General features: G+C 38.9%; 3 protein-coding genes and 3 pseudogenes across 3 annotated transcripts in view; all 6 read right to left on the bottom strand.

Moving 5' to 3' along the window:
• Positions 1-3997: 3997 nt before the first annotated feature.
• LOC116108922 lies at positions 3998-7087 on the bottom strand (annotated as a pseudogene).
• Positions 7088-19926: 12839 nt separating this feature from the next.
• LOC116108923 lies at positions 19927-22967 on the bottom strand (annotated as a pseudogene).
• A 12645-nt stretch (positions 22968-35612) lies between these two features.
• On the bottom strand, positions 35613-37196 carry LOC116109016 (L-gulonolactone oxidase 2-like). The gene is made up of 3 exons (XM_031395271.1): positions 36944-37196; positions 36723-36824; positions 35613-36631 (listed from the first exon to the last, which is right to left on the bottom strand). Exons 1-3 carry the CDS (start codon positions 37149-37151, stop codon positions 35907-35909), a joined length of 1035 nt encoding a protein of 344 aa, XP_031251131.1. The 5' UTR covers positions 37152-37196; the 3' UTR covers positions 35613-35906.
• A 6627-nt stretch (positions 37197-43823) lies between these two features.
• On the bottom strand, positions 43824-45736 carry LOC116108924 (annotated as a pseudogene).
• A 7602-nt stretch (positions 45737-53338) lies between these two features.
• On the bottom strand, positions 53339-56178 carry LOC116108925 (protein IQ-DOMAIN 1-like). Its single transcript, XM_031395163.1, has 5 exons — positions 55959-56178; positions 55551-55925; positions 55128-55373; positions 54561-54698; positions 53339-54455 (listed from the first exon to the last, which is right to left on the bottom strand). Exons 1-5 carry the CDS (start codon positions 56139-56141, stop codon positions 53655-53657), a joined length of 1743 nt encoding a protein of 580 aa, XP_031251023.1. The 5' UTR covers positions 56142-56178; the 3' UTR covers positions 53339-53654.
• Positions 56179-70776: 14598 nt separating this feature from the next.
• Positions 70777-72089, bottom strand: part of LOC116109017 (NAC domain-containing protein 43) — a 1634-nt gene continuing 321 nt past the window's right edge. Inside the window, exons 2-3 of the mRNA XM_031395272.1 lie at positions 71708-71979; positions 70777-71620 (exon numbers count right to left, since the gene is read on the bottom strand). Coding sequence (XP_031251132.1) covers positions 70904-71620; positions 71708-71979 — 989 coding nt within the window. The 3' untranslated portion in view covers positions 70777-70903. The remainder of the gene's footprint in view (positions 71621-71707; positions 71980-72089) is intronic.

The raw sequence follows: 72089 nt of genomic DNA on the forward strand, positions 1-72089 counted from the left end.
CAGTGCGTAAAAGTAAGGAAGTAAGTGGCAAACAGTGGACCGAAAGGCTCGAGGAAACTAGCGAACACCGGGCGCGCAACGGGTAGAATATCTGTGGCATTACGACTCGATGAACATGTCGTAGCATGAGCCGTCCCATGCATGTACAGGGCACTCCCATAAAAGGGCAAGGAGGGAGATTTCCAATATCGTGAAATGATGACTCGACCATCATCATGGGGGAAACCCCTGTCGTTGCTGGGGGTCGGTTCTGACTATCGCGAAGGTCGGAAACTCCCGAGTCATCAATGCCTTCACACGGACCCCAGCCAGCGTGTGTCAAGATTCGCCAGAGCTTTGGCCGAGTTGAGGAAATCCGATTTGCGGCCTTCCTATACCGCAACCGCGAGGGTCACCCACGTTGCGGAAAGTGTCCTCAGGTAGCTCCACACCTCAGATTAATGAATTACAGCGAGCTTGGATCAGCTTATAAGGCTCAGCAGAAGGCATGGAAGGTCGTGAGACATCTCCTTTTCTCCAGTAGGTTAGCTGCTCTCTCCCGCGAGATCAGAATGCCCGACATGCGGGCGGTTCGATGGAAATTTGATCTGTAGGATCACTTACGAGTTCAACGACCCATGGAACTCCACCAAGTCTCAATTTGGCCAAATGGCGCTGCTTAGCAGAACTCTGACTGCCCATGCAAGCGCTTATGGCAAAAATGAGCTCGTCTTTGAGATACTTCTAGGTGAGAGGAAGTTCTCGATGCCGTGTGACTATCTAAGCACACATACGGCAGGAGAGGAATGAATCCCTACAGTTTTACATAAACAAATTTCACAAGGAACTACTAAAAGTACTCACACTCTGAAGAGTAGTTCGAACTCATTATCGCAAGGGTCGCCGCAAACTGATTGTGGAAAGAAGTGCAATCTAAGGATGATGTTCCCTCATCGCTTTCTACAACCTCATGAGAAATATCTTCGAATCAAAAATTTGTGGCCGCCCTCAACGCCACCCTCGTCCTTCAACCAGTGCTCCCGACCGGGGGGAGACAATAGAAGGGCTGATCGCAGATGGGCTAATGATGATTAGCGGAAAGGAAGAAGCAGTGATTCAAGCCAAAAATCTTCTGCTAAGTTCCTCGTCGCGATCGCGACAAAAAGTAGTACACTCCTTGAATGCTCGTGTTGACTATTTGGAAAGTCAGAGGAGGCCAGACTGCTCGGAGAGCTAGAGCCATGAAGACTATCCCTCCCAGGACAACAAAAGTACTGTCATCATCGGGATAATGGGCATCACCCATGAGTGCCAAGCTCTCAAGCAAGCAATTGAAGACCTCATCAAGCAGGGGCACTTCAAGGAGTATGTGATGGTTCGACTCCCTGTTCGGGAAAATGATCAGAGGAAAATGGAGAGAGAGCATCATGGTCGCAAGGGTCTCTATCGTCTAGGGCCCACAGGGGGTCATATCAAAATATTAAAAGTTAGGAAAAAATTCGATAAAATACAAAAATCGTTATTTTGATGCATTATTTACGGGGTTGAACATCAAAGGAAAGTCTACAGCAAAAATGATAATAGTTACTATAAAGCTAGATAATCTTTGAATAGTTTTATGAGTAATGATACACACACCTCTTTCAGAATCCACGTGATAGCTGCAATTGGTCAGCGCAATTATTAGGTGAACCATTACGAGCTGCACGTTGTGAGAGGAGTTGTAAGAAGTGTTGGGTTTGGTTGTAGCATTTTTCATCTTTTATTAGAAAAAAAATTATTATAGTTTAATTGGAGTTGTTATTGTGTTGGGCTAATAACTTGTCATTAGTAAATTTTCTTGGGTTGTTTTATAATAGTTAAAGATTTTCTATATCGTCAAACACAAACAATTTTTGTTATAACTGTTACCCAATTATAGGTATTATAGTTATTTATAATTGTAGCCTTAGAATGAGTTTCTGGTTCCGTGTGGGTTCTTTCTCGTCAGTATGTATGTAAAAGAAACGAAGACCTCGCTGCACATAGGGGCGTACATGAATGAGAAAGGGAGATGTCGACAGCCCCTTTGCTTGGGTAAAAATCGTATGATATAGGACGTTATAGTCGCAAACTTGTAGGGTAGTTAACTTAATTGCCAATCCATAAACACGTGTCAGCCTAAACATATGAATGGATTAGTCAAGGTGTCATGCAATCCTTGGGCTTCGAGGGAATCCACTAATTGGATCCCACCACAAATATTAATATATAACACAGATATCTTCTTGTGTGAATCTTCTCTTAACTTTTTAAGGCTGAATAAATCAAGGAAAGATCGTCTCTCAAAGTCATTGACCCAGTTTTCACAAATGAGTTCACATTGTTCCAATGCCTTAGCTGGGTTAGACAAAGAGTCTGAATGCAATTCATTGAAAATCAATCCTCCAACATTATCAAAAGAGTATTCTAAGTTAGAACTTGTTACAAGAATATGTTATGTTATGTTAGCTATATCAAGTAACATCTAGATTTACTAACCTTCGAGTTTGAATCATGGTCTACAAGATGAACTGGTTGCTTGGACATCACTACTGTCTGGTTGTACTGTTACCTACTGGGGCATATATATACTATATATATATAACGTTAAGAATAAATCTTAATGGTACGGAGGAGGATTGATCCTGTGAGCGTTGATGGCCACTAGCAATCTGTTGTACCTGCACACGTTAAAGCAAACACGCGTGAAGAAAAGGAAAAACACCGGGGTTGGTGTTTGCCGGTAGGCACTCGGCGCTCGAGTCAGCAAGGCTGAAAGAGGCTAATATAGTGAGGCTAGGGAGTAAAGGGGTTCGAAGTTATCGGGACTATGACTACGCTAATATGAGGTGAAGTTCTCAAGCTAGAACTCGGGTTCTGTAGGGTGTAGTGTCATCTCCTTGTGAGGAGGGTGGCCTCGTTTAGATGAGTGACTGTCTGGTAGTCCCATCCTGGTAAGAGTAGGAGTCCGAGGGTAACTCGATGTAAACCCTAGAAATAGTTAGGGCGTGGTAGCGTCTTACGATCCGAATAGGAGGTGTTATGAACAGGAAAGTCACTTAGTAGAGGGACCAGGCAAAGGAAAGTGACTTCAACTCGGAGATTGAACAGGAACAGGAAAATGATCAGTAGGGCCGTGGGTTCTGAACTCGCCTATAGGCCAAAGAAGTGAGTGGATGAGAGGCCAGCCCAGATGGTTTGGGCCCGGACGTATCTCGATCAAATGGAAAAATTTGGTTTGGGCCTCTTTTAGGAAGTGGCTGGTCTTTTCGTCACTTGGTGGTCTGTTTTCATTTTGGCCAAGAGGATTTTTGGCCTAACAGTATCCTTCTGATAAATGTTACCTCATACTTCTGTATTAAGCTTACTGAGACAAGTACAGGATGACGATGGGTCCCGGCATACTTTTTTTGGGTTAAAATGGGCTTAATGATCATAAGCTTTAGGTTTTACATCATGGCCAGATATGATCCAATAGTAAGAGACTATTTCGCCATCTTGTACTACATAACGGGCCAGGGAACAGAATAGCCCAACCTATGATCTGACGAGTATTCTATCAGAGACTTGCATTAGAGGAGAAGTACACCAAGACAAAGATCTCATAGAGCGTATACTGTATCATGCCCATATAAAGGGAATTTTACGTTAAGATATTTTGCTTGTTTCCATTTCATATTTGAGAAAATAAAAATTTCAAGACACAGAATTAACAGTTTTCATATTAACTCCTGACACTAATTCATATACACCTTAACTAAACATAAAGTATGTCCTTTCTTATCAAAGTTGTACAACCTAAGAACATATAACTAACCAACAGTTGAAAGTAACTTCTGATTTTTAATTTTATTGTACACATAGCACTACAGTATAAAGAATACGTGCAAATTAGATATAATATATAATATTTCTAAAAGAATAAGAGAGACCTGTTTGAAGCCTCAACAGAGTCAATCACACCATATGAAGTGATCATATATTGTCTCATATAGAGTCAAATGAGCCTCTTAGAACTTGACGAGTACAACTCTTGATCCGGATAAATTTTGCCAGGTCTACATAAATAGCCTTGCTAGGGGCACATAATGGTCTTGTGAGCATTAACACACCCTTCAAGTGCACACCCATCCTTGACTATATTCACCCCCCCTTTCAATCCGAGAACTTGGTCTGTCCACTCACTAGAGAAGAGCCCAAAGAAACGTACTTCTCTTTAATCTTTATGAATTTTCCAGCATTTTTGTATTTTTGATCACCCCATCAAACACAGGTTCCTATTTTTTCCCCAGAGGCAGTCCTCCATACTTGAACACCGCATTTGTTCAATTTCTTCAAGAATATCTTCATAAAGCCTAGAGTCATTGGGTCTTTGCTTCGGTAATATGAGATATCGAAATCTATTGAATCCTCTTGTTTTCCCAAGTAAGCACTCGAAGCTAACATAGCGCATCAGAATTCCATTGTAAAGCTCTAGACCACACAATGATTGGGCTCAAAGCAACCTATTTTGTACATCTTCAATGAAGTTTTTGACGAGACAACCCAATAGGAAAGTAGTTTGGTGAAGAAACTCGCCCTTGATTCTAGAGTCCCAAGAGCAAGCTGTGATTAACTTATCTTGGGGACTATCAAGGCAGGTCCCCGATGATTGAAGACGATTCTGAAATCCAATACAGGATAGCCCGTAAAGAGGATACCTACTCCAAAATAAGAACAACATTATTACACGGAATAATGATTACTATGATGTCAATAATGTAGCTTTAAGTAGAAAAATAATACCATTATTGGTTAAGCCAAACGCACTGTTCCTTAGCGTTGAAGTCACAAGCATTGCCCCAGTGCACTGCCATTAGCATCATTCGTTGATTCTTGATTCTCCTCTGATCAAATAACAATCATAACAACCAACAGATTAAAGAACATCGTACGTTTATATTAGAAAAATTAATCAGTTGGAACAGATTGAAAGTAAATTGAATAAAAGCGAGCAAACCGTAGTTCTGATGATTGCCAATGTAGCTGTAAGGGTGGAGCGGAATGGAGTGATTACATAGAGACTTGCCAGATGTGTTTGAGGAAACACGGTCATCAATTCGATAGATTGCCTTGCGTTGACTCGGTACCAATTAATGTCTGCGAACTCATGTTGCCTTCCAAAACAACCGCTTCATCAGCTAAGTCTAAATCATCCTTCATCTGGTAGGTGATGGATCGCTTAAATAGGGGTTGCAACTTCAAAGTTACCTGCACAAATTAAATACATTATAATTAATATTTCTTTTTCTCTTTAGTTTCTTATATTTTTCGGAAATTTTTCCTTAATTTTAATTATTAATTTTTCAACTAATAAAATATTTGGTCTACCCTTGTACCACTACTTTTAACTAATGGAAACGTTATTTAAGAGGAATGACTTTAATTTCCTAAATAAATTGAGGGGATTAAACCGCAAGGACAACACTGTAATAACCCTATAATTTAGACTATAATAGTTGTTAATATATAATAAGAATGATACATTTTACGCATTGAGCTAGCTTGTACTAATAAGTGTACACTAGATACACTTCAGCAAACAGTGATAGGTTGTAAATAAAATATAGTATAAATAGTAATAATTAGTATAAAATTGTTTTAAATTAATACTAATATAGTTTTTACTAACGTCTCATTCTTCACAAAGAAACTGTACTATATATTGATATTATACTAATTTGAACCTAGTTTATTCTAATATATGTACAGTATAAGTTTTATAAAAAAAAAATTTTTATTTACTTTGTAGGGTGGTTTTGGTACTAACTAGTAAATGCTTTTAAGTGAGGCCTCAGGAGAAGCTCGAATTGGAAAAGCAACATCAATGTTAATTTACAAAACAGACAAGTCACTAATAAAGCGTATATATAGCTGAGCATAACTCGAGAACCAAGTGAAACTTTAGCAGCAAGAAAAGCTTGATGATAAAATAAGTAGGAGTATGCGCTAGATGGCACTCAATATTTTATACATAGAATAGTCTTCAACTAACCGGCTAGATTGTAAAAAATAAGTAGGAATGATGTGGTGAGCTAGATTGTGCTATTATTATTAGCATATATTCTATGCTATATGCATCACACAAAATAAATTACATAGAAATAATATATATAGATGTATGATATCGTTTTTAACCTTTTTTTTTTGAATTATTTTGTATAATATAAGTTTGTATTGAAAATTTTGTAAATATTAATTTTTATTTACTGTTTATAGGGTTGGTTTAGGTATCTATCAATATGTGGCCCCTGGAGATGCTCGATCGAATAGGAGAAGCGACAATGTTAGTTCGATCAATAAATTAAAGAAGTTTATACCTGAGATATAACTCCAAGAACGCCAAGTGAAACTTTGGCGGCAAGAAGATCTTGATGAGTCTCATTCAGCACCCTGACCTTAGCATATCCATCTTCTGCACTTCCTGGACTCACAATTCTTAGTTCAACAACGTAATCATGAACTGAACTCCCGTTACTATATAATGTACTCCCGTGAGCTCCTGTTCCCATTAGCCCACCAATTGTCAAACCCCACCAGTACGGTGTATAAGGCAAGGCTAGAGCGGCCTTGGTGGCCCCCTCAATTATCTGTCTCAATGTCACCCCACTTTCCACAGTTATTGTCATTGCTTGAGCATCAACTCTCAATATCTTATTGAGATACTTGGTGCTAATGAGCAACCCATCTTCTCCATCTGGACAAACCAGCTTGGGAATGCTATGAGAGAAACGTGTTGCCACTTTCATTTTTCTTTTGGCAATTGTTGCCATTGATACTACAGAAATGAGCTCTTGTTCTGAAGTAGGGTACGATACGTTGGCTGCCTTGCACACGCTTCGATCGGGGAACATGCCGTAAGAGTTTGTGATGGTGCAGGTGGACTTATTTGATGAACATTTGATGGGGTCTTCCGGTGGACTGCAACTCACGATAAAGACAAATAAGAAAAGACATTTTGATCGGAAAAGATGCCGACATAGAGTGTTTTTGGAACATAGAATTGCCATATATTTGAGAATGTTGGTGATGCTCAAATGTTTTTTATTTAACTTGAAATAGGTAAGTGGCTTTTACACCTGCGGGACATACTTATAGTTGTGTAGCGTAAAAGGATTTTGGACAAAAATGAATCCGGGACGTACACGTGGATGCATGCTTTGAAGTCAAGATCTTAAATGGTTCGTTTCAAGATTGGATAGTGGCCATGTTTCATTTGTCTTCAAATTAACAACTGGAAAATGCGGTTTCTGATTAAAAAAATATTTAAAACGTTAACAGTAGAAATACAAATGTTGTTGGGTAGTGATAAGTTGGCCAGTGAACGGTCCTTTTATTTTAACTTTAAATTATAGTGTTTAGTGTGATATAAGGAGTAAATGTAAAGCTTTCAAGTAAGATGAGATCTCCACGTGTGACAACGTTGCAGACCTGGAAGCATATATGGCTTGTTTTTGTTGATTTATGGGCATGAGATGAGAGATAAAGAGTGGAGGAAGTGAGTGGTGTGGTGCATGCTCTTAAAGTATAGCATTATGAGTGCGTAACATGCGTGTCTCTGATCTAACACATTGAAATTTTGATAGAAGAATTAGGCATTCCACTCCCATATTAATTTAAAAAATTAAGTCAGTGGTTGCGTTATGGGTTTTAACCGTGTTGTGGTATGCCATATAGTAATACCGGATCATTTTTTGTTGGATTTCATCATCTTAATTCATTCTATATGTCAGCATTTTCTTATTCTGTACTTTTCATTACAGTGCACTGGAGTTTGAGTATTTTAGTTTTACACTATCTTTACAAATACAATATATATCTCTGGTTGTTGATTTGTTTAACCCATAAGTCGGTCCTACATGAAAGGGGAAAATAATTAATTATTGGATCCTAATTTTCTTTTTCACCCCATAATACTATTATATATACATGTGCTTAGTGTAAAGGATTATATTCAGATATTTCTGTATGATTTTTTATATGCTTACAAAATCAAAGTTGACGTAAACTTACATCAGCAAGCACCAATCAGAGTTTAGGAAGGTTTTACGTTGTTCGGGAGCTCCATGTCGCCCCAATACAGAGAGGATACGACTGTTACCAATCCCGCAAATTCAGGTTTTGTGTACAAGTGAATGGGGACCGCACACCTGTCGAAACCCCAGATAATTTGAGGATATTTTCTAAGTTATCAGCCAATGAGAGACAAGGAAGGACTTGCACGACACCTATCCACTTGCAAATTTGTAATCATTACCTTGAATTCAACAACTATAAATAGGGGACTCCCCGATCATTCTCTGATTTCCATAATATTCAATAGTAAAGACAACCTACGAGAAAGATACTGACTTGATATTCTCTCTGAATACTTAATCATTGTACCTCTGTTCATTGTTCACTATATGTAACCTCTTGTAACACATTTATATAAAAAAAACAGTAAATGTAAGAATCGCTGTAAGCATCCAAACCACTATAAAAATCATCTGCCCTATTTCTTATTCAGTCTTTGCATTCAATCATATTTATAACCTTGTCATAACTCACAAATCATATCACGTGTAATTTTTAAGGTCTGCTTAACATTTTGTACATGTGAGATCGTTGGTGTCAAAATCAAGTATCAACAATTTTATAAAAATATTTTTAATGTTGTCGAAAATAATTACTTTTTGAAAAAACAAATTTTAGGCATTTCATAGTACACTGTAAAACTGGAGAAAGGTTAATAAATTAAATTCACCAACAAAAAATCGATAGAGTGGTTATACTGGTATAGCCATTGCCCATAGCTGGTATTACTGTTTGGATCCGATCATGTGACTACTGACTACTTAATTTTGTTTCTTTTTACTTACAGTCAACGCGTATTCGCCCTGAAAAAGTTTGACAGGGCATAAGCATTACTTCCTTTCTATATGTATTTATGAATAAGGTTCGCCGACAATATTGAATTTCATGGCTTACTTCTCAAAGTCTTACCATGGAAAAGAGAGAGCTTATTAATAGCTAAATACAGATATCTTTCTTTGTGATTTTGTGTGTGACTTTTAAAGGCCAACAATAGTACAATAAAAGCTCGTCACTCAGATAAGTTAACCTCTACTTTTCAGTCTTCACAAACCATTTTATACGTTTCCACATGCCTAGGTTAGGTTAGGTAGGGCTAAGACTTATGTGTGTGTCTATATATATAGAGAGAGAGAGAAAACAAATAATACTACACCAATAATCCTCTCTCACAACTCTGATGTGACAGCTTACAATTGATCAGTTTACAACGAATCCTATACAGGTCATATATGAGTCCTATTAATTAATTACGAACTCCAACGTCAAGATTGTGAGAAAAAATTTTGTGAAAGAAGATTGTTGATGTAGTATTATTTAATAATATCTCAGACTCTAGATACTGTAGCTATATCCTTCCGGTAAACTATTTGCTATAACCTGCCAATGAATTAGGTAAGCATTGCATCGTATTTCTGTGATGGCAGAAAATTACTAGTCAAATACTGAGGATGCAATAAAAAATTATGTATAAAATATATTAATTCCGAGTATATATAATTATATGATGAAGATAAAAAATTAATACCATAAACTTATCCTTACGTAAACGGAATAACTCAACAGCAAGATAGATATATTTGAAATGCAATCAGTTTTATATTTTGTCATCTGACATTGTTCGTAATTTTCTTATTTGACCTATTCTTTTCTCTTCCTAATCGTCTTTTTTGACTAATTCTGCTTAATAATCTCTTCCCACGTCTTGAATCTTGCTGATCCAGTTGCAAATAGATAATTATTTTATTTTCAAGCGTAAAATATTCGTTTCCTCGGCTTTTCTAAATAGCAAAGGTGTTGCCCTTATAAGGGTTGCTCTGTCCATCTCTCGTACATATAAATAATGTTTATGATGTTTCACCGTATATGGTTTGGCTTGAGCTTGGGATACGTTGTTCTAGAAATTGAAGGTGGAGAAGTATACATAAGACATGATGTAATTTTGTTTCAGCCAACAAGCATGAAGAAACAATATTGATACATTTTGGTTTAGCTGTCAGGCGGATTAGTACAATGTGAAGCAAGGAGACAAGATTTATTGAGTTGACTTCATGTTGATCTCCATTTTAGTAAATGCGATCCAAGTCATCAATTTTATCTATAAATTTAAAAAAACACATTGCCAAGGAAGTGCTTGAAGTCAATCGTGCCATCTAATTATATCAAGTTCACTTAGACATCAAACTTTCAATCTTTTGTTACTATATATCCAAATTTCAGGTGAAGGTTTAAAATTTCCATGGGGGAATTTCAAATAAGAGAATTAAAGAATAATTAAGGCCTAAAAACCTTCACAACCATTGAGTTCATTAAAATAGGTTTCACAAAATTATTGATAAAATGATTGCCAGCGAAGCATTGCTTGGAAATTACTCGTTTAATGTCATGATGATAAGGTTACCAAAATCATAGAAAGTCATTGGATCAGCACTGGCATCTATGACAAATTAACTATAGCTTTTGTCCTTGAATTTTGTCTTCTTACTAGACCATCCTTTACATGGACAAAAACGAGGGTCCAGACTTTTGTTTTCAAAATAATACACAACTAAAACAGTAAACATTATTTACGTGTTCTTCAGTACTTTTTTGAAAGGCTATATTAATACCTGGTTTATGATCTTTGAAATGACCGTCTGACTCTGATACATCATAGTTAATTCAAATATTTTTAATTTATTGTTTAATTTTATTAAAAAGTGCTTGGTTTTCTATTCTACCCGGCCCCATTGTGAAATACGCATGTTGTTCAAAGTTCAGACAGGCCAGTTGGTTTTTTATTCGTGTATATCTTCATTGGATATGTGTTAAGGTAATTTGTCATTTGTGATAAGGAAGTCTAATTCATTATCCCTTTTTAGTCAATATATTCATAACGTAACGCAAGATGATTCAAATAAAAATTTTATATGCCACATTCACACCTTGAATAAAGTTTTCTTTTGTTAAATATAGTTTTTGATTCTTTGGACACAACTCCCTTTTTGGGGTTACCAAGTGTCACAATCCTAAAAAAAACGTGTGACAATTTTATTGCACAAACAAGAGATCAAAAATTAAATAAACCACAAAGTCTCGAAGAATAAGAAAAAAAAGAATCCACAAATTCTCAAAGAAAAATAAGAATACAAATCCCAAGGCAAAGACATCAGCAACAGTTGGAATGCAATGCATCCCACACGCCACTACTTAGGTGAAATCAATCTAAATATTGTTGTCTTTCATTTATTTAAAAAGGATGAGTGGGCCCATCCACCTCCTTCATAGACAGTCAGTCTCATGGCCCAAATTCATGAAGCATTATTCAGCAACTGACACCTTCGAATCAACCCTGCCCGATTCATGAGCTTTCACACTTCGGATCGGCTCTACTCGATCCACGGATTTGCATCTTCGGATCGACCCTACTCGATCCACGTAATTACACCTTCGGATCGACCCTGCTCGATCCACATATTTGCATCTTCAGATCGACCCTACTCGATCCATGTATTACACTTTCGACAACCCCTGCTCGATCAAATGTTTATTATCCTCCGATCGACCTTGCTCGATCCACGGATTTGCATCTTGGATTGACCCTGCTCGATCCACGTAATACACCTTGGTCAGCTCTTCTCGATCACGGATTTGCATCTTCAGATCAACCCTACTAATTAAATGTTTGTTACACCTTCGATCGACCCTGCTCGACCCACAGATTTACACCTTCGGATCGACCCTACTCGACTATCCAACGATTTACACCTTTAGATCGGTCCTGCTCTCCACGGATTACATCTTCAGATCGACCCTACTCAATCCACGTAATCACACCTTCAGATCGACCCTGCTCGATCCACGAATTTACATCTTCAGATCGACCTGCTCGATCAAATGTTATTAACCCTTCGGATCGACCTTGCTCGATCCATGGATTTGCATCTTCGGATCGACCCTGCTCGATCCACGTAATTACACCTTTAGATTGACCCTGCTTGATCTACGATTTGCATCTTCAGATCGACCCTGCTCGATCCACGAAAATTACCACTTCGGATCGGCCCTGCTCGACCCCGGATTTGCATCATCAACGAGACCCTGCTCAATCAAATGTTGTACACCTTGGATCGACCCTGCTCGATCACGGATTTACACCTTCGGATCAACCCTGCTCGATCCACGGATTTACACCTTTAGATCGACCCTGCTCGATCCACAGATTTGCATCTTCAGATCGACCCTGCTCAATTTAGGATTTTTTTACACTATTGGGTGACCCACGGATTTACACATTCGAATCGACCCTGCTCGATCCATGAATTTACACCTTCGGATCGGCCCTGCCCATCCATGAATTTACACCTTCGAATTGACTGCTCGATCACAGTGTCATCTCCGGATTGGCCTTGCCCGATTCGTGGATCCACACCTTCGATCAGCCCTTGCCCGGTTCAGAAGCTACACATTCAGTCGGCCAGACCAAGTGAAAGGTTCTTACACCTCAAAATCGACAAGTCATCGACCAACTGAATAGAGAGTTCACACACGACTCAGCCACTAGGCTGCACCAAATCAGAACACAAGCATATGACTCAACTCCACCATCCTCACTCCGAGGACCCAAGTATTGGATCTCCACTCCACTCCACCCGACCGACCACACCGACTCAACTCCACCATCCTCACTCCCTAAGAACCAGTATTGGATCTCCACTCACCCACCGCCCGACCAACTCACTCCACCATCCTTACTCCCAGGAACCAAGTATGGATCTTCACTCCACCGACCGACCGACGACTGACCGACTCAACTCCACTATCCACTCCCTAGGAACCAAGTATTGGATCTCCAATCCACTCCACCGACCGACCGATCGACTAAACTCCACCATCCTCACTCCCCAGAAACCAAGTATTGGTCTCTACTCCATCTGACCGACAGACCGACCGACTCAACTCCACCATCCTCACCCTAGGAACCAAGTATTTGATCTCCACTCTACCCGACGACCACCGACTGAACTCCACTACCTCACTCCCCAGGAACAAGTATTGGATCTCCACTCTACCCAGCCGATTGACCGACTGAACTCCACCATCCTCATTCCCCAGAAACAAGTATTGGATCACCACTCTCCCTATGCCCCGATCGACCGACCTGGTCTTTTCAAAATTTGACTATCACCACTCACCTCACCCCACGCCACCGATCAACACACAGATTTAACCTGTCTAAAGATTCAATCACCCTTCCTACCCAACCGAGCCAACACATTGCAACAGGCTGGCTCCGCAACGAAGCCGACACTCACATGTTTCAGGAGATTCTCCCCATCGAGGCGATTGGCGGGAGTAGTCTAGCACATGTTCACCCTCGAGGCGATCAAGCCAAGGGCCTCGCCCATTCGGTCTTCCATAGCGGACGAGTGGGCAACATGGTCAAGTTTGCGCATTTTATTTGGCCCTTTGGCATCCAGTAAGAGCGCTGTGGAATCACAAGCGCAAGTCTTACGGTCCAACAAGCCGACCGATCCGATTCTATCCCATCGATCACCCGAGTACCCCAACCGAACGAACCTTTAATTAACATCGTCTCTAACTCATTCGATCTGGCATGTCGAGCAGATACCCCTGTCATGGGATTTTAGTTCACTTCTCCAGTCGTTAGGACACACCGAACGAGCACGTGAGCCTTGAATTCTCGTTATCTCAGTCCCTTCGACCCTTCACACCGATCGGCACACCCTCTTGGGTGATTGCACATTCCGGATCAGCTTTAATACCGAGCAACCCTTGAATACGAATCACCTACATCAAACTGGTCAGCTATGCCGACAATCGGCCGTCCGGAAGGGGACCGAGCTCGCTCGTTGCTTCCTACTCTTTGACTTAAGAAAAACTTAACTTAAAGAGTGGGGGCAAACTGTTAGGGCCAAAAATTGTGCTTGGCCCAAATATGAGAGCGGGACCGAATGAGGAAGAGACCAGGCTCAATCCCGATGCGGCCCCATCTGGATTAAACCCATTGATACGAGATACAGTCGACCCAAACCATCTGGGCACGAGCCTCCCAATCCCAGCTCACTTTTGGGACCTATACGCTAGTTCAGAGCCCGTGGCCCCCGAGTCACTTTCCTATTCCTGATCAATCTCCTATTCGAGGTCACCTTCCTGTTCAGATCACTTTCCTACTCGAGGTTACTTCCTGTTCGGGATCACCTTCTATTCGAACACTGGTAAGACACTCACCACCGCCCTAATTCCTCTGGGGTTCGTATTAGAGTCACACTAGGACTTCTACTCCCACCAGACTGGGAGACCAGACAATCACTATATAAACAGAGGCAGCCCTCTCACAAGCAAGATTACATTACACCTTCACACCCGAAGCTCCTACTTGAGAGTTCACATCATCGCCGTAGTCACAGTCTCCGACTAATTCCAAAACCTCTCTACTCCCTAGTCCTCACTATACTAGCCTCTTTCAGCCTTGCTGACTTGAGCGTCGGAGTGCCTACGGCAAATATCACCCCGGTATTTTCCGTTCACTTTACACATTTGTTTCTCTACGTTGCAGGTGCGCGGATAGCTAGTGGCCTCAATCTTACGAGATCAGACCCTCTTCCGTACAGGTAGATTTTTACGTTACAGTATTGATTTCTTTTTCACCCTCATATTACTATTATACATACGAAAGAAATTAAGCATTTGTATGCCTAGAAAATCAGGGCTGACATGAGCTCATGCCAGCAAGGGCAATCAGAGTTCAAGAAGGCTTTATGATGTCTAGACGTTGCCACGTCGCGCAAGGCGGAAGAGGTAAGGCTATCGTCAGTGCGACAGGTGAAAGCCAGTTGTGAGTGGCTATGAATTGTCCACCTGCCCAAGCCCTACGCAATTTAAGGATGTCTCCGTGCAGACAACCAATGGGAAGCATGTTAGGAATTTACACCTACCCGAACTGCAGAATCATGATTACTACCTTGAATCCCCCAATTATAAATGATGGCTATCTCTCATTTACGGGATTGACTCATCTTTAGTCTTCAGAAGTATATACTCTCTCTCTCTCTCTCTCTCTCTCTCTCACTTCAATTCTCAGGAGTTATAATTCAGCTCGCTATAAGCGACTGGACTATAACCACCTATTAATACAACCATAGTGGATATAGGATTCGCTTTTGAGCGTCCGAACCACTTTAAAACTGCTTCTCGATATTCTTTCATTGCAAATTTTCGTATCACGTGTAATTTCTAAGTCACTAGACTGCATGTGTGAGTCGTAGTGTCAAAATCAAGCATCAATAGTTTGACGCTAAAAGGAGGGCACTGATTTAGTATCTGCTCTTCATCAGAAACCTCTAACCGATCAGTCCTATCCATCGGCAAATGGCTCGCAGTTTCAAAACTGAGCAAACAACCTCGACAATGAGGAAATCCCCTGGGTACAAGATGACACTTCTCCCGAAGTGCTGCTAATCTAGCAGAATACCATGCGAATATTCCTTTGAGCTTACAACTCGACCCAACCATGATTAATTACCTGGAGAGGTTTAACAATACTCTCAAACGGTTAGCCAAAGGTTAGACCGTTTGGATCGGGTCGTATCACCAGAGTCTAATGAGGTGGTGTCACCACCAAGCGCTTGCAGGTCACGTGAAAGCGCAAAAAAAGGTGAAAGCTCATACCATGCGCACTGCAGTGCGTAAAAGTAGGGAAAGTAAGTGGCAAAATGGACGAAGGCTCCGAGAACTAGCGAACACCGGTCGCGCAACGGGTAGAATATCTGTGGCATTACGACTCGATGACATGTCGTAGCATGAGCCGTCCCTGCCATGTCACATGGCACTCCCATAAAAGTGCAAGGCGGGAGATTTCCAATATCGCTGAATGATGACCTCGACCATCATCATGCGGGGAAACCCCTGTCGTTCGCGGGTCGGTTCTGACTATCGCGAAGGTGGGAAAACTCCCGAGTCATTCAATGCCTTCACAGACCCCAGCCACGTGTTAAGATTCGCCAGAGCTTCTGGCCGAGTTGAGGCAAATCCGATTGCGGCCTTTCCTCTACCGCAACCGCGAGGGTCAAACCCACGTTGCGGAAAGTGATCCTCAGGTAGCTCCACTACCTCAGATTAATGAATTACAGCGAGCTTGGATCAGCTTAAGGCTCAGCAGAATGAGCATGGGAAGGTCGCTGAGACATCTCCCTTTTCTCCAGTAGTGTTAGCTGCTCCTCTCCCGTCGAGATTCAGAATGCCCGACATGCGGGCGTTCGATGGAAATTCTGATCTGTAGGATCACCTTTACGGTTCAACGACCTCATGGAACTCCACCAAGTCTCCAATTTGGCCAAATGTCGCTGCTAGCAGAACTCTGACTGCCCATGCCAAGCGCTTATGGCAACAATGAGCTCGTCTTCTTGAGATACTTAGGTGAAGAGGAAGTTCTCGAGCCGTTGAGCTATCTAAGCAACATACGGCAGGAGAGGAATGAATCCCTACGTTTTACATAAACAAATTCCACAAGGAACTCTACAAAGTAGCTCACACTCCTGAAGAGTATGTTCGAACTCTCATTATCGCAAGGGTTCGCCCGCAAACTGACTTGTGGAAGAATTGCAATCTAAGGATGATGTTTCCCTCACTGCTTCTACAACCTCACTGAGAAATATCTTCGAATCAAAAATTTTGTGGCCGCCCTCAATCGCCACGACCTCGGTCCTTCAACCAGTGCTCCCGACCGGGGGGAGAACAATAGAAGGGCTGATCGCAGATGGGCTAATGATGATTAGCGGAAAGGAAAGAAGCAAGTGATAAGCCCAAAAATCTTATGCCTAAGTTCCTCGTCGCGATCGCGACAAAAGTAGTACACTCCTTTGAATGCCTGGTGTTGACTATCTGGATAAGTCAGAGGAGGCCAGCCTGCTCGGAGAGCTAGAGCCCATGAAACTCTCCCCTCATCCAGGACAAACAAAAAGTACTGTCATCATCGGATAATGGGCATCACACCAATGAGTGACAAGCTCTCAAGCAGCAATTGAAGACTCATCAAGCAGGGGCACTTCAAGGAGTATGTTGATGGTTCGACTCCTGTTCGGGAAAATGATCAAGAGGAACATGGGAAGAAGCATCATGGTCGCAAGGGTCTCTACTGTATAGGGCCACGAGGGGTCATATCAAAATATTAAAGTTAGGAAAAATTATAAATATCAAAAATCTTTATTTTGATGCATTATTTTACGGGGTTGAAACATCAAAGCGAAATTACAGCAAAAATTATAATAGTTTACTATAAAAGCTAGATAAATCTTTGAATATTTATGAGTAATGATACACTCACAACCTCTTTTCAGAATCCTGACGTGATAGCTCGCATGTGTCAGCCGCAATTTATTAGGTGGAACCCATTACGAGCTGTCACGTTGTGAGGAAGTTTGTAAGAAGTGGTTGTGTGGTTAGCATTTTTCATATTTTATTAGAAAAAAAATTATTATAGTTTAATTTGGAGTTGTAATTGTTTGGCTATAACTTGTTCATTAGTAAATTTCTTGGTTTTGTTTTATACTAGTTAAAGATTTATTCTATATCGTCAAACACAAACAATTTTGTATAACTTATACCCAATTTATTATTATTTAAGTTTATTTATATTGTACGCTCAATGGCATAGAGATGAGTTTCTGGTTCCGTAGCTGGTTGCTCTCTTCTCTCAGTATGTATGTAAAAAAGAAGAAGACCTCTCTGCCCTAGGGGCGTACATGAAGAGAAAGGAGAGTGTCCGACAGCCCCTTTGCTGGGTAAAAAATCCGCTATTATAGAGACGTTATAGTCGCAAACTTGTAAGGGTAGTTAACTTATTGCCAATCCATAACTACTTGTCAGCCTATAACATATGATGGGATTAGCTCAAGGTGTCATGCAAATCCTTGGGCTTGCGATGGGAATCCATGCTAATGGATTTCCCACAACTATTAATTGCATAACACAGATATCTTTCTGTGCTTAATCTTCTCTTCCACTTTTAAGGCTGAATAAACAAGGAAAGATCGTCTCTCAAAGTCAGTTGACCCCAGTTTCACAATGAGTTCACATTGTTCCACATGCCTTAGCTGGGTTAGACGAAAGAGTTCTGAACTGCATATTTCATTGAAAATCAATCCCTCCATACCATTATCCAAGAGTAATTCTAAGTTCTAGGATACTTGTTACAAGATATATGTTATGTTATGTTATGCTATATCAAGTAACATTAATAGAGTTATAACCTTCGAAGTTTGAATCATGGTCTACAAGATTGAACATGGTTTCTTGGACATCACATACTTCTGGTTGTTACTGTTACCGTACTTGTGGTTCTATATATTATATATATAGCGAAAAATCTAACTGGTACGGAGGAGGGATTGATCCTGTGAGGTTGAGGCCACTAGCAATCTGCTGTACCTGCACCGTAAGAACACGCGTGAAGCAAGGAAACACCGGGGTGGGGTTTGCCGTAGCACTCCGACGTCCCGTCAGCAAGGCTGAAGAGGCTAATATAGTGAGGGCTAGGAGTAAGGGGTTACGGAAGTCTAGTCGGGGACTATGTACTGGCTATGAGGTGGAGTTCTCAGCTAGAACTCCGGGTTCTGTGGTGTTGTGTCATCTCCTTTGTGAGAGGGTGTGCCTCTGTTATTAGTGACTGTCTGGTCTCCCAATCCTGGTAGAGTAGGTCCGCGTGTAACTCTGATGTAAACCCTAGAAGTTAGGGCGGTTCGGGGTGGTGGCTGTCTTACCTGCATCCGAAGGTGATCTGACGGAAAGTCACTTTAAGTAGGACAGTGACCCTGTGTTTAGGGATACAGGATCAGTGACTAACCAGTGGTAATCACCTTAGGAATAGGGAACTGACCCGTAGGTGGTCGTGGGTTTGACTAGAACCCTTGCCCCAAGTCGTGTGTTAGACGAGGACCTGTGGCTCTCTCCGTCCCTATGACTTGGGTTGGCCGGCCTATCTCGTCACAATGGAATAGGTTTTGGGCCTCTTTAGATGGCCTGGATCTTTTTAACGGTGGTACGTTCTTCATATTTGGGCCCAAGACGATTTGGCCCTAAGTATCCTTGAAAATGTTACTCTACTTCCGATACAAGCACTGATCAAGTTGGATGACGATGGTGTCAACGGCATACTTTGTTCTGGGTTACATCCACAAGGTCCAATACAGACTAATACAGCTTACGGCACTTGTACATTGCTCAAAGTCCATAATCAGCAATAGTAAGAATTGCGTATTTAAAATATCATTATATGGTGTCCCTGAACACCAATATTATATCTTATCTTTTTACGATAACAACATATACGATAGATATGTCTAGCTATGTTTTATTATCATTCTATTCGTTGGAATTAGAGGAGATTATGTACAAGAATAACGTATCTCATATGTCAGATCCTTCAGCATCGGCGTATACTGTAGCCCACCTATAAAGGGATTTTACGTATAAGATATTTTGCGTGTTCCATTTCTTATATTGAAGAAAATAAAAATTTCAAGACACAGATTAAACAAGTTTTATAATTAACCACACTAATTATAAACCTTAATAAACATATAAGTATCCTTTTCTATCAAAGTTGTACAACCTAAGAACATATAACTAACAACAGTTGAAAGTAATTCTGATTTTTAATTTTTATTACACATAGCACTACAGTATAAAGAATACGTGCAAATTATGATATAATATATAATATTTCTAAAAGAATAAGAGAGACCTCTGGTCTGAATGCTCAACCAGAGTCAATCACACCATATGAAGTGATCATATATTGTCTCACTAATAGAGTCAAATGAGCCTCTTAGAACTTGACGAGTACAACTTTGCATCCGGATAAATTTTGCCAGGTCTACATAAATAGCCTTGCTGGGGCACAAGTGTGTCTTGTGAGCATAACACCCTTCAAGTGCACACCCATCCTTGACTATATTCACCCCACCTTTCAATCCGAGAACTTGGTCTGTCCACTCACTAGAGAAGAGCCCTAAAGAATCGTACTTCTCTTAATCTTATGAATTTTCCAGCATTTTTGTTATTTTTGATCACCCCTCAAACACTAGGTTCCTATTTTTTCCCCAAGAGGCAGTCCTCCATACTTAACACCGCCATTTGTTCAATTTCTTCAAGAATATCTTCATAAAGCCTAGGAGTCATTGGGTCTTTGCTTCGGTAATATGAGAGTATCGAAATCTATTGAATCCTCTTGTTTTCCCAAGTAAGCACTCGAAGCTTTAACATAGCGCATCAGAATTCCATTGTAAAGCTCTAGACCACACAATGATTTGGGCTCCAAAGCAACCTAGTTTTTGTACATCTTCAATGAAGTTTTTGACGACAGACAACCAATAGTGAAAGTAGTTTGGTGAAAGAACTCGCCCTTGATTTAGAGTCCCAAGAGCAAGCTGTGATTAACTTATCTTGGGGACTATCAAGGCAGGTCCCCGATGATTGAAGACGATTCTGAAATCCAATACAGGATAGCCCGTAAAGAGGACCTACTCCAAAATAGAACAAACATTATTACACGGAATAATAGTTTACATATGATGTCAAAATGTAGCTTTAAGTAGAAACAATAATACCATTATTGGTTAAGCCAAACGCCACTGTTCCTTAGCGTTGAAGTCACAAGCATTGCCCCAGTGCACTTGCCATTAGCATCATTCGTTGATTCTTGATTCTCCTCTGATCAAATAACAATCATACAGACCAACAGATTAAGAACACTCGTACGTTTATATTAGAAAAATAATCAGTTGGAACCAGTTGAAAGTAAATTGAATAAAAGCGAGCAAACCTTGTTCTGATGATTGCCAATGTAGCTGTAAGGGTGGAGCGGAATGGAGTGTAATCATAGAGACCTTGCAGATGTGTTAGAGGAAACACGGTCATCAATTCGATAGATTGCCTTGCGTTGACTCGGGTACCAATTAATGTCTGCGAACTCATGTTGCCTTCCAAACAACCGCTTCATCAGCTAAGTCAATCATCCTTCATCTGGTAGGTGATGGATCGCTTAAATAGGGGTTGCAACTTCAAAGTTACCTGCACAAATTAAATACATTATATATTAATATTTCTTTTTCTCTTTAGTTTCTTATATTTTTCGGAAAATTTTTCCTTTAATTTTTAATTATTAATTTTTCAACTAATAAAATATTTGGTTACCTTGTACCACTACTTTAACCAATGGAAACGTTATTTAAGAGGAATGACTTTAATTTCCTAAATAAAATTGAGGGGATTAAACCGCAAGGACAACACTGTAATAACCCTATAATTTATAGACTATATAATAGTTGATATAATATATAATAAGAATGATACATTTTACGCATTGAGCTAGCTTGTACATATAATGTGTACACTAGAATACACTTCAGCAAACAGTGATAGGTGTTAAATAAAATAATAATAAATAGTAATAATTAGTAGTAATAATTGTGTTATTTATTAATCAATATAGATGTTTTACTAAACGTCTCTTCGTCACAAAGAAACTGTACATATATATTGTATATTACTATTTTAACCTTTATATTCTAATTATTGTACAGTATAAGTTTTATAAAAAAAAAATTTTTATTTATATTTGTAGGGTTGGTTTGGTATACTACCTAGTAAATGCTTTTAATGTGAGGCCTCAGGAGAAGCTCGAATTGGAAAAGCACAATCAATGTTAATTTACTAAAACGACAAGTCACTAATAAAGCGTATATATTAGCTGAGAATAACTCGAAGAAAACCAAGTGAAACTTTAGCGGCAAGAAAAGTTGATGATAAAATAGTAGGATTATGCGCTATGGCACTCAATAATTTTATACACTAGATAGTCTCAACTAACCGGATAGATTGTAAATAAATAAGTAGGAATGATGGTTGGTGAGCTAGATTGTGCTTTAATTACTTATATTGCCTTATTGCTATGCATCCTACAAATAAATTACATAGAATAATTATATATAGATTGATATGATATCGTTTAACCTTTTTTTTTTAATTATTTGTATATATAAGTTTGTATTGAAAATTTTGTAAATATTATTTTTATTACTGTTTATAGGGTTGTTTAGGTATCTATCATATGTGGCCCCTGGAGATGCTCGATCGAATAGGAGAAGCACAATGTTATTCGATCAATAAATTAAAGAAGTAATGATATTTACCTGAGATATAACTCCAAGAACGCCAAGTGAAACTTTGGCGGCAAGAGTCTGATGAGTCTCATTCAGCACCCGACCTTAGCATATCCATCTTTGCACTTCCTGGACTCAAATTCTTAGTTTAACAACGTAATCATGAACTGAACTCCCGTTACTAAATAATGTACTCCCCGTGAGCTCCTGTTCCCTTAGCCCACCAATTGTCAAACCCCACCAGTACGGTGTATAAGGCAAGGCTAGGCGGCCTTGGGGCCCCTCAATTATCTGTCTCAATGTCACCCCACTTTCCACAGTTATTGTCATTGCTTGAGCATCAACTCTCAATATCTTATTGAGATACTTGGTGCTAATGAGCAACCCATCTTCTCCATCTGGACAAACCAGCTGGGAATGCTATGAGAGAAACGTGTTGCCACTTTCATTTTTCTTTTGGCAATTGTTGCCATTGATACTACAGAAATGAGCTCTTGTTCTGAAGTAGGGTACGATACGTTGGCTGCCTTGCACACGCTTCGATCGGGGAACATCCGTAGAGTTTGTGATGGTGCAGGTGGACTTATTTGATGAACATTTGATGGGGTCTTTCGGTGGACTGCAACTCACGATAAGACAATAAGAAAAGACATTTGATCGGAAAAGATGCCGACATAAGTGTTTTTGGAACATAGAATTGCCATATATTGAGAATGTTGGTGATGTCAAATGTTTTTTATTTAACTTGAAAGGTAAGTGGCTTTTACACCTACGGGATATCTTATAGTTGTGTAGCGTAAAAGGATTTTGGACAAAAATGAATCCGGGACGTACAGTGGATGCATGCTTTGAAGTCAAGATCTTAAATGGTTCGTTTCAAGATTGGATAGTGGCATGTTTCATTTGTCTTCAATTAACACTGGAAATGCGGTTTCTGATTAAAAAAAAATTTAAAACGTTAACGTAGAAATACAAATGTTGGGCTAGTGATAAGTTGGCCAGTGACGGTCCTTTATTTTAACTTTAAATTATAGTGTTTAGTGTGTGAGTAACTGTAAAGCTTCAAGTAAGATGAGATCTCCACGTTGACAACGTTGCAGACCTCGAAGCATATATGGCTTGTTTTTGTTGATTTATTATGAGAGAGAGATAAAGAGTGGGGAAGTGAGTGGTGTGGTGCATGCTCTTAAAGTATAGCATTATGTAGTGCGTAACATGGGTGTCTCTGATCTAACACATTGAAATTTTGATAGAAGAATTAGGCATTCCACTCCCATATAATTAAAAAATAAGTCGTGGTTGCGTTATGGGTTTTAACCGTGTTGTGGTATGCCATAGTAATACGGATCATTTTTTTGTTGGATTTCATCATTTAATTCATTCTATATGTCAGCATTTTCTTATTCTGTACTTTTCATTACAGTGCACTGGAGTTGAGTATTTTAGTTTTACACTATCTTAAAATACAATATATATCTCTGGTGTTGATTGTTTAACCCATAAGTCGTCCTACATGAAAGGGAAATAATTAATTATTGGATCCTAATTTTCTTTTTCACCCCATAATATATATATATACATGTGCTTAGTGTAAAGGATTATATTCAGATATTTCTGTATGATTTTTTTATATGCTTAAAAATCAAAGTTGACGTAAACTACATCAGCAGCACAATCAGAGTTAGGAAGGTTTTACGTTCGGGAGCTCCATGTCGCCCAATACAGAGAGGATACGACTTTACCAATCCCGCAAATTCAGTTTTGTGTACAAGTGAATGGGGACCGCACACCTGTCGAAACCCCAGATAATTTGAGGATATTTTCTAAGTTATCAGCCAATGAGAGACAAGGAAGGACTTGCAAGACCACTCCACTTGCAAATTTGTAATCATACCTTGAATTCAACAACTATAAAAGGGGACTCCCGATCATTCTCTGATTTCATAATATTCAATAGAAGACAACCTACGAGAAAGATACTGACTTGATATTCTCTCTGAATACTTAATCATTGACCTCTGTTCATTGTTCACTATATTTAACCTCTTGTAACACATTATATAAAAAAAACAGTATGTAAGAATCGCTGTAAGCATCCAAACCACTATAAAAATCATCTGCCCTTTCTTATTCAGTTTTGCATTCTCATTTATAACCTTGTCATCAAATCATATCACGTGTAATTTTTAAGAGTCTGCTTAACATTTGTACATGTGAGATCGTTGGTGTCAAAATCAAGTATCACAATTTTATAAAAAATTTTTTAATGTTGTCGAAAATATATTCTTTTTGAAAAAAACAAATTTAGGCATTCATGGATGCAGAGAAATATTTGTTAGGGCCAAAAATCGTCCTTGGCCCAAATAGGAGAACGAAACCGAATGAGGAAAAGACTAGGCCCAATCCCGATACCGCCCCATCCAGATTAAACCCATTGATACGAGATATAGTTGGCCCAAACCATCTGGGCGCGAGCCTCCCAATCCCAACTCACTTCCTGGACCTATACGCGAATTCAGAGCCCGTGGCCCCATAGATCACTTTCCTATTCCTGATCAGTCTCTTATTCGAGGTCACTTTCCTGTTCAGATCACTTTCCTACTCGAGGTTACTTTCCTACTCGAGGTTACTTTCCTGTTCGAGATCACCTTCCTATTCGAACACTGGTAAGATAACTCACCACCGCTCTAATTCCTCTAAGGTTCGTATCAGAGTCACACTAGGACTTCTACTCCCACCAGGACTGGGAGACCAGACAATCACTATATAAGCAAAGGCCAACCCTCTCACAAGCGAGATTACATTACACCTTCACACCCGAAGCTCCTACTTGAGAGCTTCACATCATCGCCGTAGTCACAGTCTCCGACTAGACTTCCGGTAACCTCTCTACTCCCTAGCCCTCACTATACTAGCCTTTTTCAGCCTTGCTGACTTAAGCGTCGGAGTGCCTGCGGCAAACACCATCTCGGTGTTTTCTGTTTGCTTCACGCATTTGTTTCTCTACGTGTGCAGGTGCAGTGGATCGCTAGTGGCCTCAACCTCACGGGATCAGACCCCCTTCCGTACAGGTAGATTTTTACGTCTATAGTTTGGCGCCCACCGTAGGGCCTCTAGCAATCTTTCGGCTCGACGAGCCTTGCTACGTAGAGGAACATTCCATGGCTAACAATTCGGACAACGCTAACCTTGGCCTTGAGGCCAAACTGGAGGCTCTAACCGCCCTCATGCAATAGAATTCGGACAAGGTGGCTACACTAGAAGCCGAGAACAATGCAATCCGGACCGAAAACGCCTCGATCAAGGCCGAGAACTAGTCTCTCAAAGAGAAGGTGAGTCAGTTTTACGATATGGAGCTTTCTCCTAGCCAGGTACCTCCCAATCGTTTCCGCGCCCCAGTTCAATCCATGCAACCTCTCCAAACCCCAAAGCACAGACCCGCAGCCTCCGGTAAAAGGCCTCGTCTAGTAAGTTCATCGGCGGTCGACGATTCGATCCTGACTCATGGAGAGAAAGATATGCCAACAGAATCCCATTCAGCCGATCCACCCCAGTCTCGAGATCAAGACGTCCAAGTGACAGAAAGCCCACACCCGCAAGACCAACCCATTCTTACCATCCAGCCTCACCTCCAGTCAACCATCCCAGCTCAAACACCATTCGGCTCGGCTCGGCTCACCCTCACGAGTTGAACGACCAACCCAACCAAACTATAGCACTTGAGCCCACCCATCCTGACGAACTGAATGAATATCAAACAACCCCCATGACCATTCATGTAGAGCGAAACACCAAATCAGTTACCATGGGAGTCATCCAACCGGAGGGAATGAACGGAGATCCAGGTTACCAAGGTGTGCACGAAGGAATGATCCACCAGACTACACCACGCGGGATGACCCAATGGAATATGCCAAGGACGAATGCAATGGCTGACCCTATCAAACGGGATGACCTAGTGGTATCCCCATCTCCTATGGAACATGTACTGGCCAAGAGGCTGGCTGATGTAGAGGCAGTGATGAGGTGCATCCCAAGAATGTCGGTCCCAACCAAGAAGAGCATGCCTCACTGCTACACGGATTCACCCTTTATGGATGAGATCGCGCTAGCCGACATGCCCCAAACGTTTACTATCCCCAACATGAAACCATACGACGACACAACTGATCCAGATGATCACATAGCCTCGTACAAGCAACGGATGTTCACTGTCTCAATACCCCGACCGCTGAGGGAAGCCTGCATGTGCAAGAGTTTCGATTCGAGCCTATCCGGTCCAGCACTCCAATGGTACACAAATCTCCCGAACGGTTCCATCGATTCATTCGCCCAGCTCACCGACACCTTTGTGGAACAGTTCGCCTACAGCAAGAAACTCGAGAAGCTATCAGCCGATCTATACAGAATGTACCAAAGAAGGGGAGAGCCACTGAGAGAGTATGTCAGCAGGTTCAACAAAGAGAAGATCTTCATCCCTTCATGTAACCCCGAGACAGTAGTAGATGCCTTTAGGAAGAGTCTCCTCCCGGATGGAGAACTATACAAAGAACTGACGAAGCTGGGTTGCACCAAGATAGAAGACGCTCTGGCCCGAGCAATGAACCAGATAAGGTGGGAGGAAGATGAGATAAACCGAGCAACTCACGCCAGATATGACTGAATGCAGAATGACAAAAGGCCAAAGCTCAGATCGATTGCAGGCCCTACAAGATCACCAAAGCAGGGAAGGGCGCCTACCGGCTCCAAACTCCCAAAGGCAAAGACATCAGCAACAGTTGGAATGCAATGCATCCCACACGCCACTACTTTTAGGTGAAATCAATCTAAATATTTGTTGTCTTTTCATTTTTTATTTAAAAAGGATGAGTGGGCCCATCCACCTCCTTCATAGACAGTCAGTCTCATGGCCCAAATTCAATGAAGCATTATTCAGCAACTGACACCTTCGAATCAACCCTGCCCGATTCATGAGCTTTCACACTTCGGATCGGCTCTACTCGATCCACGGATTTGCATCTTCGGATCGACCCTACTCGATCCACGTAATTACACCTTCGGATCGACCCTGCTCGATCCACATATTTGCATCTTCAGATCGACCCTACTCGATCCATGTAATTACACTTTCGGATCAACCCTGCTCGATCAAATGTTTATTATACCTCCGGATCGACCTTGCTCGATCCACGGATTTGCATCTTCGGATTGACCCTGCTCGATCCACGTAATTACACCTTCGGATCAGCTCTTCTCGATCCACGGATTTGCATCTTCAGATCAACCCTACTCAATTAAATGTTTGTTACACCTTCGGATCGACCCTGCTCGACCCACAGATTTACACCTTCGGATCGACCCTACTCGATCCAACAGATTTACACCTTTAGATCGGTCCTGCTCGATCCACGGATTTACATCTTCAGATCGACCCTACTCAATCCACGTAATCACACCTTCAGATCGACCCTGCTCGATCCACGAATTTACATCTTCAGATCGACCCTGCTCGATCAAATGTTTATTAACCCTTCGGATCGACCTTGCTCGATCCATGGATTTGCATCTTCGGATCGACCCTGCTCGATCCACGTAATTACACCTTTAGATTGACCCTGCTTGATCTACAGATTTGCATCTTCAGATCGACCCTGCTCGATCCACGAAATTACACCTTCGGATCGGCCCTGCTCGACCCACGGATTTGCATCATCAGATCGACCCTGCTCAATCAAATGTTTGTTACACCTTTGGATCGACCCTGCTCGATTCACGGATTTACACCTTCGGATCAACCCTGCTCGATCCAACGGATTTACACCTTTAGATCGACCCTGCTCGATCCACAGATTTGCATCTTCAGATCGACCCTGCTCAATTTACGGATTTTTTACACTATTGGGTCGACCCACGGATTTACACATTCGAATCGACCCTGCTCGATCCATGAATTTACACCTTCGGATCGGCCCTGCCCAATCCATGAATTTACACCTTCGAATTGACCCTGCTCGATCCACAGTGTCATCTCCGGATTGGCCTTGCCCGATTCGTGGATCCACACCTTCGATCAGCCCTCTGCCCGGTTCATGAAGCTACACATTCAGTCGGCCAGACCAAGTGAAAGGTTCTTACACCTCAAAATCGACAAGTCATCGACCCAACTGAATAGAGAGTTCACACGACTCAGCCACTAGGCTGCACCAAAATCAGAACACAAGCATATGACTCAACTCCACCATCCTCACTCCCGAGGACCCAAGTATTGGATCTCCACTCCACTCCACCCGACCGACCAACCGACTCAACTCCACCATCCTCACTCCCTAAGAACCAAGTATTGGATCTCCACTCCACCCGACCGACCGACCAACTCAACTCCACCATCCTTACTCCCCAGGAACCAAGTATTGGATCTTCACTCCACCCGACCGACCGACCGACTGACCGACTCAACTCCACTATCCTCACTCCCTAGGAACCAAGTATTGGATCTCCAATCCACTCCACCCGACCGACCGATCGACTAAACTCCACCATCCTCACTCCCCAAGAACCAAGTATTGGATCTCTACTCCATCTGACCGACAGACCGACCGACTCAACTCCACCATCCTCACTCCCTAGGAACCAAGTATTTGATCTCCACTCTACCCGACCGACCGACCGACTGAACTCCACTATCCTCACTCCCCAGGAACCAAGTATTGGATCTCCACTCTACCCAGCCGATTGACCGACTGAACTCCACCATCCTCATTCCCCAGAAACCAAGTATTGGATCACCACTCTCCCTATGCCACCGATCGACCGACCTGGTCTTTTCAAAATTTGACTATCACCACTCACCTCACCCCACGCCACCGATCAACACACAGATTTAACCTGTCTAAAGATTCAATCACCCTTCCTACCCAACCGAGCCAACACATTGCAACAGGCTGGCTCCCGCAACGAAGCCGACACTCACATGTTTCATGTCCAGGAGATTCTCCCAATCGAGGCGATTGGCTGGGAGTAGTCTAGCACATGTTCACCCTCGAGGCGATCAAGCCAAGGGGCCTCGCCCATTCGGTCTTCCATAGCGGACGAGTGGGCAACCATGGGTCAAGTTTGCGCATTTTATTTGGCCCTTTGGCATCCAGTAAAGAGCGCTGTGGAATCACAAGCGCAAGTCTTACGGTCCAACAAGCCGACCGATCCGATTCTATCCCACTCGATCACCCGAGTACCCCAACCGAACGAACCTTTAATTTAACATCGTCTCTAACTCATTCGATCTGGCATGTCGAGCAGATACCCCTGTCATGGGATTTTAGTTCACTTCTCCAGTCGTTAGGACACACCGAACGAGCACGTGAGCCCTTGAATTCTCGTTATCTCAGTCCCTTCGACCCTTCACACCGATCGGGCACACCCTCTTGGGGTGATTGCACATTCCGGATCAGCTTTAATACCGAGCAACCCTTGACTACGAATCACCTACATCAAACTGGTCAGCTATGCCGACAATCGGCCGTCCAGGAAGGGAGACCGAGCTCGCCTCGATTGCTTCCTACTCTTTGACTTAAGAAAAACTTAACTTAAAGAGTGGGGGGCAAACTGTTAGGGCCAAAAATTGTGCTTGGCCCAAATATGAGAGCGGGACCGAATGAGGAAGAGACCAGGCTCAATCCCGATGCGGCCCCATCTGGATTAAACCCATTGATACGAGATACAGTCGACCCAAACCATCTGGGCACGAGCCTCCCAATCCCAGCTCACTTTTGGGACCTATACGCTAGTTCAGAGCCCGTGGCCCCCGCAGATCACTTTCCTATTCCTGATCAATCTCCTATTCGAGGTCACCTTCCTGTTCAGATCACTTTCCTACTCGAGGTTACTTTCCTGTTCGGGATCACCTTCCTATTCGAACACTGGTAAGACAACTCACCACCGCCCTAATTCCTCTGGGGTTCGTATTAGAGTCACACTAGGACTTCTACTCCCACCAAGACTGGGAGACCAGACAATCACTATATAAACAGAGGCCAGCCCTCTCACAAGCAAGATTACATTACACCTTCACACCCGAAGCTCCTACTTGAGAGCTTCACATCATCGCCGTAGTCACAGTCTCCGACTAGACTTCCAATAACCTCTCTACTCCCTAGTCCTCACTATACTAGCCTCTTTCAGCCTTGCTGACTTGAGCGTCGGAGTGCCTACGGCAAATATCACCCCGGTATTTTCCGTTCACTTTACACATTTGTTTCTCTACGTGTGCAGGTGCAGCGGATAGCTAGTGGCCTCAATCTTACGAGATCAGACCCTCTTCCGTACAGGTAGATTTTTACGTCTACAGTATTGTATTTCTTTTTCACCCTCATATTACTATTATACATACGTAAAGAAATTAAGCATATTTGTTATGCCTAGAAAATCAGGGCTGACATGAGCTCATGCCAGCAAGGGCCAATCAGAGTTCAAGAAGGCTTTATGATGTCTAGACGTTGCCACGTCGCGCAAGGACGGAAGAGGTAAGGCTATCGTCAGTGCGACAGGTGAAAGCCAGGCTTGTGAGTGGCTATGAATTGTCCACCTGCCCAAGCCCTACGCAATTTAAGGATGTCTCCCGTGCAGACAACCAATGGGAAGCATGTTAGGAATTATACCACACCTACCCGACTGCAGAATCATGATTACTACCTTGAATCCCCCAATTATAAATAGATGGCTCATCTCTCATTTACGGGATTGACTCATCTTTAGTCTTCAGAAGTATATACTCTCTCTCTCTCTCTCTCTCTCTCTCTCTCTACTTCAATTCTCAGGAGATTATAATTCAGCTCGCTATACGCGACCTGACTATAACCACCTATTAATACAACCATAGTGGATATAGGATTCGCTTTTGAGCGTCCGAACCACTTTAAAAACTGCTTCTCGTATATTCTTTCATTGCAAATTTTCGTATCACGTGTAATTTCTAAGTCCACTTAGCACTTTGCATGTGTGAGTCGTTAGTGTCAAAATCAAGCATCAATAGTTTGACGCTAAAAGGAGGGCACTGATTTAGTATCTGCTCTTCATCAGAAACCTCTAACCGATCAGTCCTATCCATCGGCAAATGGCTCGCAGTTTCAAAACTGAGCAAACCAACCTCGACAATGAGGAAATCCCCTGGGTACAAGATGACACTTCTCCCGAAGTGCTGCTAATCTAGCAGAATACCATGGCGAATATTCCTTTGAGCTTACAACTCGACCCAACCATGATTAATTACCTGGAGAGGTTTAACAATACTCTCCAAACGGTTAGCCAAAGGTTAGACCGTTTGGATCGGGTCGTATCACCAGAGTCTAATGAGGTGGTGTCACCACCAAAGACGCTTGCAGGTCACGTGAAAGCGCAAAAAAAGGTGAAAGCTCATACCATGCGCACTGCAGTGCGTAAAAGTAAGGGAAAGTAAGTGGCAAACAGTGGACCGAAGGGCTCCGAGGAACTAGCGAACACCGGTCGCGCAACGGGTAGAATATCTGTGGCATTACGACTCGATGACATGTCGTAGCATGAGCCGTCCCATGCCATGTCACATGGGCACTCCCATAAAAGTGCAAGGCAGGGAGATTTCCAATATCGCTGAAATGATGACCTCGACCATCATCATGCGGGGAAACCCCTGTCGTTCGCGGGTCGGTTCTGACTATCGCGAAGGTCGGGAAAACTCCCCGAGTCATTCAATGCCTTCACACGACCCCAGCCAGCGTGTGTCAAGATTCGCCAGAGCTTCTGGCCGAGTTGAGGCAAATCCGATTTGCGGCCTTTCCTCTACCGCAACCGCGAGGGTCAAACCCACGTTGCGGAAAGTGATCCTCAGGTAGCTCCACTACCTCAGATTAATGAATTACAGCGAGCTTTGGATCAGCTTAAGGCTCAGCAGAATGAGCATGGGAAGGTCGCTGAGACATCTCCCTTTTCTCCAGTAGTGTTAGCTGCTCCTCTCCCGTCGAGATTCAGAATGCCCGACATGCGGGCGTTCGATGGAAATTCTGATCTGTAGGATCACCTTTACGAGTTCAACGACCTCATGGAACTCCACCAAGTCTCCAATTTGGCCAAATGTCGCTGCTTAGCAGGAACTCTGACTGCCCATGCCAAGCGCTTATGGCAACAAATGAGCTCGTCTTTCTTGAGATACTTCTAGGTGAAGAGGAAGTTCTCGATGCCGTTGAGCTATCTAAGCAACATACGGCAGGAGAGGAATGAATCCCTACAGTTTTACATAAACAAATTCCACAAGGAACTCTACAAAGTAGCTCACACTCCTGAAGAGTATGTTCGAACTCTCATTATCGCAAGGGTTCGCCCGCAAACTGACTTGTGGAAAGAATTGCAATCTAAGGATGATGTTTCCCTCACTCGCTTCTACAACCTCACTGAGAAATATCTTCGAATCAAAAATTTTGTGGCCGCCCTCAATCGCCACGACCTCGGTCCTTCAACCAGTGCTCCCGACCGGGGGGAGAACAATAGAAGGGCTGATCGCAGATGGGCTAATGATGATTAGCGGAAAGGAAAGAAGCAGTGATTCAAGCCCAAAAAATCTTATGCCTAAGTTCCTCGTCGCGATCGCGACAAAAGTCAGTACACTCCTTTGAATGCCTCGGTGTTGACTATTCTGGATAAGTCAGAGGAGGCCAGCCTGCTCGGAGAGCTAGAGCCCATGAAGACTCTCCCCTCATCCAGGAACAACAAAAAGTACTGTCATCATCGGGATAATGGGCATCACACCAATGAGTGACAAGCTCTCAAGCAAGCAATTGAAGACCTCATCAAGCAGGGGCACTTCAAGGAGTATGTTGATGGTTCGACTCCTGTTCGGGAAAATGATCAAGAGGAACATGGGAAGAAGCATCATGGTCGCAAGGGTCTCTACTGTATAGGGCCACAGAGGGGTCATATCAAAATATTAAAGTTAGGAAAAAATTATAAATATCAAAAATCTTTATTTTGATGCATTATTTTACGGGGTTGAAACATCAAAGCGAAATTACAGCAAAAATTATAATAGTTTACTATAAAAGCTAGATAAATCTTTGAATATTTTATGAGTAATGATACACTCACAACCTCTTTTCAGAATCCTGACGTGATAGCTCGCAATTGGTCAGCCGCAATTTATTAGGTGGAACCCATTACGAGCTGTCACGTTGTGAGAGGAAGTTTGTAAGAAGTGGTTGTTGGTGTAGCATTTTTCATATTTTATTAGAAAAAAAATTATTATAGTTTAATTTGGAGTTGTTAATTGTGTTGGCTTAATAACTTGTTCATTAGTAAATTTTCTTGGTTTTGTTTTATACTAGTTAAAGATTTATTCTATATCGTCAAACACAAACAATTTTTGTATAACTTATACCCAATTTATTATTTATTATAAGTTTATTTATAATTGTACGCCCTAGAATGAGTTTCTGGTTCCGTAGCTGGTTGCTCTCTTCTCTCAGTATGTATGTAAAAGAAAGAAGACCTCTCTGCCCATAGGGGCGTACATGAATGAGAAAGAGAGAGTGTCCGACAGCCCCTTCACTTGGGTAAAAAATCCGCTTATATAGAGTGTTACAATAGCAAACTTGTAAGGGTAGTTTAACTTATTGCCAATCCATAACTACTTGTCACTTGTCAGCCTATAACGTATGAATGGGATTAGCTCAAGGTGTCATGCAAATCCTTGGGACTTGCGGTGGGAATCCGTGCTCATTGGATTTCCCCCACAACAACTATAAATTGCATAACACAGATATCTTTCTTTGTGCTTAATCTTCTCTTCCACTTTTTAAGGCTGAATAAATCAAGGAAAGATCGTCTCTCAAAGTCAGTTGACCCCAGTTTTCACAAATGAGTTCACATTGTTCCACATGCCTTAGCTGGGTTAGACGAAAGAGTTCTGAACTGCATATTTCATTGAAAAATCAATCCCTTCATACCACTATCCAAAAGAGTAATTCTAAGTTCTAGGATACTTGTTACAAGATATATGTTATGTTATGTTATGCTATATCAAGTAACATTAATAGAGTTTACTAACCTTCGAAGTTTGAATCATGGTCTACAAGATTGAACATGGTTTCTTGGACATCACATACTTCTGGTTGTTACTGTTACCGTACTTGTGGCATTATATATATATATATATATATAGACGTAAAAATCTACTGGTACGGAAGGAGGGATTGATCCTGTGAGGTTGAGGCCACTAGCAATCTGCTGTACCTGCACACGTAAAGAAACACGCGTGAAGCAAAGGAAAACACCGGGGTGGTGTTTGCCGTAGGCACTCCGACGCTCAAGTCAGCAAGGCTGAAAGAGGCTAATATAGTGAGGGCTAGGGAGTAAAGGGGTTACCGGAAGTCTAGTCGGGGACTATGACTACGGCTATGAGGTGGAAGTTCTCAAGCTAGAACTCCGGGTTCTGTAGGTGTAGTGTCATCTCCTTTGTGAGAGGGTTGGCCTCTGTTTATATAGTGACTGTCTGGTCTCCCAATCCTGGTAAGAGTAGGAGTCCGAGTGTAACTCTGATGTAAACCCTAGAAAAGTTAGGGCGGTGGTGAGCTGTCTTACCTGCATCCGAATAGGAAGGTGATCTGAACAGGAAAGTCACTTTAAGTAGGAAAGTGACCAGGAACAGGAAAGTGACTTCAAATAGGAGATTGAACAGGAACAGGAAAATGATCAGTAGGGGCCGTGGGTTCTGAACTCGCCTATAGGCCCAAGAAGTGAGCTGGAACTGAGAGGCCCACGCCCAGATGGTTTGGGCCGGCCGTATCTCGTATCAAATGGAAATAATTTGGTTTGGGCCTCTTTAGGACTGGGCCTGGTCTTTTCTTCACTGGTGGTCCTGTTTTCATATTTGGGCCAAGGACGATTTTTGGCCCTAACAGTATCCTTCTGATAAATGTTACCTCATACTTCTCGTATTAAGCTTACTGAGACAAGTATAGGATGACGATGGGTCCACGGCATACTTTTTTTGGGTTAAAAATGGGCTTAATGATCATAAGCTTTAGGTTTTACATCATTGGCCAGATATGATCCAAATAGTAAGAGACTATTTCGGCCATCTTGTACTACATAACGGGCCAGGGAACAGAATAGCCCAACCTATGATCTGACGAGTATTCTATCAGAGACTTGCATTAGAGGAGAAGTACACCAAGACACCCAGATCTCATATGAGCGTATACTGTATGCATCATGCCCCATATAAAGGGAATTTTACGTTACAAGATATTTTGCTTGTTTTCTCATTTCTTTATATTTGAAGAAAATAAAAATTTCAAGACACAGAATTAACAAGTCTTTCATAATTAACTCTGACACTAATTCATATAACACCTTAACTAAACATAGAGTACGTCCTTTTTCTTATCAAAGTTGTACAACCTAAGAACATATAACTAACCAACAGTTGAAAGTAACTTCTGATTTTTAATTTTTATTTTACACATAGCAACTACAGTATAAAGAATACGTGCAAATTTATGATACAATATATAATATTTCTAAAAGAATAAGAGAGACCTCTGGTCTGAATGCTTCAACCAGAGTCAATCACACCATATGAAGTGATCATATATTGTCTCACTAATAGAGTCAAATGAGCCTCTTAGAACTTGTACGAGTACAAACTCTTGCATCCGGATAAATTTTGCCAGGTCTACATAAATAGCCTTTGCTAGGGGCACAATGGCTGTCTTGTGAGCATATACACAACCCTTCAAGTGCACACCCATCCTTGACTATATTCACCCCACCTTTCAATCCGAGAACTTGGTCTGTCCACTCACTAGAGAAGAGCCCTAAAGAATCGTACTTCTCTTTAATCTTTATGAATTTTCCAGCATTTTTGTATTTTTTGATCACCCCATCAAACACTAGGTTCCTATTTTTTCCCCAATGAGGCAGTCCTCCATACTTGAACACCGCCATTTGTTCAATTTCTTCAAGAATATCTTCATAAAGCCTAGGAGTCATTGGGTCTTTGCTTCGGTAATATGAGATATCGAAATCTATTGAATCCTCTTGTTTTCCCAAGTAAGCACTCGAAGCTTTAACATAGCGCATCAGAATTCCATTGTAAAGCTCTAGACCACACAATGATTTGGGCTCCAAAGCAACTAGTTTTTGTACATCTTCAATGAAGTTTTTGACGACAGACAACCCAATAGTGAAAGTAGTTTGGTGAAAGAACTCGCCCTTGATTCTAGAGTCCCAAGAGCAAGCTGTGATTAACTTATCTTGGGGACTATCAAGGCAGGTCCCCGATGATTGAAGACGATTCTGAAATCCAATTACAGGATAGCCCGTAAAGAGGATACCTACTCCAAAATGAGAACAAACATTATTACACGGAATAATAGTATTACATATGATGTCAATAATGTAGCTTTAAGTAGAAACAATCAATACCATTATTGGTTAAGCCAAACGCACTGTTCCTTAGCGTTGAAGTCACAAGCATTGCCCCAATGCACTTGCCATTAGCATCATTCGTTGATTCTTGATTCTCCTCTGATCAAATAACAATCATAACAAACCAAACAGATTAAAGAACACCGTACGTTTATATTTTAGAAAAATTAATCAGTTGGAACCAGATTGAAAGTAAAATTGAATAAAAGCGAGCAAACCTGTAGTTCTGATGATTGCCAATGTAGCTGTAAGGGTGGAGCGGAATGGAGTGTAATCATAGAGACCATTGCCAGATGTGTTAGAGGAAACACGGTCATCAATTCGATAGATTGCCTTGCGTTGACTCGGGTACCAATTAATGTCTGCGAACTCATGTTGCCTTCCAAAACGAACCGCTTCATCAGCTAAGTCTAAATCATCCTTCATCTGGTAGGTGATGGATCGCTTAAATAGGGGTTGCAACTTCAAAGTTACCTGCACAAATTAAATACAATTATACATTAATATTTCTTTTTCTCTTTAGTTTCTTATATTTTTCGGAAAATTTTTCCTTTAATTTTTAATTATTAATTTTTCAACTAAATAAAATATTTGGTTTACCCTTGTACCACTACTTTTAACCAATGGAAACGTTATTTAAGAGGAATGACTTTAATTTCCTAAAATAAACTTGAGGGGATTAAACCGCAAGGACAACACTGTAATAAGCCCTATAATTTATAGACTATATAATAGTTGCCCATAATAATATATAATAAGAATGATACATTTTACGCATTGAGCTAGCTTGTACTATATAATGTGTACACTAGAATACACTTCAGCAAACAGTGATAGGTTGTAAATAAAATATAANCAGTTTGTATAATAGTGCCCACTTGTTTGTTTGACTGTGAGAGTGATAATTATTAATTAATACTGTGTCTATGTAACAGAGAGGAGCCAGTGATTCTGACGTCTAATTGCAAATAGCTAAGGTTCAATACAGAGGATCTATGGTGATATCTAAATGCATTAAAGGTTGATGTTTTTTTGGGGCATGGGTCATGGGAAGACACTAATGGTGATATTGTCAGATCGTACGTCGATAAACTATTAATATATCTATATTATATAGAAAATGAAATATGAAAATTCACTACACTTGTAGTATATATTTCTACAATTTAAATAGAACATGCAGTGACGGAGCTAGTGGCTGTCTGTATAAGTGAAATCGAGAACATTGAAAGCCACGAGAGAGAGAGAGAGACACGTTGTGGGTGCACAGGAACCAAAACTGCTTTAACGTGGAGCAATGGTTCATTCCTTATCTTTATTTCTTTTTCTGGTTAAAAAGGCTTTGAGAGTTTCTCGCTTTCTCTTAAAACCATGGTTATCAAATTATATCGAAAATCTGATTTTTTGAATCGTATATCACGTATCGTATCATATCGTAAGATACGTCTTTTTTAAAAAACATAATAAAATAATCAAAATTTTCTAAAAATTAATATAATCCCCGAGATTAATTAAAAAATTTTGTGGTATTATTGACTTTAAATTACGGTATTACCATGGTTATCAAATCGTGTATCGAAAACCTAATTTTTTGAATCGCGTATCGTATCGTATCGTATCGTAAGATACACCTTTTTCAAAAAAATTAATAAAATAATTAAAATTTTCTAAAAATTAATATAATCCCCAAGATTAATTAAAGAATTTTGTAGTATTATTGACTTTAAATTACGGTATTATATAATCAAAATTAATCACAAAATTCCAAGATCAATGTCAATATCTATATCTCCACTTATATTATTATTATCATGTAAAATGGGCAATACATATTCACAACAACATATATAAAAAAGATACCATTACCCAAAATAAAAATCTAACCTAGATAAAAGACTTATATATATATTAATATATTATATATTCATTACAAATTAATCAACACCTTCATGGTATCATTACCCAAAATAAAAAGTGCTAATACTAGCTAGGATACTAATGTTACAAGGATTATATATATATTATATATATATATATATATAATATAATATATATATATATATATATATAATAATAGATAGAGAGGAGAGAGAGAGAGGAAGAGAGAGAGAGAGAGAGAGAGAGAGAGAGAGAGAGATGTGATAGCTTGTAATTAGTCAGTTCACAACGGGTCTTATATAAGTCTTCAATGATTCCATTAATTAATTAACAGCTAAAACGTTAAGATTGTGAGAGAATTGTTGATGTAGTATTATTTAATATATCTCAGACTCTAGATACTGTAGCATATCCTTCGGTAAACTATTGCTATAACCTGCCAATGAATGAGTGAGCATTGCATCGTACTTCTGTGATGGCAGATAATTACATATCAATACTGAGGATGCAATAAAAATTATGTATAAATATATTAATTCCGAGTATATAATATTGATGAAGATAAAAAATTAATACATAAACTTATCCTTACGTAAACGGAATAACTCAACAGCAAGATAGATATATTTGAAATGCAATCATTTTTATATTTTGTCATCTGACATTGTTCGTAATTTTCTTATTTGACCTATTCTTTCTCTTCCTAATCGTCTTTTTTGACTAATTCTGCTTAATAATCTCTTCCTACGTCTTGAATCTAGCTGATTCAGTTGCAATAGATAATTATTTTATTTTCAACGAATATTCGTTTCCTCGGCTTTTCTAAATAGCAAAGGTGTTGCCCTTATAGGGTTGCTCTGTCCATCTCTCGTACATATAAATATCTTTATGATGTTTCACCATTATATGGTTTGGCTTGACTTGAGATACGTTGTTCTAGAAATTGAAGGTGGAGAAGTATACATAGACATGATGTAATTTTGTTTCAGCCAACAGCATGAAGAAACATATTGATACATTTTGGTTTAGCTGTCAGGCGGATTAGTACAATGTGAGCAAGGAGACAAGATTTATTAGTTGACTTCATGTTGATCTCCATTTTAGTAATGCGATCCAAGTCATCAATTTTATCGATATTTGATAAACACATTGCCAAGGAAGTGCTTGAAGTCAATCGTGCCATCTAATTATATCAGTTCACTTAGACATCAAACTTTCAATTCTTTTGTTTATATTCCAATTTCAGGTGAGGTTTAAAATTTCCATGGGGGAATTTCAAATAAGAGAATTACAGAATAATTAAGGCCTAAAAACCTTCACAACCATTGAGTTCATTAAAATAGGTTCACAAAATTATTGATAAAATGATTGCCAGCGAAGCATTGCTTGGAAATTACTCGTTTAATGTCTGATGATAAGGTTACCAAAATCATAGAAAGTCTTGGATCACACTGCATCTATGACAAATTAACTATAGCTTTTGTCCTTGAATTTTGTCTTCTTACTAGACCTCCTTACATGACAAACGAGGGTCCAGACTTTTGTTTTCAAAATAATCACACACTAAAACAGTAAACATTATTTAGGTGTTCTCAGTACTTTTTGAAAGCTATATGATACCTGGTTTATGATCTTTGAAATGATCCTCTGACTCTGATACTCATAGTTAATTCAATATTTTTTTTTATTAAAGTCTTGTTTTCTATTCTACCCCGCCCCATTGTGAAATACGCATGTTGTTCAAAGTTCAGACAGGCCAGTTGGTTTTTTATTCGTGTATATCTTCATTGGATATGTGTTAGTAATTTGTCATTTGTGATAGGAAGTCTAATTCATTCCCTTTTTAGTCAATATATTCATAACGTAAGCAAGATGATTCAAATAAAATTTTATATGCCACATTCACACCTTGTAAAGTTTTCTTTTGTTAAATATAGTTTTGTATTCTTGGACACAACTCCCTTTTTAGGACTACCAGTGTCACAATCCTAAAAAAACTGTGACAATTTTATTGCACAAACAAGAGATCAAAATTAAATAAACCACAAAGTCTCGAAGAAAAAAAACAAAGAATCCACAAATTCTCAAAGAAAATAAGAATACAAAGATGGAGATGGAGGATATGAGAGAAAAACTCTATTATATTGCTCTTAATTCAAAGTAATGTTTAAAATATGAAATAACCTAAGACAAATTACCTTTATATAAGAGTTTAATGTAGATTTAGAGTACAGATCCATCCATATCATTATGTATGTTTGTTGATTAATTAACAAGCAATATAATCCTAGTTCTTTTTTGTAAGAACATTTAGAAACTTTTGAAAACAAATCTCAAACATATTCTTTAATGCTTTAGGTCAACTTCTCGAAAGATTTTTGGATATTCTTTGCTAATATGTTCTGGTTTCTTTGGACCCAACTCCCAATTGCTTTTTGGGGCTACCAAGACCAGATCCAACACTGTTGGAGATGGTTGTGATTTTAGTTATAAACGAGGTTAGGTCCTCGAATTCAACAATTTTATAAACTTAAATTTGACATCAATGTATAACTGTCTTCTTTAAGATTTACAGTGTCGTGTTATTCAATTAAATCATCTGAGATACGGTTAAAATATTTGCTAGATTTGAATTCAATAAATTTGACTAATAACTAATCATTCTAATGTTGAATTGTTAAGATATTTCAATCCAATCTAATATATAACTTTTGTGGGGTTATTAAAATGGGATGCATCAATATGTGAATTAATAGAATTCAATTGAAATTAAATTCATTTTTTATTGAATCAATCCCCTAACTACGTATTGGTGGAGGTCAATTGTGAAGCCAGGGTGCAATCAGATTCATAGTCCCTGGCAAATGTGTTAGAGATAGAGAGTGTGTATTAGTGAAGTTTTTCCCAGTTATCTTTATCCTCAAGTTGCCAAGAAAAATACGAGATAGGAAATAAAAATGTAAAATGGTATTGCCATCTAAGTTGGTAGGTTAGTAAATACATTACGGAGATAAGTTATTATACCATTTTCGTAAACGCAAGTGAAACCGAAGTTTCTCGTTATTACTATCTTGACGTTGATTTGTGATTTTGGAGAAACCAATCATATCTGCCCAACACGAAAGGAACCTAGCGGAAAAGGGTTGATGATAGTAGGTGGACCGACATCAACTTGCAGTCAATTACTTCATTGTTTGGTACTTTGAAATTCAAAATATCTTCTCTTCTCCGCAGTAATTTATATTTTTCTACAAGAAATTTAGTTTTTCTCAACCCATCTTTATATAAATTCATTATTAATTATAAAATATGAATGTTAAATTTCAATCTTTCGATAGAAGCTTTATGAAGACTTTATTATTTATTCAATATACATCTTGAATAATTTTTGCTGGTGTATTTGATTAAATTGGTAACATATTAATTGAACCAAGTTTATAAGATGCATTAAATTAAATTAATAATTTGAACAGATTAAGGAGTTTTAGTTTCCTGGCTCTCTCACAGCCCATAACTTTTGATCTTATTCTTGATTGCAGGTGCATGTGTGCCCGATAGCCACACAAATTGAAATACTTCAAGTACAAGTAATCTACACCAGTTTAACCGGACTCTCAGTTTGTGTTGATAGTGAAAATGAAAAGATATTTATGGATACCATGGCCCAACCCTTTTTTTTTTTTTTTTTTTTTTGGTGATGGGTGTCTTGACCACTTGTTTTACCTTAATTAATTTTTTAGGTCTTAAAGTTGACGATTAGATAACCTTAAATTGACCACCCTTATAGGCTTGTAGAGACTCAATCTCATTAATTTTTAATGTCCTAAAGTTGATGATCAGATAACCCTAGTTGACCACCCTTATAGGGCTTGTAGAGACTCAACTCAAGAGTTTGAAACCTCATTTATTTCTTTTACATTAGACACCCAAATAGTTGGCCCATCCTCAATGCTCTTATCAAAGATATTTTTGCTATGATATGGGAGATCAAAAACATGGAAATTTACATAATCATCTCCTGAAAAATCTGTAAGGGACATACAGTTAACCGACGGTTAGCTTACATTAAACTGTGAAAAGGAAATTTTCATCTTTTAATATTAAAAATTTTATAAATAAAAATTGAAATATCAAAAACTTAATATAGAATACAAAGTTGTATTTGTATAAACCACAAACATTTTATGCAACCTCTCATGTCAGAGAACCACAATGGACAAGACGAAATTCGACAAAAACCACCGAATGAAGGCTGTCTCTTAGCGGTCTTGCACATCTGCTTGACTTGGTGTGGGTGAGTGGAGCCTGGAGCTACGTGACCTCCGCGCCTATTGCGTAGGCTATTCAAAAATTGATCATTAATGATGGGCCACATTAGGCTACTCCTTAACAATAAGCTATCCATATTTTTAAGTGCAACAGTATGTGGTCCCATATTGTTGTTTCTCTTGCTAACAGTGTCACTACTGACTGTAATTTGTACAAGTGATAAATTGTGGATAGGACGATTCAAGTTGATAATTTCTGGGGGTTTCCATTTGCCAACTTATAGCTTGTTATGAGTCCATTGCCCTTGTTTTAAAAAGGTTGAACCAAGGGTCATAACTTTGTATGATATTATAAATTTCAGTTGCAGACAAACTCAGATAAACATTACACATGGTTAACATTATAGCTCGTATTTCCATAGAGCAAGCTGCACCTTTTATGACGAGGAAAAAGCTATAAAGATGCTTTTAATCAGTCAGAACATGACCAACATGACTATTGTGATTCCATTTATACAGCTTAAGATGAAAGACCAATAGACTTCTTGAAATGAAAGAATAAGGAAATATTGCTTTATTACGTTGATTGATTTTTAGATAAGCACTGCTGTTTGCAAGTTGCAAATCAAAAAAATATACAGGGAAAAAGTAGACACCCAACCATAACATTATTCATGCCATTTCTTGAAGTGCATGTGGATCTGTACATACAGGTTGAAGGATATCCAGCACAACTATGTAGAACAAAGAGTGTAAAAATTACAAAGTTACTTGCTAAACACTTAAAAGAATTCTCCTGGGACATGATATTTGAGAGCTTCACTTCAATTAAAAAATAATGAGACAAAAATCAAATATCCTCTACATAACATCCCTCACCTCAAATCACAACCTCATATTCAAGCAATACAAATCTAACCAAGTTATGTTGTTCACACTTTGTCATAATCACTTAGTTAACCATATACTCCGCCACCTCCTGAGTCACTAGTAGAAGAGGAGAAATTTCACCGCCAACGCTCTCAGTATAACATGAAGAATAATTAGACTGTTGCTCCAACCCAATTGTATCCACTTACACTTTTAAACTTGGACTCCTCAAGTTCTGCCCATAAACTCCATATCCCATTCCTACCCATACGGTTCTGGTACTGGAATGAAAGACGCTTCTTTACTGAACCAACTCGGTCTCTCTCTGGTGTTGATGGCCTTTGCCTTGGTGCACTTTGAGAACGCTCTAGCCTTAGCAGACTCAGTGTCTGCCATGTAATTAGGCATGTTGCACTAGAATTAGTAGCACTACTTGAACCACCTCTGGCATGTTGATGCACTTGCCAGTGTAGTAGTAGTTAGACCTTACTGGTGTTTGAGACGTACTAAAACTTCTATCTTCTCTCCACAACGAGGGCTTGCAGACCGACTTGAACGGGCCTGGTTTTTGATGGAGAAGTGTGACAAGGGAGTGATGAAGATGTGTTTTGGTGGGCTCTATGGTGTGGAGAAGCAGGTCTTTGATGGTATGTTGGTGATATTGATTTTGGTTTCTTCTTCTAAAATTAGATGCTAAATATGAATAGGTTGGGAGGTGTCATTTCTACGGTTTTAATGGGGTCTCTTTGATCCGTTGAAGCTCTTGCTTTGCTTTCCCATGGCTTCGTAGCCATCCATCGATCAAGCCATTTTGGTCTATCTTCTAGCTCAACTTCGTCACACATTTGAGGAGCTCCTACCATTTCTCCACATCTTTATGTGGACAAACGTTTTACAAATAGTACCAATTGGCTTACAATTAGTAGACTAAAAACAGAGGAATTGAGAATGCATGAGAGAGAGGCAAACACACCTGTTGAGAGAAGGTTTGAGATAACGTCTTTTCACGTTTCAATGCTGCTTCTTTCTTTGCTGCAGCATGGCTTTAACTCCTCATTGTGTGTGCCCTTCGTCCCAGTCATCTGCAATGCTACTTCCTCTCTTGACTGCAACATTAAAACTGTAAGAATAGTTTCCCAAGAAGAATAAAGAAACACATCTGAACGTGAAGCTTCACAGTAGAAACTATATAATTTCAATTTGCTGTCTGCTTAAGAGTTATTGTTTCACAAACCCAAACTGTTCATTAATTTGCTTTGTCCATAATTTACTCTGCTTTCTTTCCCCAATGATATGCATACAAAAAGCCATAAAAAGTGTTTGAAAAGTTTAAAAAAAAAAAAAAAAACTTTAATAATTAAACTGACCGTTGTTTTTCTATCAGAGATGTCTCGAAGAGTCGCGTTTCCCATACGCTATTGGGTGTCAAACGGGGATTTTCTGATACCTTCTAGAGAAAGCCTACGCGTTGATCAACACCCTAGATTGGACTCGAACCAAAATTGCATGCACCGTAGTGTCATCTTAGATTGCTTTCTACATTATGACCCCTCACTAGTGCTTGCAGCTTTACCAGTCCCTTTAGTGCACGAAGTGCTCTCCTTGCCTTTAAACAAAATTAATCAAATCATACGCAAACAGATAATCAAATATGTGAAAATTATAAAATAAAAACCACTACTTCATCTTAATTAGCTCAATACAGCTATTTTGACGGTCGGCTTGGTTCAAGAGACTTGCTAATCAAACAGTTAATTTCTTCTAGAGTTTTGCTTACCAAGTACCTCTGAAGGCAGTTTGAAATACAATGGAGCATATTCTCTGGCACTAAAAGTCGGAGGCCTATACCGAGCCACCTCGCCCCCGCCTGATAGACCTGGCAGCCTCGGCGGTAGCTACAGTGGCCACTTCCATCGCAATGGCGTGCCTTTGTTCCGCTGCCGCCACGGTCGCATGATCAACCTGCGCAGCACCGTTACCACTACTGTGTGCCATCAACAGTATTTGTCTCCTTTCTTGGGGTTTGCTGTGCCACCGTTTCCTGATTGGTAGCTTTCCTAAAAATCCATCTTCTCTTCTCTCTCTCTGCACAAAACCATCAAAACAGAAATCAATATATAGATCATAGATGAAGATAAACAGATGAAGAACGTAAGAGAAATTATTTTATTAACAAATTAACATAAAGAAAAACCTTCTCTTCATTCTCTCTGGGCTTTTCTTCTCTTCTTCTTGTTGCTCCTCCTGCACTCTCTTTAGTAGGATCTGAAGCTCTTTTCACAGCGGTCAACCAAGAGGTACCTCCCTTCTTTCCCATCTAAAAATATGATTACACCAGCTGCATTTATAGCAAATACGCTAAAAAGACGTTAATGAGGCAGAAGTAAGGGTAAGACGATGCTGTTTCTTTGATCGGAAAAGATGCCGACATATAGTGTTTTTGGAACATAGAATTGCCATATATTTGAGAATGTTGGTGATGCTCAAATGTTTTTTTATTTAACTTGAAACAGGTAAGTGGCTTTTACACCTACGGGATATACTTATAGTTGTGTAGCGTAAAAGGATTTTGGACAAAAATGAATCCGGGACGTACAGGTGGATGCATGCTTTGAAGTCAAGATCTTAAATGGTTCGTTTCAAGATTGGATAGTGGACATGTTTCATTTGCCTTCAAATTAACAACTGGATAATGCGGTTTCTGATTAAAAAAATATTTAAAACGTTAACAGTAGAAATACAAATGTTGTTGGGTAGTGATAAGTTGGCCAGTGAACGGTCCTTTTATTTTAACTTTAAATTATAGTGTTTAGTGTGATATAAGGAGTAAATGTAAAGCTTTCAAGTAAGATGAGATCTCCACGTTTGACAACGTTGCAGACCTGGAAGCATATATGGCTTGTTTTTGTTGATTTATGGGCATGAGATGAGAGATAAAGAGTGGAGGAAGTGAGTGGTGTGGTGCATGCTCTTAAAGTATAGCATTATGAGTGCGTAACATGCGTGTCTCTGATCTAACACATTGAAATTTTGATAGAAGAATTAGGCATTCCACTCCCATAGTAATTTAAAAAATCAAGTCAGTGGTTGCGTTATGGGTTTTAACCGTGTTGTGGTATGCCATATAGTAATACTGGATCATTTTTTGTTGGATTTCATCATTTTAATTCATTCTATATGTCAGCATTTTCTTATTCTGTACTTTTCATTATAGTGCACTGGAGTTCGAGTATTTTAGTTTTACACTATCTTTAAAAATACAATATATATCTCCTGGTTGTTGATTTGTTTAACCCATAAGTCAGTCCTACATGAAAGGGGAAAATAATTAATTATTGAATCCTAATTTTCTTTTTCACCCCATAATACTATTATACATACATGTGCTTAGTGTAAAGGATTATATTCAGATATTTCTGTATGATTTTTTATATGCTTAAAAAATCAAAGTTGACATAAACTTACATCAGCAAGCATCAATTAGAGTTCAGGAAGGCTTTACGCTATCCGGGAGCTGCCATGTCGTCCCAATACAGAGAGGATATGACTGTTACCAACCCAGCAAATTCAGGTTTTGTGTACAAGTGAATGGGGACCGCATACCTGTCCAAACCCTAGATAATTTGAGGATATTTCCTAAGTTATCAGCCAATGAGAGACAATGAAGGACTTGCACGACACCTACCACTTGTAAATTTGTAATCATTATCTTGAATTCAGCAACTATAAATAGGGGACTCCCCGATCATTCTCTGATTTTCATAATATTCAATAGCAAAGACAACCTACGAGAAAGAGACTGACTTGATATTCTCTCTGAATACTTAATCATTGTACCTCTGTTCATTGTTCACTATATTTAACCTCTTGTAACATATTTATATAAAAGAAACAGTGGATGTAAGAATCGCTTTAAGCATCCAAACCACTATAAAAATCATCTGCCTTATTTCTTATTCAGTTTTTGCATCCTAACTCATAAATCATATCACGTGTAATTTCTAAGATCTGCTTAACACTTTGCACATGCGAGATTGTTGGTGTCAAAATCAAGTATCAACAATTTTATAAAAATCTTTTTAATGTTGTCGAAAATAATTATTTTTTGAAAATAAAAAATTTAGGCATTTCATAGTACACTGTAAAACTGGAGAAAGGTTAATAAATTAAATTAACCAACAAAAAATCGATAGAGTGGTTATACTGGTATAGCCTTTGCCCATAGCTGGTATTACTGTTTAGATCCGATCATGTGACTACTGACTACTTTATTTTGTTTCTTTTTACTTACAGTCAACGCGTATTCGCCCTGAAAAAGTTTGACAGGGCATGAGCATTACTTCCTTTCTATATGTATTTATGAATATGGTTCGCCGACAATATTGAATTTCATGGCTTACTTCTCAAAGTCTTACCATGGAAAAGAGAGAGCTTATTAACAGCTAAATACAGATATCTTTCTTTGTGATTTTGTGTGTGACTTTTAAAGGCCAACAATAGTACAATAAAAGCTCGTCACTCAGATAAGTTAACCCCTACTTTTCAGTCTTCACAAACAATTTTATACGTTTCCACATGCCTAGGTTAGGTTAGGTAGGGCTAAGACTTATGTGTGTGTCTATATATATAGAGAGAGAGAGAAAACAAATAATACTACACCAATAATCCTCTCTCACAACTCTGATGTGACAGCTTACAATTGATCAGTTTACAACGAATCCTATACAGGTCATATATGAGTCCTATTAATTAATTACGAACTCCAACGTCAAGATTGTGAGAAAAAATTTTGTGAAAGAAGATTGTTGATGTAGTATTATTTAATAATATCTCAGACTCTAGATACTGTAGCTATATCCTTCCGGTAAACTATTTGCTATAACCTGCCAATGAATTAGGTAAGCATTGCATCGTATTTCTGTGATGGCAGAAAATTACTAGTCAAATACTGAGGATGCAATAAAAAATTATGTATAAAATATATTAATTCCGAGTATATATAATTATATGATGAAGATAAAAAATTAATACCATAAACTTATCCTTACGTAAACGGAATAACTCAACAGCAAGATAGATATATTTGAAATGCAATCAGTTTTATATTTTGTCATCTGACATTGTTCGTAATTTTCTTATTTGACCTATTCTTTTCTCTTCCTAATCGTCTTTTTTGACTAATTCTGCTTAATAATCTCTTCCCACGTCTTGAATCTTGCTGATCCAGTTGCAAATAGATAATTATTTTATTTTCAAGCGTAAAATATTCGTTTCCTCGGCTTTTCTAAATAGCAAAGGTGTTGCCCTTATAAGGGTTGCTCTGTCCATCTCTCGTACATATAAATAATGTTTATGATGTTTCACCGTATATGGTTTGGCTTGAGCTTGGGATACGTTGTTCTAGAAATTGAAGGTGGAGAAGTATACATAAGACATGATGTAATTTTGTTTCAGCCAACAAGCATGAAGAAACAATATTGATACATTTTGGTTTAGCTGTCAGGCGGATTAGTACAATGTGAAGCAAGGAGACAAGATTTATTGAGTTGACTTCATGTTGATCTCCATTTTAGTAAATGCGATCCAAGTCATCAATTTTATCTATAAATTTAAAAAAACACATTGCCAAGGAAGTGCTTGAAGTCAATCGTGCCATCTAATTATATCAAGTTCACTTAGACATCAAACTTTCAATCTTTTGTTACTATATATCCAAATTTCAGGTGAAGGTTTAAAATTTCCATGGGGGAATTTCAAATAAGAGAATTAAAGAATAATTAAGGCCTAAAAACCTTCACAACCATTGAGTTCATTAAAATAGGTTTCACAAAATTATTGATAAAATGATTGCCAGCGAAGCATTGCTTGGAAATTACTCGTTTAATGTCATGATGATAAGGTTACCAAAATCATAGAAAGTCATTGGATCAGCACTGGCATCTATGACAAATTAACTATAGCTTTTGTCCTTGAATTTTGTCTTCTTACTAGACCATCCTTTACATGGACAAAAACGAGGGTCCAGACTTTTGTTTTCAAAATAATACACAACTAAAACAGTAAACATTATTTACGTGTTCTTCAGTACTTTTTTGAAAGGCTATATTAATACCTGGTTTATGATCTTTGAAATGACCGTCTGACTCTGATACATCATAGTTAATTCAAATATTTTTAATTTATTGTTTAATTTTATTAAAAAGTGCTTGGTTTTCTATTCTACCCGGCCCCATTGTGAAATACGCATGTTGTTCAAAGTTCAGACAGGCCAGTTGGTTTTTTATTCGTGTATATCTTCATTGGATATGTGTTAAGGTAATTTGTCATTTGTGATAAGGAAGTCTAATTCATTATCCCTTTTTAGTCAATATATTCATAACGTAACGCAAGATGATTCAAATAAAAATTTTATATGCCACATTCACACCTTGAATAAAGTTTTCTTTTGTTAAATATAGTTTTTGATTCTTTGGACACAACTCCCTTTTTGGGGTTACCAAGTGTCACAATCCTAAAAAAAACGTGTGACAATTTTATTGCACAAACAAGAGATCAAAAATTAAATAAACCACAAAGTCTCGAAGAATAAGAAAAAAAAGAATCCACAAATTCTCAAAGAAAAATAAGAATACAAAGAATGGAGATGGAGATGGAGATGGAGAGAAAAACTCTATTATATTGCTCTTAATTCAAAGTAATGTTTAAAATATGAAAATAACCTAAGACAAATTACCTTTATATAAGAGTTTAAATGTAGATTTATGAGTACAGATCCATCCATATCTATTATGATGGATTGTTGTGATTAATTATACAAGCAATATAATCCTAGTTCTTTTTTGTTAAAGAACATTTAGAAACTTTTGAAAACAAATCTCAAACATATTCTTTAATGCTTTAGGTCAAACTTCTCGAAAGATTTTTGGATATTCTTTGCTAAATATAGTTCTGGTTTCTTTGGACCCAACTCCCAATTGCTTTTTGGGGCTACCAAGACCAGATCCAACACTGTTGGAGATGGTTGTGATTTTAGTTATAAACGGAGGTTAGGTCCTCGAATTCAACAATTTTATAAACTTAAATTTGACATCAATCTATCACAACTTAAATTTGACATCAATGTATAACTGTCTTCTTTAAGATTTACAGTGTCGTGTTATTCAATTAAATCATCTGAGATACGGAATTTAAAATATTTGCTAGATTTGGATTCAATAAATTTGACTAATAACTAATCAATCTAATGTTGAATAGGTTTGAAGATCTTTCAATCCAATCTAATATATAAACTTTTTGTGTAGGAGTTATTAAAATGGGATGCATCAATATGTGAATTAATAGAATTCAATTGAAATTAAATTCATTTTTTATTGAATCAATCCCCTAACTACGTATGGGTGGAGGTCAAATTGTGAAGCAACAAGGGTGCAATCAGATTCATATAGTCCCTGGCAAATGTGTTAGAGAGATAGAGAATGTGTCTTAGTGAAGTTTTTCCCAGTTATCTTTATACTCAAGTTGCCAAGAAAATTACGAGATAGAAAGTAAAAATGTAAAATGGTATTGCCATCTAAGTTGGTAGGTTAGTAAATACATTACGGAGATAAGATATTACTAGTTTCATAAACGTAAGTGAAAACTGAAGTTTCTCGTTAGTACTATCTTAGACGTTGATTGTTGATTTTAGGAAACCAATCATATCTGCCCAACAACGAAAGGAACCTAGCGGAAAAGGGTTGATGATAGTAGGTGGACCGACATCAACTTGCAGTCAATTACTTCATTGTTTGGTACTTGAAATTCAAAATATCTTCTCTTCTCCGCAGTAATTAATATATTTTCTACAAGAAATTTAGTTTATTCTCAACCCATCTTTATATAAATTCATTATTAATTATAAAATATGAATGTTAAATTTCAATCTTTCGATAGAAGCTTTATGAAGACTTTATTATTTATTCAATATACATTCTTGAATAAGTTTTGCTGGTGGTATTTGATTAAATTTGGTAACATATTAATTGAACCAAGTTTATAAGATGCATTAAATTAAATTAAATAATTTGAACAGATTAAGGGAAGTGTTAGGTTTCCTGGGCTCTCTCACAGCCCATAACTTTTGATCTTATTCTTGATTGCAGGTGCAGTGTTGGCCCGATAGCCAGACACAAATTGAAATATCGTCAAGTACAAGTAATTCTACACCAGTTTAACCGTGACTCTCAGTTTGTGTTGATAGTGAAAATGAAAAGATATTTATGGATGACCATGGCCCAACCCTTTTTTTTTTTTTTTTTTTGTGGTGATTGGGTGTCTGACCAGCTTGTGTTTACCTTAATTAATTTTTTAATGTCTAAAGTTGACGATTAGATAACCTTAAAATTGACCACCCTTATTAGGGCTTGTAGAGACTCAATCTCAATTAATTTTTTAATGTCCTAAAGTTGATGATCAGATAAGCCCTGAAGTTGACCACCCTTATTAGGGCTTGTAGAGACTCAACTCAAAAGTTTATGAAACCTCATTTTATTCTTTTACCATTAGACACCCAAAAATAGTTGGCCCATCCTCAATGCTCTTATCAAAGATATTTTTGCTATGATATGGTCGATCAAAAACATGGAGAAATTTACATAATCATCCCTGAAAAATCTGTAAGGGACATACAGTTAACCGACGGTAGCTTCCATTAAACTGTGAAAAGGAAATTTTCATCTTTTAATATTAAAAAGTTTATAAAATTAAAAAATTGAAATATCAAAAACTTAATATAGAATACAAAAGTTGTATTTGTATAAACCACAAACATTTTATGCAACCTCTCATGTCAGAGAAACCACAATGGACAAGACGAAATTCGACAAAAACCACCGAATGATAAGGCTGTCTCTTAGCGGTCTTGCCACATGCTTGGACTTGGTGTAGGGTGGAGTGGAGCCTGGAGCTAGCGTGACCTCCGCGCCTTATGCGTAGGCTATTCAGATAAATTGATCATTAAATGATGGGCCACATTATGCTACTCCTTATACAATATAGCTATCCATATTTTTAAGTGCAACAGTATGTTGGTCCCATCTTTGTTGTTTCTCTTGCTAACAGTGTCACTACTTATTGTAATTTGTACAAGTGATAAATTGTGGATAGGACGAGTCAAGTTGATAAATTTCTGGGGGGTTTCCATTTGCCAACTTATAAAGCTTGTTATGAGTAGCCATTGCCCTTGTTTTAAAAAGGTTGAAACCAATGGGGTCATAACTTTGTATGATTATTATAAATTTCAGTGCAGACAAGACTCAGATAAAACATATCACATGGTTAACATTATAGCTCGTATTTCCATAGAGCAAGGCTGCACCTTTTATGACAAGGAAAAAGCTATAAAGATGCTTTTAATCAGTCAGAACATGGACCAACATGACTATTGTGATTCCATTTATACAGCTTAAAGATGAAAGACCAATAGACTTCTTGAAAATGAAAGAGATAAGGAAATATTGGCTTTTTATTATGGTTGATTGATTTTTACATAAGCAGCTGCTGTTTGCAAGTTGCAAATCAAAAAAATATACAAGGGAAAAAGGAAATGACACCCAACCATAACATTATTTCATGCCATTTCTTGAAGTGCAGTTGGATCTGTACATACAGGTTGAAGGATAATCAGCACAACATATGTAGAACAAAGAGTGATAAAAAAAATTACAAAGTTACTTGCTAAACACTTAAAAGAATTCTCCTGGGACATGATATTTGGAGAGCTTCAACTTCAAATAAAAAATAATGAGCAGAAATCAAAATATCCTCTACATAACATCCCAATCACCTCTAAATCACAACCTCATATTCAAGCAATACAAATCTAACCAAGTTATTGTTGTTCACACTTTGTCATAATCACTTAGTTAACCATAAATTACCTCAGCCACCTCCTGAGGTCACTAGTAGAAGAAGGAGAAATTTCACCGCCAACGCTCTCAGTATAACATGAAGAATAATTAGACTGTTGCTCCAACCCAAATTGTGATCCACTTACACTTTTAAAGCTTGGACTCCTCAAGTTCTGCCCATAAACTCCATATCCCATTCCTACACCATACGGTTCTGGTACTGGAAATGAAAGACGCTTCTTTACTGAACCAACTCGGTCTCTCTCTGGTGTTGATGGCCTTTGCCTTGGTGCACTTTGAGAACGAGCTCTAGCCTTAGCAGACTCAGTTGCTGCCATGTAATTAGGCAATGTTGCACTAGAATTAGTAGCACTACTTGAACCACCTCTGGCATGTTGATGCACATTGCCAGTGTAGTAGTAGTTAGACCTTAAGCTTGGTGTTTCAGACGTACTAAAACTTCTATCTTCTCTACCACAACGAGGGCTTGCAGACCGGACTTGAACGGGCCTGGTTTTTGATGGAGAAGGTGTGACAAGGGAGTGATGAAGGGATGTGTTTTGGTGGGCTCTATGGTGTGGAGAAGCAGGTCTTTGATGGTATTGTTGATGATATTGATTTTGGCTTGTTCTTCTAAAATTAGATGCTAAATATGAATAAGGTTGGGAGGTGTCAATTTCTACGGTTTTAATGGGGTCTCTTTGATCCGTTGAAGCTCTTGCTTTGCTTTCCCATGGCTTCGTAGCCATCCATCGATCAAGCCATTTTGGTCTATCTTCTAGCTCAACTTCGTCACCAATTGAGGAGCTCCTACCATTTCTCCACATCTTTATGTGGACAAACGTTTTACAAAATAGTACCAATTGGCTTATCAATTAGTAGACTAAAAACAGAGGAAATTGAGAGAATGCATGAGAGAGAGGCAAACACACCTGTTGAGAGAAGGTTTGAGATAACGTCTTTTCACGTTTCAATGCTGCTTCTTTTCTTTGCTGCAGCATGGCTTTAACTTCCTCGATTGTGTGTGCCCTTTCATCCCAGTCATCTGCAATGCTACTTCCCTCTCTTGACTGCAACATTAAAACATGTAAGAATAGTTTCCCAAGAAGAATAAAGAAACACATCAGTAACGTGAAGCTTCACAGTAGAAACTAAATAATTTCAATTTGCTGTCCGCTTAAGAAAGTTATTGTTTCACAAACCCAAACCGTTCATTAATTTGCTTTGTCCATAATTGACTCTGCCTTCTTTCCCCAGTGATAATTGCATACAAAAAGCCATAAAGGTGTCTACTAACGGATTTTACCAATTTAAAGTAGAGTACGGATATCATACACATAGTATAGATATTATGTATGATTTTAACAAATAGTATAGATATTATGTATGATTTTAACAAAGATTACTATAGTGATTAATAAAATCCATTAATACGCAAAGTATTATTCTAAAAAGTAGTTTGAAAAGGTTAAAAATAAAACTTTAATAATTAAACTGACCGTTGGTTTTCTATCAGAGATGTCTCGAAGATATCGCGTTTCCCATACGCTATTGGTGTCACTAAACGTGGATTTTCTGATACCTTCTAGAGAAAGCCTAACGCGTTGATCAAGCACCCTAGATTGGACTCGAACCAAAACTTGCATGCACCGTAGTGTCATCTTAGCTTGCTTTCTCACATTATGACCCCTCACTAGTGCTTGCAGCTTTACCAGTCCCTTTAGTGCACGAAGTGCTCTCCTTGCCTTTAAACAAAATTAATCAAATCATACGCAAACAGATAATCAAATATGTTGAAAATTTATAAAAATAAAAAACCACTACTTCATCTTTAATTAGCTCAATACAGCTATTTTGACGGTTCGGCTTGGTTCAAGAGACTTGCTAATCAAACAGTTAATTTCTTCTAGAGTTTTGCTTACCAAGTAACCTCTGAAGGCAGTTTGAATAACAATGGTAGCATATATTTCTCTGGCACTAAAAGTCGGAGGCCTAATGAACCGAGCCACCTCGGCCGCCGTCTGAGTAGAAGCCCTGGCAGCCTCGGCGGTAGCTACAGTGGCCACTTCCATCGCAATGGCGTGCCTTTGTTCCGCTGCCGCCACGGCCGCATGATCAACCTGCGCAGCACCGTTACCACTACTGGTGCCATCAACAGTACTTGTCTCCTTTCTTGGGGTTTGCTGTGTCACCGTTTCTTGATTGATAGTTTTCCTAAAAATCCATCTTCTCTTCTCTCTCTTCTGCACAAAAACATCAAAACAAAAATCAATATATAGATCATAGAATGAAGATAAACAGATCAAGAAACGTAAGAGAATTTATTTTATTAACAAATTAACATAAAGAAAAACCTTCTCATCATCTTCCTCTTGGTCATTTTCTTCTCTTCTTTGCCTGTAGCTCCTCCTGTCACTCTCTTTAGTAGGAGATCTGAAAGCTCTTTTCACAGTGGTCAACCATGAGTACCTCCCTTCTTTCCCATCTAAAAATATGGTTAAACCAAGCTGCATTTACAGCAAATACAGCTAAAAAAGATGTTAATGAGGCAGAAGTTATAGGTAAAAGATGATGAGTTTGCAGTTTGTATAGTAATGCCCACTTGTTTGTTTGACTGAGAGTGAAATTATTAATTATACTTGTCATGTAACAGAGAGGAGCCGTGATTCTGACGTCTAATTGCAAATAGCTAAGGTTCAATACAGAGGATCTATGGTGATATCTAAATGCTTTAAAGGTTGATGTTTTTTTGGGGCATGGGTCATGGGAAGACACTAATGGTGATATTGTCAGATCGTACGTCGATAAACTATTAATATATCTATATTATATAGAAAATGAAATATGAAAATTCACTACACTTGTAGTATATATTTCTACAATTTAAATAGAACATGCAGTGACGGAGCTAGTGGCTGTCTGTATAAGTGAAATCGAGAACATTGAAAGCCACGAGAGAGAGAGAGAGAGAGAGAGGCACGTTGTGGGTGCACAGGAATCAAAACTGCTTTAATGTGGAGCAAAGGTTCTTTCCTTATCTTTATTTCTTTTTCTGGTTAAAAAGGCTTTGAGTTTTTCGCTTTCTCTTAAAACTAACTCCCCATCTCTCATGTTGTCACGTGCTACTGCTGTCAGCAAGTGGAGAAACACCATATGGTTGATGGACCACGGTGGTCCGTCCTTAAAATGGTAACCTATAACACATGTACATAGCTGTAACATCTTTGACCAAATTCAGGTTATCCAAGCACTTAACTGTCTGAAGGTAGATTTATCCCTCGAATTGGATAGTGATACGTGGCTTTCAGCCATTTTAAGACCAGTCAATCTAGTCAAACTGTGTTGATTCCAATGCGTTTCATCCATCTTGTGAATTTGATATCTTATAAGAAAATTCTATTTTAGATTTTCCGACATATAATAATAAATATGTTGGAGGGAAATTTTGAAGAATCAAAGATGTAAAGATGACGCACCAACGAAATAAATAAAGTATGGTAGGGTCTGGCTCAACGCAGAGCAAGCTGTAATTCATTCCATAACAGCTAGCCACTTATGAAAAACAATAATGATGTGGACATCAGGACTCTACACCGAATTCTTATATCAAATTACGTATCTTGTGATTCATAGCAACTATGTTTTACATTCACAAATATTTTGTTAGTGAACGGCCGTTCATCAATTATAGACGATCGTTTACTAGTAAAATATTTGTGAATATGAAACATAATTGGTGTAAGTCACAGGATACGTAATTTGGTGTAAGAATTCGGTATAGAGTTCCGATGTCCAGCATTATTGTATGAAAAACAACATGATAGAATTTTTGAAATCCCTTGTTTGTTTAGGAGTGGACCGAGTGTTCATGGCCTCGTAGGCCGAGTAATCAACTTTCGACCTGCAAGGCCGGAGAAAACAAGGCTTGGACCTTGAACGAGACCCACATAATGGTTTTGTCAAACTCTGCTCTAGAGTCTAGACTTAAATCGACCATGTTCCTTTAATTAACTTGTGAGAAAACCTGGTAATAATACTATATTTATTATTTAAAAAAATTATACCAAACTGTTCAAGTCAGTTTAGTATAACTTAACTAATCATTTGGGGCTTTAAAATGAATGATTGGGTAAATTCCTTCAGTGACCGCTCCTATTAATACTTAAGAAAACTCAAACTCAAAAACTTATATTGATTCTTTTACTCTTTTATTATCAAATCACACACTGATGGTTTAGATATTTATTTCATGCCAAAATTGATTTATCAGCATTACATGTTAACGTGACAAGTGATGTAATTATAATAAATGAATTTGTTACGGTGTTTGGATTACAAAATTAAGATTGTATCATTTGTCTGATATGAATTCCTTGACGAGCTTCAGGTGTCCCATGCCATCACTTTCGAGCATGGGCTCATTAATATCTCTTTTATTTACCCAGGAAGACATCAAAGGGTCACACGACGTTTGGGTATAGGAAGTTAATAGATTTTTTTACTTATTTCTCTTGATAATTTCTTCTTTCAAAAAANATATTCCTCTTTACTTTCTCCATGCAAAATAGGTAAATTTGGACAAGTTTTAGTGAATTGGGTTGGGTGACCCGGTTTTGACCCGATTTTTTTTTTTGGACATTTGACCCAAATTAATAAAATCGTATCGATTTATATCGATATTTTTAAGGATACGAACGGATACGTATCGTATCGTAGGATACATATCAACGTATCGAATGGTTTAGGATACACTCTCTAATACGTATCGTTGGCGACTTGTATCGAATCGTATCGTATGATACGTATCGGGTATCATAGGATACTAACAACCATGCACATAATGGTTCTGTCAAACTCTGCTCTAGAGTCTAGACTTAAATCGACCATGTTCCTGTGACACTTTAATTAAATCGTGAGAAAACCTGATAACAATACTATATTTAAAAAAAAAAAAATTATACCGAGGTATTAAAGCCAATTTGTGTACACTTTAACTAATCTTTTAGGGCCTTAAAATGAACGATCGGGTAAATCCCCTCAGTGGTCACCCCTATTAATGCTTGGAAAGACTAAAACTCAAAAACTCATGTTGGATCCCTTTGTTCTGTTACCATCAAGTCACCCAATGATAGTTTAAATATTTATTTCATACCAAAATTGATTTATCAGCATTACATGTTAATGTGATAAGTGATGTAATTATAATAAATGAATTTGTTACGGTGTTTGGATCACAAAATTAAGATTGTATAGTGATATTTGTATCATTTGTCTGATATGAATTCCTTGACGAGCTTCATTTCACGCACTTAACTTCTTTGCTAAGTTCGTGCGGCCTTAACACTTCGGAAATGTGTTAAGCAGCCTAACACTCATACAAACTCAAAGACTAATAGTATACAAATGAGAAGGATAAGTGTAGAGAAAATGTAAACTCTATATTGAAGGATTACAACTTATGAACTTTACAAAGGGAAGTGACGTATTTATAGGCTAAACCTTCTCAAGGAATTGACTAGATACAATGTATACTTAAACCTTAAGTAACACTAGGTGGCAACTTTGGGAATGATGATGCTTAGTCATGAAGTTAACTTAGCCACTAAATCTGCTTAACCTTGAAGTTAACTTAACCATTAAGCAACGTGCATCGTACTTATGTCGCTAAGCAAGTTGGTCATGACATTCTCCCACACCTAATGTTGTGATGCCCTCGTCGCATTATTCTTATAGCGCAGGATTGAGTCTTGGAATTGCCATAATGAGTTTTCGGTCTCCCAACTGGCTTCGGCATCGGGAAATCCCTTCCATTTGATAAAGTATTCCCGGTAATTTGGCACACTACGTCAGCGAATGACTCTATCAGCAAGTATTTCTTCAACCTCCTTCTCAAAGAATGTTACAACGGCAGTTGGTGCTCGTTAAAAGACTCCTCAGGATGGCTTCTTCAGGTTTTCATGGAATGGCTTTAGCAAGCTTACATGAAAGACTGGGTGTATCTTCAGTTTCGGAGGAAGTTGGAATCGATACAAAACTTTGTTGATGCGTTGTATCACTGGAAATGGCCCTTCATATTTGCGCACTAGGCCTTTGTGCACCTTTCTTAGTGTCTTGAATTGTTGGGGCAGTAGCTTTACAAGGACAAGGTCGTCTTCTTGGAACTCAATATGCCTCATTTTCTTGTCTGCCCACTTTTTCATTCTCTTTGCTGCTTTATGTAGGGCTGCACGAGCAAGTTCAGTTTGTTCGTGCCATGACTTGGCTAACCTGAAGGTTGCGAGGCTCTTCCCATCATAGCATGTGGCTAGGGAAAAAGGTGTGTTTGGCTGTCGTCCCATGATGATCTCGAAGGGACTCTTGTTGGTTACCTTGCTCCGCTACAAGTTGAATGAGAATTGGGCTATGTCAAGGAGTTTTGCCCAATCCTGCTCGCTAGCACTCACATAGTGCCGTAAATATAGCTCTAATAGTGCATTGATGCACCCAGTTTGGGGATGAAAGCTGGTTGAGAAGTCTAGGTTTGATCCTAGCATCTTGAATAACTCTGTCCAAAATCTCCCAGTGAACCGAGAATCTCGATCACTGACTATGCTCGTTGGAATGCCCCATAACTTGATGATGTTGCGAAAGAAAAGCTTGGTTATTTCTTCTGCTATTCAATTAGTGGATGCGGGGATGAAGGTGACATATTTGCTAAACCTGTCCACAATGACTATGATGCTTCCGGACCCTTCAAACTTTGGCAAACAAGTGATAAAGTCCATTGAGACACTCTCCCATGGTCTCTTGGGCACGAGTAATGGTTCTAACAAACTTGCTGGTTATTGTTGCACTACCTTGTCTTACTGGCAAACAAGGCACGTTCGCATATGTCCCTCAATGTTATCCTACATCCCAGGCCAATAGTAGGCAGATTTCAAGAGAGCAAGGGTATGTTTCATACCTGGATGGCCTGCCGACAAGGAGTCATGACACTCCTTGATCAACTATTTCCTCAGATTGTCCCATCTTGGGATATAGAGGCGGTTGCCTTTGGTGTAGAGTAAGCCGGCAGTCAGCCAAAACCTCCGGGTTTTCCCTTCTCTTACTAAGGCAGTCATATTTCGAGCCAATGGCTCGTGCGAGAGTCCTTGCTTAATTCTGTTAGCCAATGCGCTTGTGACCTGACTGATGCTCGCCAACTTGGCCTTGCGGCTCAATGCATTTGCCACCACGTTTGTCTTCCCCGGCTTGTACTCCAAGACATAATCAAACTCAGCAAGAAAGTCCTGCCATCATGCCTGCTTCGGACCCAACTTCTTTTAAGTCTGAAAGTAGCTTGTTGCGACGTTGTCTATCAAAGTAACAAACTTGGACCCAAGTAAGTAGTGTCGCCACACTCTAAGGCAATGGATGATGGCTGTCATCTCCTTTTCTTGCACGGTGTAACGCCGCTCAGTCTCATTGAGCTTTCAACTCTCGTAAGCAATCGGATGCCCATTCTACATGAGTACTCCCCCGGTGGCAAAGTCAGATGCGTCGGTGTGCATTTGATATGGCTGAGTATGGTCTGGCAAGGCAAGCACAAGTTCCTTGCTGATTGCAGTTTTCAGCTCTTCTGTTAATGGGGCTGCCTTTGCCAAGTTTCCCTTGATAAACCGGCGGTAGTAGTTTACTAATCCAAGGAAGGATCGTAACTCCGGCACTTTGGTGGGTGTTTCCCATTCTTGAATGGCTTGTACTTTGTTGTCTTCCATCATAAGTTATCCATCCTTGATCTTGTGACCCAAGAACATTACCTCCGGCTTGGCGAAAGAGCATTTCTCCTTCTTGATATACAGTTTGTTATCCCGCAAGACTTGGAACACTTCCCTTAGGTGGTGCACGTGCTCCTCCCAGGTTTTGCTATACATGATGCGCGTTTACTACAACATGCAAAATTAGCAAGTATACTAGTCGCTCAAGTAATAAAGTGATGGGTAGGATATCGTTCCCACGAGGACTGTAGCAAATCACTAAGTTTCCTAATGTTATCAAGTTGAAGAAATCGAAATCTTTGGATTGGTGGGAGCAATTTTTAAAAGAAAAAGAAAACAAAGCTGAAATTAAACAAAGAATTAAATCTTAACTAAGAAAGCAAAATGAAACACAGAATATCAAATTCAAGTAAAACGGGCAGGGTTTTGACTTCGTTTGGACTTTTATGGGTTAAACCTAAGAGTTACACTATTTTCACATTCATGTGCGATGGTTGTAAATCGGATTCACTAATATGTTAACATACCCTCTCGGGCTATGTTTTCCTATTCAATCTTATTAACAATCCGCACCCAACAAATTGAAAGTTAATAATTCTAAATTCATTAAGCATAAGAATCCTAAAGTGATTTCATTAATTCTTGAATCTATCTCTAGCATCCAATACTATAATGGTGAAGACCCAAGAAGCCTAACATGAATTATTTCTCAATCTCTTCATGTTCATCACATTCAGCATTTAAAAACAGAGTAACACACAACCAAAACTTATTCATATGGAAATAAAACCATCAAGTAATTAACCCATATAAAATCCAAACTACAATCAAAACCCTAACCCATAGAAAATTAGTTCATAACTAAATTAATACTACAAAAACGAAAAATGGAAATAAACAAGTTATACATAATAAAACTGAGATGAAAGAGAAGAGATCTTCCCAAAAGATGAATCTTCTAGCAAAAATCTGAATCTTCCCTTCAATAATCCGCAAAACTACAAGCTTTACTCTAAGAAAAGTGTAAAAACGGCTAAACCTAGAAAGCTCAAGTCCTTTTACAAAAGAAAACGTTTTTCCTTTTATACTTAGTCTAAAAACCCAGCCAAAAACACGCACACGCGAAACTGTGCGTTTACAAAACTGAATAATTTGACTGTCGCCGCGGCGAAGAATGAAAAATCCCAATCGTCTCTGCCTAACTTCGCCGCGGCGAAGACAATTTCTTCGCCGGGGCGAAGCTCCTTCAAAAGTTCTGAAATTTACAGAACTGCCACTCTGCTTGCCTCTTCGTTCGATTCTTCGATTTTCGGCTCTCTACCTTGGAAACAAGCTTCATCGTGCTTTGTTCTGCTCTGGAACTCTCCTATCTTCTGAAATCCGCTCAATTCTGAGTCAAAACTATCAAATTTTGTCTTTATTCGCTCAAAAAGTACATTTTAACCTGAAACAAGAAAAGTAAAGAATTAAGCACCAATTCAGGTAAAAATGCACTAGAAAGTACCTGAAATCCGACAAAAAGATCAAATAAAAACTGTATAATTTACGGATTATCAATACACCACTATGTTGTCTAGATAGGCGACCACGAATCGGTCGAGGTAGGGATGGAATATCTTATTCATCAAAGTACAAAAAGTGGCTGGTGCATTTGTTAGACCAAATGACATAACCAAAAATTCATAAGACCCATACCTTGTAACACAAGTGGTCTTTGGCTCTCGCCTTCGGCTATACGCACTTGGTAGTAACCTGACCGTAGATCCAGCTTGGTAAAGTAGTGGGCATACCCCAACTAATCGAAAAGATCGGCAATCAAAGGAATGGGATAGCTATTTTTCACGGATACCTTGTTGAGTGCTCGGTAGTCTATGCACATGCGCAAGGAACCATCTTTCTTCCTTTGAAACAAGACTGGAGCGCCATAGGGAGCTTTGGAGGGCTTGATGAACCCTGCATCTAGTAGTTCCCGCAACTGCCTCCTTAGTTTCACTAGCTCCGATGGTGCCATACGGTAAGGACCCTTGGCAGGTGGTTTGGCACCTAGTTCCAGTTCATTATGATGATTTACCTCCCTTCTAGGTGGTAGTTTCTTTGGCAGCTCGTTTGCTGAGACATCAACAAACTCCTTGAGTACTTGTGCTACCTCTCGGGGCACTACCTCTGGCGGGATTGGTTCCTCGTCGTCATACTGCTTGAGGATGGCCAGGTAGCTTTCCTCTTTCTTCTTTATGCCTTTCTTGAACTGCATGGCTGAAAGCACTGCTATCTCCGGCTTGTTAGAACGGCTAGTAGGTAACACATAGGCTTGCTCCCCATCCATGATACACATGGTGTTGGTTGAAAGCAAGGGAAATGCCTTGACTTGTTCCATAAACTCTAAGCCAAAGACAACTTGGTAGTCATCCATCGGTGCAACTGAGAAATCTATGTAGCCGGACCAAGTTCCCATCGTGATTTTGACATGTTAAGCTACTCCATGTATTGGTTGAGCCGCTGAGTTGACTGCCTTGATGGTGCCTCTACCTCCTGAAGCCTTGAGGCCTAGCCGGCATGCTTCACTTACTAAAACAAAGTTGTACGAAGCTCCTATATCTACCATGGCTTTCGTGGCCTTCCCATTGATGGCAATATCAACATAGAGCAACCCTTTGACTTAGGTTTTAGGTGCGGACTGGATTCCATTGAGTAGTTGCATCGATCCCATATGTGCCCTATCGCTACTGTTTTCGGCTTACTTACCCTCTTGATGCTTGGCTATGAGGGAAGTAAGAGCTTTCTTCTCTGGATAGTCTTTCACCTAATGAGCCTATTGCAAATGAAGCAATTGTTGCGAGGTTTGTTGGAGCTCTTGTCCCAACGTTTGCCATTGTCCTTACCCTTGGATGAGGAGTTGTCTTGGCGGGTGTCCCAGTTGCTCTCTTTAAATTGCCCCCTGTCTCCCGCACCTTTAGCAAAGTCACCCTTTTTGTCTTTGAGTTTGCCGGTGTGTTCTTTTTTGTTGCTATAATCTATCAAACTTTTAGCAACTGTTATGGCTGTGGCAAGGTCTTGCGCTCCCCAATGCCTTAGCCCCATTTTCACCCATGATTGCAACCCGTCCGTAAAGTTGAAGAGCAAGTCTTTGTTGGACATCCCAGGGATCTCCAGTATCAAGTCGGTGAAGACCTTGATGTAATCATGGATTGTCCCTATTTGCTTGATCCTTTGCAAGCGAGCTCTTGCCTCATCCTCGGCATTCTCCAGGTAAAACTGTCGCTCAAGCTCTTTCTTAAAATCATCAAAGCTAGAGATAATGCAGATACCTTTTTTGATGTCTCCTTCTCTTCTCCTCCACTACAGCCTTGCGGTGTCTGTGAGATAAAGGACTGCAGTTTCAATCCTAGAGCTCTCCTCCGTGACGCCTACAGCCCCCAAAATACTTGTCTAGTCCCCACAAGAAGTTGTCAATTTCTTGTGCCTTGCGTGAGCCACCAAAGCTTTTAGGCCTTGGGACATCAATCCTTTGGCTTTCAATGGCGTTGTTGCCAGTCCTTGCAACCATGGCGCGCTTGCACCGTGCTAAATCAACTTGCACCTCGTCTAAGCGAACAAGTGTGCTGTTGACTTCAGTTTGGAACACATGACGGGTCTTGGCAAGCTCCCCTACGAACTCCTAACGGATTTTCCCCATTTCGGTCCTTAATGACTCCTCCAATTGAAGTAACATGGCTTTCGCGACAGTGTGGGTTTCGGTAACCTCTGTCTCTAGATCATCCACCCGATGATCTAACTCTTCCGACTGCACGCTCACCCTTTCTTCTATATGAGATAGGCGTGAGTCAAAACTGGAAATAAAGTCTTTGGACTTACCTCTCTGCCTTGAAGGGTTGGGGTTGGGGTCGACTCTCTCCGAACGACCACGTTCTTGGGAAGTCTCCATCTCAGCCGTCTTGGACCCCTTTGTTGAAACGACAGTATCTTTTGCCATTGAATAAAAACCGAGTTTATACCAACCGAAGCTTTGATACCACTTGTCACGCACATAACTTCTTTGCTTAGTTCGTGCGGCCTTAACACTTCGGAAATGTGTTAAGCAGCCTAACACTCACACAAACTCAAAGACTAATAGTATGCAAATGAGAAGGATAAGTGTAGAGAAAATGTAAACTTTATATTGAAGGATTACAACTTATGAACTTTACAAATGGAAGTGGCCTATTTACAGGCTAAACCTCCTCAAGGAATTGACTAGATACAATGTATACTTAATTCTTAAGTAACATTAGGTGGCAACCTTAGGTGGTAACTTTGGGAATGATGATGCTTAGTCATGAAGTTAACTTAGTCACTAAGTCTGCTTAACCTTGAAGTTAACTTAACCATTAAGCAACGTGCAGCATACTTGCGTCGCCAAACAAGCAGGTCGTGACATTCAGGTATCCCATGCCATCACTTTCTGTTGGAGATCCCATATCGACTAGGCACACTCAAGCCAATGGGTTTATAAGAGTGGACAATCCTCCCACTCAATAAAGGCCTTTTGGGTGAGGAGTTAGGCCCAACTCAAATTCTAACATGGTATCAGAGCTAGCCCCATTTGAGTTGAGTGATTGACCAGCGGTGGACTGCCAAACTACCTCCATTCATAGGCAAGTATATGGGCTTGATCGTGAGGGGGAGTGTTGGAGATCTCATATCGACTAGGCACACTCAAGCTAATGGGTTTATAAGAGTGGACAATCCTCCCACTCAAGAAGGCCTTTTGGGTGAGGAGTTAGGCCCAACTCAAATTCTAACACTTTCGAGCATCGGCTCATTAATATCTCATTTTTTTATTCCATTTGCTGGATTTTTATTTCTTTTATTTACCCGTGAAGACATTAAAGGGTCACACGACGTTTGGGTATGAAGTTATTAGATTTTTTTACTTATTTCTCTTGATAATTTCTTCTTTCAAAAAAAACAAAAAAACAGAGAGTAAATTCACTTGTTCAAATTTAACAGTACGCATATGACAATCAATCACTACCCTTATTACTAGGTAATTTTATTTTGTGGGGTGGTTATATATTTTCACGCAATAGAGTGAAACGTGAGTTGTTTGTGGTACATATGGTATTTCAAAAAAAGTCAATAAATCATTCCATGGCCGTGCAGCAATTAAATTTTTTACAGAGTCAAACACAGGACGATATGGCCATTGATTTTAGATCTTTCTTCTCGGATTTCTATTAATCAACACTTAACTTTTTCTTTTTTTAAATCAATTTTCTTTTCGGCTACTTACATATTATACTCTGGGCTACCAAAATGTCTCTGCATATCCCGTCCCAACTAAACATACCGCAATGCATAATTGAAAATAAACGAATTGAATCTGAGATTTTTCATGATAAAAATATTTATGTTGCAAGGTTAAAACAGCGACACGATGCAGTTTTAATTCTCTGAACCCTGAAGGATATATAAATTTGATGGAATAAAAGAAGAGACGCAACATAAGAAGTAAACAGAGCATGATGTTCACGATAATCTTTTCTTTGTTATGAAACATGGAGGAAATGGATGAGCATCATGATATCTATGCGTAACTGAGCCAGCTAAGTTTAGTAGTTGCCTGTTGGTAGTTTAATTGATCTGGGCTTGTTGATTTGGTTTGGGCTATGCAGTATGAGCCAGAAATAGCCACTCAGTTCTATTTTGGGCTTTTTAGACCCCTAAAAAAGTTTTGGAGATTTTATTTTAAATTAGTGAAAAAATGTATTACTCTTTCCTCAAGAAGAACAAGAATGCATGTCATATAGTTTCCCAACAGAAATGTAGTGGTTTCTTGGTAGTTTTGTTTGTATTTTTATATTATGTCTGTTGGTGGTTGCTTATTGCAAGGCAACTGAGGTTTCATTTAATTGTAGGTTTGTATTGAAAACCTAAGCCAAATTCCAACTACAGAGATTATGGTTGTCGGGCAAAACAACAATCTATAGCTTTTATGAAACGAAGATCAATAGGGACAAAATTAGGGTGAATACATCCATATGAATGTTGCCATACTTCAATTGACCCTCGAGAAATGAGCTGTATTATCAACAATTGAGGCCTAATTACATAACACCATATGAAATTATGAGGTAATGGTTGTTCAAATTAGGTGAAAATTATGTCCTATTTCAACTTTCTTAGCAGTTATTTTATAAAATTCCGTAATGAAGTAATCTGCCTAAAAATTATTTGGAAGGAATCTGTCGCCAATTGCTATTAGATTGTAGGGTAAAGGGTGTCTCCTCTTTCAACGAACCTAATGTATTTTTGTTTCCTGGATGTTAGCGAAAAGAGCATAACTTTTAAAGATAAAGAATAATTTATAGGAAAAAATCTGAACAAAAACTAAAGCATTCGCATTAGTCATTCTCACCTTTTAATCACATCAAATATTAACAGAGATTTGATTCTTCGGCCTCGGAATTCAAAAGATATAACCTTCTAAAGCTGACATTTCAATTAATCTACAAATTAGAATTATCATATGTGCCCACATTTTGATCTAGATGTAACACCTTGCCCGCATGGTCAGACCCCACCTCACCTACCATGATTAACCTTTTTTTAATTAATTTTCAGCGCTAATTATCTGTGTTTAAGTGTCTAATTATGATTGATAGCTTTGGAAAAATGATGTCATTGCTTAATTGCACTATCGCAGTCTTGGCATTTCACGTTGTGGTAGTACACAACAACTTTAAAGCTTCAACTATTTAGAATGTTAAAGTTTAATCTACACAGATATAAATTAAAAATAAATAAATAAAGAAGAGCTGAAAAGGTGGATTAAATACATAGTAGTGAACATAAACTCTGTAGAGAAAGGTGCTATTATTAGAAGCTTTTCCTCGCCGTCTTGAGACCAATCTTTATTTGTCGAGAGGAGAAGAACTTTTAATTAAGAAAAAAAAAAAAAAAAGCATTATGGTTTTAGAATACAAAATATACTCAGATATCCTGAAATTGTTCATTTTAATTTTATCGTAATTGAAAGTTTTTAGACAAAGTAGGTAAGGTTATTGGTCATGTCTGTGTATATAGGCACCATTATGTCCTGGTATTTCATGCCTACTTCAAGTCTGTTCTGTCTTGAGTTCTTTATCTCTTAACTAAGTATATATGTGATGACTTATAATTCCTTTCCTTTATTAATTTTTGCGAGATATATATATCATGATTGGAGCGATTGATGTGTTAGGATGCGATGGGACGGGATGGGATGGTGACACTGGAAGTCTCTGTCGACAACCAAACTTTGCCTGGAGAGCATAATGGCTTAGATTGTGTGTACCAAGCCAGTTGTAAGTGGGTCTTGTCGGCATATCCCACGTTAATTTGCAATTTAATTCCATCTTTGCTTCTCAACAAGTGTGGTTCTTATTTATGTAACACCATTACATTCCAATACCATTAAATTGATTTCACGATTAAGAGATTGGATTAATCAAGTTTATTAATTAATTAATGGTTTATCTTGATAACGTCTATTTTAATTATTTGTCACCATATATAGTTCAATAACTTTACATATACATATATAAAGTCGTGGTTGACTTAATTGTCCAATAAAATGAAAAGCAAGTTTTGCCCCAAGTGGAAATTCATATATACAACGCGTTCTTGAATGAGAGTTATTTATTGATGAGATAAATTAATATGTAGTGATGGAACTTTTTCTGAACAAAAATTGATGTAAATTCCACCTTCCAGAGAACATAACATAACCATTTTAGGGGTAGCACTCCAAATAACAGACCTTTACTACATTCTGATCTTTTTCATTTATGCATTGCCTTTTCACTTTATCTCTGATTACAACAGACGACTAATCAGTAAACAACTTTAAAGACTTGTGGATTACCGAGTGACACTTCAAATTGATAGTGAATACAAATTAAATTGTGCGGAAATTAATATCATCTAAATGGTGCTTTTTGATTGATATATATCACGTGTGATCAATTTATTTGCGTTGGATCAACCGTACAGGTGGGGACGGTAACTAAAGTTAAGGATTCAATTAGTAGGGTGGACTTTATTGTATTATAATGGTCCCTCTCTTTTTGCATTCTATCTTGCTTGTCCGGGTAAAGTCGATTATAATACTGTTTAACCATCAAGAATTATCTTAATTAACTTCTGTAAGATACACAACTATAAAACTCAATTAATTATTCTTAAACTGACATTAATGAATGTATTTATGCAACTTTAATTTGTTCTAATCTCCAAAACTAATCCAAGTTATATATAATTTCATAATCAGAAGACCACAAGATTTGAGAGTAGGTTAACAGAATCTTAATTAGATAGTTTTTTATTTCTTAATTAATGTCCATTATATTGTGGGTAAAGGGGGATTATCAAGTCACAGTATGGCACGGCAGGCAAAAATCACCATGATTAGAGTTAAAGACTCATATCGACTTGGTGAGAAATGCCTGTCATGAAATGGAACAAACCATATGCCATTGGTCCTTCGTGTTTAAATATCAGAGTGGTTGGCCTTTTACTGAGTATTATAAATAAGGATGGTACGGGATTTTAATGCATTCAACTCAGCAGCATATTAATTAGATATTTGTTCTAACCTCATAAAGTACATATACTATATATAGTAAGGCTAATTGGCATATACATTACACTTGCAGCTTGCTAAATTTGATTTGTGAATTCTGAAATTGACTTTTCTTGTTTTTAAATAGATTAATTAAACAATAAAAAAAAATAAAAATAAAAAGTTAGACGAAGAATTAGAAAAGGAGGTGAGAGTTACGAGTCCGTACGAGAAAAAGTTGTTATCAAATATACAGTAGTATTCCTGGTTGGTGGCATGGCCTAAAATCTCGCCACTTGTTTGTTATCTTCTTTTGAATTTAAAACTCCACCACAACCTTATGTGTCATCCTTTTCAAACAACGTTAGACAAGTATGGCGGGCTCCTTTTCCGTCAGTCATGTACAAAATCACTTTCCCACTCCCTCTCGTATTAATAATATACGGGTCAAGGTTAGTGGTGGTATCACATACACATCACTCATTAAGTAAATTTCATGATTGGATACTACGTATGTTAAACGTACATATCAAGGCCAATTAATTATAAATTTTATATTACTTTTGTTAAGGAGGGAGGGAGCCCATGTGTCCCGGAATTAGAACCATGGGTTTAGCAGCTGAAACAAACCGACAAAGCATGTGACAGAAAGATTATTAGAAACATACAATATTAATCATTTTGGTTATGAAAAAAGTTGGAATGATTATAGTAGTTAGAAAGAGACTATCAGACCATTCGGGGTTTTGCTACTCCTCTAAACAGCAAGTTGAAAATGGTAGACATCTTCATTATTACTGAAGATGATAATGATAATGACAATGCCACCCAATCTAAAGATAAACTCTCTTCTTTTTAATTTTATTTTTATATTACATATCTCTCTTTTACTCCTATAATCTCACAATACTTTGACTTTAAGACCTCTGATATAATGATATATAAACTATTCTTTATTCCGTTATACAATTCTGTTTGACACGTGGCATAGCGGATCATTTGATGACAATGTTGATGATGATCTTGTGAAATTCCACAGCTCTATTTCACTGTTATAATCTTCTGATCCATGGTAAGACCTGTTGGAAGATAATGAAGACGATCGCAGTGTTGGCAACTGGAAATCTTGCTGACCATCACTGGGGTTACAATACCCCATTGTCGGCTCATTGAAACATGCTAATTGTCTTGATGTCTCAGTATGGCCATTGAGCTGGGAGGCCACAAGCTTATCGAGTACTGCCCAGTTGGTGAGACTGGAGTCCATGTGATAAACTGAGTTGAAAGTACCTGTACTCGCTTGATTGTTCACAGAGCTTTCATTCTCGATGTTGATTATGGGTTGGTAACAGTTTTGGCTACTAGTGGAGTTTGGACTTTCTAAACTTGGGAGTTTCATGAATGAGTCGTTATAAACATTTTGGATCCCTGAATCGATTGACCTGAAAAGTCTCAAGTTATTGTGGACTTCACTTTCCTCTTTGCAAGTTCTACCCACCTGTTGAAGAATTTCCTCTAAAGCTCCTTCGTTGCACGAGTTGAACATACGGCTCCTCGCCTCTCCGCTAATAGATGAACTTATTGGGCTATCTAGGGTTTTGTGGTGATTTTTCTTCTTGAATATACGGCATACGACCCATCCTTCTTCCTGGTTTGCTTCTCCCATAACATTCGAAACCTAGATTGAAGAAAGAATTAGTACATCAACAGTATTAATAATAATAAAATATGCCAAATAATTGAAGAGTTGAGAATAATGGCTTACATTGGTGGTTTCAGTGGTATTATCGTCGAGGCGATACTCATGCATTATCCAGTCGGACTTTTGACCATGAGGAGCTCGGCCTTTATAGAAAACCAATGTCTTCCTCATTCCAATCCGCCTAGAGTTGCTATATATTACCTTGTCTCGGCCAGTAGCCTTCCAAAAACCGGCAGCAGTAGCTCGATTTGTCCTAGTTCCAGTGGGGTATTTCTTATCTTTATGACTGAAGAAGTACCAATCATTTTGAGGGGTGGTCCCTATTTTGCACTTCTCTGCGAAAAAACCATATCAAAACAAACTTCAGTGGAGGAAAGACATAAAAAATTGGATGTCTATAGAACATAAGCAAGCTAATGGATAAGTTTCTTGATGTTAAACAAAT

This window comes from Pistacia vera, unplaced genomic scaffold, assembly GCF_008641045.1.
Source record: "Pistacia vera cultivar Batoury unplaced genomic scaffold, PisVer_v2 Contig570, whole genome shotgun sequence".
NCBI classification, from domain to species: domain Eukaryota; kingdom Viridiplantae; phylum Streptophyta; class Magnoliopsida; order Sapindales; family Anacardiaceae; genus Pistacia; species Pistacia vera.

What these genes read in the sequence shown, in the direction of transcription:
- LOC116109016 (XM_031395271.1), bottom strand. Translation starts at nt 37,151, where the DNA reads ATGAAGGATGATTTAGACTTAGCTGATGAAGCGGTTCGTTTTGGAAGG. An exon ending in GGCAATCATCAGAACTACAG is followed by an intron (nt 36,825 to 36,943) that starts GTTTGCTCGCTT and finishes TTATTTGATCAG; the next exon opens with AGGAGAATCAAGAATCAACG. An exon ending in GTTTGGCTTAACCAATAATG is followed by an intron (nt 36,632 to 36,722) that starts GTATTGATTGTT and finishes ATTTTGGAGTAG; the next exon opens with GTATCCTCTTTACGGGCTAT.
- LOC116108925 (XM_031395163.1), bottom strand. Translation starts at nt 56,141, where the DNA reads ATGCAGCTTGGTTTAACCATATTTTTAGATGGGAAAGAAGGGAGGTAC. An exon ending in TTCTTTATGTTAATTTGTTA is followed by an intron (nt 55,926 to 55,958) that starts ATAAAATAAATT and finishes TTCTTGATCTGT; the next exon opens with TTATCTTCATTCTATGATCT. An exon ending in CTGCCTTCAGAGGTTACTTG is followed by an intron (nt 55,374 to 55,550) that starts GTAAGCAAAACT and finishes TTTTGTTTAAAG; the next exon opens with GCAAGGAGAGCACTTCGTGC.